Source organism: Phascolarctos cinereus, unplaced genomic scaffold (genome assembly GCF_003287225.1).
Source record: "Phascolarctos cinereus isolate Bilbo 61053 unplaced genomic scaffold, phaCin_HiC Scaffold_5;HRSCAF=322, whole genome shotgun sequence".
Classification (NCBI taxonomy): domain Eukaryota; kingdom Metazoa; phylum Chordata; class Mammalia; order Diprotodontia; family Phascolarctidae; genus Phascolarctos; species Phascolarctos cinereus.
In genome coordinates, this window is record NW_027555958.1 from 374,991,862 (window position 1) to 375,063,753 (window position 71,892).

The 71,892-nt window shown below is 41.1% G+C and overlaps 3 protein-coding genes across 9 annotated transcripts in view; 2 read left to right on the forward strand and 1 right to left on the reverse strand.

The window, feature by feature from the left end:
* Positions 1-4,990: 4,990 nt before the first annotated feature.
* Positions 4,991-44,554, reverse strand: PFKFB2 (6-phosphofructo-2-kinase/fructose-2,6-biphosphatase 2). 5 transcript variants are annotated; one of them, XM_021003072.2, is made up of 17 exons: positions 44,159-44,554; positions 41,954-42,008; positions 41,118-41,295; positions 40,067-40,184; positions 27,247-27,372; positions 26,674-26,770; positions 26,184-26,250; positions 25,956-26,030; positions 25,490-25,546; positions 24,293-24,417; positions 22,291-22,498; positions 21,754-21,900; positions 20,384-20,488; positions 18,819-18,948; positions 17,788-17,850; positions 17,383-17,447; positions 4,991-9,793 (listed from the first exon to the last, which is right to left on the reverse strand). In XM_021003072.2, exons 4-17 carry the CDS (start codon positions 40,149-40,151, stop codon positions 9,770-9,772), a joined length of 1,374 nt encoding a protein of 457 aa, XP_020858731.1. In that variant the 5' UTR covers positions 40,152-40,184; positions 41,118-41,295; positions 41,954-42,008; positions 44,159-44,554; the 3' UTR covers positions 4,991-9,769. The 5 variants fall into 5 exon arrangements, with proteins under 5 accessions (XP_020858731.1, XP_020858727.1, XP_020858729.1 ...); XM_021003068.2 differs by lacking the exon at positions 4,991-9,793 and adding an exon at positions 10,823-16,754 and having other exon boundaries at positions 44,159-44,553; XM_021003070.2 differs by lacking the exons at positions 4,991-9,793; positions 41,954-42,008 and adding an exon at positions 10,823-16,754 and having other exon boundaries at positions 44,159-44,553.
* Positions 44,555-44,623: 69 nt separating this feature from the next.
* Positions 44,624-53,153, forward strand: YOD1 (YOD1 deubiquitinase). Its single transcript, XM_078156354.1, is given in 3 exon segments — positions 44,624-44,740; positions 44,743-44,977; positions 46,436-53,153. Coding segments are annotated over 3 exon segments (1,044 nt in total). The 5' UTR covers positions 44,624-44,638; the 3' UTR covers positions 47,143-53,153.
* A 14,239-nt stretch (positions 53,154-67,392) lies between these two features.
* The window catches only part of CUNH1orf116 (chromosome unknown C1orf116 homolog), a 17,483-nt gene continuing 12,983 nt past the window's right edge, over positions 67,393-71,892 (forward strand). The window contains exon 1 of one of the 3 annotated variants that reach the window (XM_021003065.2): positions 67,393-67,466. The gene's annotated coding sequence lies outside the window, so the exon portion shown is untranslated. Of the gene's footprint in view, positions 67,467-67,495; positions 67,601-71,892 lie in introns of those variants that run through there. The other 2 variants (XM_021003064.2, XM_078156355.1) reach the window with 2 other exon arrangements.

Below are 71,892 nucleotides of genomic sequence, written 5' to 3' on the forward strand. Positions count from 1 at the left end.
TGGGGAGGGGAGGGAGGAAAAGATTAAATTTGGAATTCAAAACTTAAAAAAACCCATATATTAAAAATTGTTTTTACATGAAATGGAAGGGGAGGGACAAAATATTATTAGAACTTTAAAAAGATATCAAGAGGTAGATGTAAAAAAAAAGAAATGCAAGTTATCAATAATCATATCAAAATGCTCCAAATCACTAATAATAAAAGAAATGCAAATTAAAACAACTCATGTTATTAGGATGGGCAAAGAAGAAGGGAAAAAGGAAAATTAGAATTGTTGGAGAAGAGGTATGAGATAACAGAAACACTAATGCATTGTTGGTAGAGCTGTGAATTGGTTCAACCATCACGGAATGTAATTTGAAAGTGTACCCCAAAAGTCACTAAACTGTGTATACTCTTTGATCGAGTAATGCCAGTACTAGACCTATACCTCAGAGAGGTCAGTGACATAAGGAAAGGACCCTTATGTACAAAAATATTTACTGCTGCGCTTTTTGTTATAGCAAAGAACTGGAATCAAAGTGGGCATGAATCAACTGGGGGAATAATGCATGGTATATGAATATGATGGAATATTATTGTATCATAAGAAATGATAAAAGGGGTAGTTTCAGAGAAAATTGGAAAGACTTATATGAATTGATACAGAGTGAAGTAAGCAGAACCAAGAGAACAATTTATATAATGAGTATAATAATGCAAATGAAAACAATTTGGAAAGAATGTGGAAATCTATTCAATGTAATGACCAATTATTACCCCAAAACACTGATGATGAATTATGTCTGCTACCTCTAAGAAGGTGATACAAATATTACAGGTGCAGAATTAGACTGTTTTTTGGAAAGAGTAAATATATGGATTTATTTTGCTTAACTGTACTTATTTGCTCCAAAGGATCATTTTGGTTTTTTTATGAGAAGAGAAGAGCTGGGCAGGGGGCAGGAGAGGGGAGGGAAGTGGATAAGCTTGATAGTGATGCCAAAAAAAAAAGGAAAGAAAACAGCATTAATGAAAAATTTTAAAATGTTCATAAGAAGAGAAGGAAATTTGAAATGGGACAGAGATATGGACAGTCCTGTTACTATTGTTTTAAATTTATTATACACTTTTAAAAAACAATACATAATAAAAGTTCAGTTTCACATACAATCATCTATTTTTCTTTGTCTATGGATATGTTCGTGTTTATTGATGTCTGTTAAGTTCATAATATAAAAGAAATTATTTTACAAAGAATTTTGCGTATAGGTGTGACCCAGTGAGTTTTGAGCTTTGGCAATGTCAATTTGGCAGCTGTGACCACATTGCTCAGGATGTCAGAGTGAGTGGAAGAGCCATTCAGCTCTCCCACAGCTGCTTTTATGAGGGTAAAAAACAAAAAGCATCAGACTGAGAAATGAGCAAGAAATCCAAGGAGAAATTACAGAAAATGCATTTTGCCAGTCCAGATCTGTACAGAGAGATGTTCAGAAATCTGTGGGCAATTATTGACTGTGTATTAGGGAATAAAAACCCCACAAAGTGAAGAAAATCAGAAATATTACACGTTTGTTCCAACCTCAATGCAATGACAATTATATTCTATGAATTACCTCTGAAGAAGGTTAAAAATTAGTAGTATCCTAAATCACCTAATCATAAAGAATTAATGATTCAAAGAATAAATCTTAGAAACAATAGAGAATTTCATCAAAGAAATGATGAGACAATATGATAAAATTTTTAGGATTTATCCAAAGCAACTCTGAACAGAAAATATATCTTCTAAACAATTGCTTCAACAAAAAGAGAAAGAACAAATCATGAAATTGGGTGTACAACTTTTTTTTAGAAGCCAGAAAACCAATAAATCAAGAAACATAAACTAAGAATCAAAGTACACATTCTAAAATTCAAAAAAGTTATTAGCAAAGTTGAAAATAAAATTCCTATTGAATTAATAAATAAAACTAGAAACTTTTAAAATAAACAAAATAAACCATTAGTTAATATGTTTTTAAGAGAAAATATTTATAACATTTCCTTTTATTGTAACAAAGAACTGAAAATTAAAGAGATGTCTGTCAGTTGGGGAATGGCTAAATAAATTACTGTTTATTAGTGGAATAGAATATTAATGCATTGTAAGAAATGACAAAAGAAATGGTTTCAAATTAGCCTGTGAAGTCATGTGTGAACTCATGCAGAGTGAATTGAGCAGAACCACTAACAATAACATTGTAAAGAAAATCAATTTTGAATGACCTAAGAAATCTGACTCCAACCAAGACTCCAAAGGACTGAGGAGGAAGCACCTTCTGACAGAAGACTGATGGACAAAATGTAGAATGAGACACATATTTTTTGACATTGCAAATATAGAGGTTTATTTTATTTGACTATGTTTCTTGTTACAATAATCATGTCTTTTTTTAACTTTGAGAAGAGACAAGAGCTAGCAATAAGGTTGATTTAAAAAGGAAGAAAAGACAAAAGGGGATCATTGAAGCATTTTTAAAAAATATACAGAAGAGAACATAAGACTTTGGAGGCAAACACAGAGAAGCAGGACAGCCTTAAGAATAACATGAATTTATTTATTTTTTTGTTTTGCTTTTTGTTGTTTTAGGCAATGGGGTTAAGTGACTTGCCCAGTAAGTGTTATGTGTCTGAGGCTGGATCTGAACTCAGGTCCTCCTGAATCCAAGGCCGGTGCTCTATGCACTACGCCACCTAGATGCCCCATGAATTTATCATAAAGTGCAGATTGGGGCTATAGTAACTTAAATAGCTTAAAACCACACTAAGGCTTTTTGGGATATCTGGTATACTTTTTTTTTTAAAAAAATAAGCTGAATAAAACAGAGATACTTATTTTCATGCATAATGTTCTTTTTCTGTTCTGCTCTGTATATGGATATATTCTTTTGTCATATTGTTTCTTCAATTCAGCATTTAAGAAAATCAAAATTTTTAAAATGTGGTCTCTGTGTGGAGAATGGATTGGAGGGAGAGAAATTTGAGGAAAGACCAATTGAAGGCTATTCTAATAATCCAAGAGAGAGGTGATGAGGATCTGAGCTAGAATATGGCTCACTCAGAGGAGGACAAGGGAAGGATCTTAAAGTTGGGGAGGCAGAAACAGCAAACCTTGGAAATTAACTGGATATGAGGATTTAAAGAGACAAAGAGCCAATGATGATTCCAAATTTATGAAACTAGATGACTGAAAAGATAGGATCATGGTTCTATCAATAAAAATGGGGAAAGTTTGGAGGAGCTACAGTTTGGGGTGGGGGTGGGAAGGACAATATAAAGAGTGTCTTTTTGGACATCTCCTTCTGCCTGCTTGACCACTCTGTCTCAGTATTCTTTGTTGGATCATCCTCTCATCTTACCCCTATAACCACAGTTGTTCCCCAGAGTTCTGTCCTGGGTCTTCTTCTCTGCTCTCTCTATAGAAAGAGCTTTTAACCTAGGGTTGACAAACTTATTTTTTTAATATTTCAGTACCTCTTAGAACTTGATTAATTTTTAAACTCTTAATAATGAAGGTAATGATCATGAAAAATGGACACGAGATAATATGCATGTTGAGGGTTCAAATAAATCAGTCTCCCCTTTAGCCGTTATATTTATTATAAATATCAGACATCCAACTAATTCATTTTCTACTCTCAAGTGTGATAGAATTATCTAGGTGACCAAAGGAAAGATTATTGGTCACTCATTTTGTATTAGTTGTTTTATTGTATTGTTATTGATAATTATTAAATATTAATTATGGACTCAATACCACAGACATTTTCTAAGAGCCCTGCTTTCTCTTTACCTTCTCCAAGAAGGCAGAAAATTAAGAATCAGTACTACTCTTCATCTTCTTAATGAGGGACACCCCCTGCCCCATCCTCAGCAGCCCACTGGTAGACAAATATCCTGTTCATCACTTCCTTTGGGCCCTTCCTGGCAAAACTAAGGACTGGTTTCTATTAGGAGTTGGTTAAGTCCTCATGTCCAGGTAGGCCCAATTAGGATCTGCAGAAATAATTCAATTTTATCCTACTTACAGAAATGCTGACATTTAGAATAACTGTTAGAACTTATGTTCTCCTGTGAATGACTTAACTCTTCTTAGCAATACAGTGATCCAAGACAATCCCAAAGGTCTCATGATGAAAAATGCTATCCACCTCCAAAGAAGGAACTGATTCATATCTGAATACAGACTGAAATATAGTACTTTTCTCTTTTTCTTTCTTTCTTTTTTTCTTTCTTTCTCAAGTCTTCTTGCACAAAATAACTAATATGGAAATGTTTTACATGATTGCACATGCATAACCTATATCAGATTGCTTACTGTCTCAGGGAGGGGAAGAGATAGAATTTGGAACTCAAAATTTTAGTTAAAAAAACATTAAAATTGTTTTTACATGGAATTGGGAAAAATAAGATCTTATTTTTAAAAATTATGTTCTCAATTTGTGGAGGCCATTTTGATAGAATGTATTGACCTAGAAATTCTCCTGAAAGTTCATGTGCTTACAAGACTCCATTTAATACCTCTAAGCAAAATAATCTGGTCATTCAAAATTATCCTTCGGTTCATTGCTAAAAAGATCCTGAGTCAAAGGCAGCATTGCCTTTTAACAGACTTGGTGGAGATATCTGATCACAATATTTTAGGGAACGAAGAGTACCTCTTAAAAAAGAGTACCTTTAACAAAACTGGTGCACAGGCTGGGCGTGTAACAATCCCTGTGGCACTTAAATATTTATAACGTCTTATAAAGCTCTTATATTGTTATAGTATTTAACTTTTTGTGTGCGTATGTCCCAACTACCTATTTGTAAAGCTCCTCAATTACAGTTCTGTGTATTTCTCCTTCTTTTCTAGCACAGTGGGATGGGCTAAGTAGATAGATGCTCAATACTTGTCCAGTGAATTAAAGAACAGAGTTGAGTTAAAATCTCACCTCCTATAAAGTCACAGACATAAAGACAGTAAAGAATTTCAGAAAATGCTTTATTGCAAATAAGCCTCATTGCAATGGCTTCTGTGCAGTACATTCAGAAAGAAGAGATCAGTTTACTTATATATTTTCTTAGGTATAAATACAAATAAGAAAATTCAAACCATTCTTCAAGAATAACACAAATTTCCCTTTTCTAGTAACTCAAAGCATATGCCATTTCTTCATCCCCACATCTCCAAAATAAGACACTGGCAGACTTTATGGCTGAAAGTGCTTTTCCTTCCTCTCCCTCCCACTCCCAAATCTGAGACCACCCCACAAATCAACTCCCACCCTCCCCTCCCCCCTATCACATTCACCATATTATATGTACTCCAGGCTGGCTTCAAAGTCTAGAGTCACCCAGAAATCAATGAGAAAAAAAAGCAATTAACCGGTGCCAGAAGTGATTCTGGGAAGCACATATGTAAAATAATATTTAACAAATCATAGTCAATAATGCCTCAGGAATGTCCAGCTTCCTTCCTTCCATTGTATCGGGATTCTAAAATGGCAGTAACAGAGGAGGGACACCGTAGGAGGTGAAGCTGACTGTAGAAGGCTCCCCTGGAGGAATCTGGAAGTAGATTAGATGGAGGCTCTTTTACACCTGGCCAGCACCAGAGCTAGACCACAGGTCTCCTGATGGAGAAAACACTGCTTCCTCCTAGAGGCCGAACAGAGTTCCTACACCTCAGCCAGTTACCTCAAGGTGCTGTTAAAGTCTGACCTATGTTTTTTTCACTGCTGGCTTGAACAAAAACAAAACATAGACAAAAAGAAAAGAAAATCATATTGCCATTCTTAATAATATATAAAGTGCTGCCAGGGCTGCAAGAGAAGTTTCTCATGCTCCATCTAGAAAGTGGGGTGAGAGAAGGAAAGAAAAAAAATCAGGAAAATGGGGTGAGGGAAGGAAGAAAAATCAGTAAAATGGGGTAAAGGAAGGGAGGAAAAAAATCAGGAAAATGGGGTGAAGAGGAAAAAGTGCCTTGAACTTTTTTTCAAAAAAGAAATCTACACCATGGAAATAGGAAGCTCTATTCTTTGTGCTAATGCAGTCACCTTTAAAGGACCTGCTCCTTTTCCTCCTTCCTTCCCTCATTCTCATCTTCTATATTATCTCCACTACAAAACTGAACATTTTAACATTAAAACAAGTGCCTCTTTCACTTGAAAAAAAGCAGAACTGATTAAGTGAACCGCTTATGTTTCTTTTTTTCCCTTTATATTCCAAATAATTACAGTATATTCCCAGTCATTTTCCCCTCTTTGGGCCATTTTCTCCTCTTATATTAAGTAGGAGGGTACTGGACTAGATGATCTCTAAAATCCCTTCCAGTTCATTTAAAAAAACCCCAACAAAAACTCCTAGCAGAATGACAAGCAACACCTTGGGGCTACCAAGTGTGTATATTGGGGTGATGGTGGGGAATTGGTTGGCCTGGGCACAAGTTGAAGATTACCACCATGAGTGAGGTTTGGGCCACCTAGGGAGGATTACCTGGTGAGAAAAAAATGCTGATCTCATTCATGAGTTAGAACTAAGGGATAATAATAACCTTCACCTAAGACTGAAGAATGCTTTGGACCACCAGCTTCTGGCCTAGCTCCTAATAAGGCTATTAGCTGTGATTAGGAGGGCTGTTTACAGTTACAGTCCTTACCATTCACTCTGTAATGTGGTAGAAACTTTCATTCTAGCTCTATCAAGGATTTACTTTGTGACCTTGGGTGTGTCACAGCCTCTAAAGGTCTCAGCTATTCAAACTCCACATATTCAACATCTGAGTGCTTATCACATGCTAGGTGCTGGAAATGCAAAGACTGAAAGGAAACAGTCTCTGCTCTCAGGGAGCACTGTGAAATGGGAAGGAAGAAGGATCCCATTTATCCTTCTTAGTCAGGGGACTGAATGCAAAAATACCCCACCAAGCAGCCTGAAATTTTCATAAACTCTCACAGCATCACGACAGTGCTGGTCTTGATATTGATGGCAAACATATTTACCAGGGCTTATTTATACACATGCCCCTACTCACTTAACCTAACAATTCTCAGCTTCATAAGTTTGTTCACTGAATCAGAAATTTCCTCCAACAAGAAGGTAAAAGCTAATCTTATCATTGTTTCTATTACCACATCCAGTTAAAGGGTTCCAGGAACTGTTTAATGTATACAGTGGAGCTCAAATTGACCCACTGATTTTTTTGTTCTGAATCTATGATGTCATTGGTATTTTTTGCACCTTCTACCAAGGTGCAATAGCAGCAGATTAATGTTCAGCAATCAATTCAGAAAACTAAGAGTCACAAATCATCAGTTTGAAGCTGAGAAGAACTTCAGGATTGTTAGATCATCCATTTAAAGCTGGAAAGGCCCTCTAATCAATTAGTCCAATCCCCACATTTTACAGATAAGGAAATTTAGGCCCAGAGGGGTGAATTGTTCCAAGGTCACACAGACATAAATACCATTTCTGAAGTGCTAATGATTCGAGCTAACAACTTTTGATTAAAGTTGCTCCCTATGTATGTGCAAGGCGCTGTGCTAGGCACTGGTCCTCAATGAGCTGCATAGATAAGAAACATTAAGTATTGTCTACTAATTCATTGTTCATAAAATAGGCAGTTTTAAATTATTAATCCTCTGAACAGTATTATTAAATGTTTTGTATCTTATTGTCTTGTCTAGAATTTGTCATTTTTTTTCCCTGAGTGCACAATTTAAAGGATTTATTACATTCTGAGGCATTTTATGACTTCTGGAAGCTAAAACTTTTTTTCCTTGGAAATGATTTTATAAAAGAAACTCAGTAGAGGAAAAAAGGATTCACATAAGGCAAATTCACTTTACCAAAAAAAAAAAAATCTTTGCTGGAAAAACTGACCCCCACAGAATATCAAAGTTGGAAGGACCCTCAGAGGCCATCCTACCTAAGCAAGGTAAAAAACACACCACCAGTGCTTTGCTTGAAGACATCCAGTAAAGAGGAATTCATTATTTGGGTGGCAAACTCAAATGCCCTGCAAGGATGAAACAAAGCCATAAACCAAAACGAAGACAACACCAGAATGCATACAAAGAGGCAGCGAGAATGAGAGAATTTTCCAAGTATTGGCTTCCAGTAGCCAGGTTAAAAAAAAAATCACTTGTTACAGGGAAGGTTGAAGGGCTACCTGGATGCAAGGGTATATGTGTAGCCTGTAATCACTGGGAGGTTGAACTGCCTGCAGCTCAGACCTTCACATGTTAGGTAATTAAGAACCCTGTATCTCCCATGTAATAGTAGGATCACATGGGGAAAGTTCCCTTCTTAATTATTTGTCTTTCTTCCTTGAAAGCCCCCCTTTTCTTCACTCCCCTCCATCCCCATGACATGCTCATCTCAGTGACTTTTTTAAAATTATAAACAAAGACAAAAATTTTAAAAGCGCATTATCCTTGTCAGACTAGCCAGGTTTGCTTTAGAAGTTCTGACCGCCACGTGGGGTAAGCCGTACCCCTTTATTCTGGCACAGTCCAGTGCAGAGTGGTAGGGCAATAGCCCTATAGCCTTTAAGAGAAACCAAAGGGAGCCAGCTCCCAAGCCCTGAGTGCATCTGCTTTCCCCTTGCCCCTACAAGCTCCGTCTGACAAAGGAGCTGGATGGACCCCTAGAGCCGGGGACAGGCCAACTGTGGGAGGGGTGGCAGGCCAAGCTGCTGTCTTCACGCCTCGCTGACAGCTTCCTTAATTAGTCACAGCCTCCTTGGAGACCATGAGGCCCTGAGACAGACCCTGCTACTGAGGGTCTGATAGTTTGAAGCGCAGAGAAATTTCAGATGAAGTTATTTCCTAAAAAGCTTTGTTCCATTGCCAAAAGGAAGCGTATAGGATGTCAATCTCCTTCCCAACTGGAACTGTACTCTCCTCCAGCTAGGAGAGGCACACAGCATTAGGCGGAAAAAAAAAATCCAGTATTGGAAAAGACAGTAACTACAAGGGAGAAATCAGGAGCAAGCATGGACTTATCTTGGAGGGCCTTTCAGAAAATTCTGCCCTTAAGGAGCCTGGGCCAAGAACCTAAAATCAAGAAAAATAGTTTCAAAGCAAAGGACTTCCTTTGAAACAGTGGCAGCCATTTCACCAAAGACACTGAGTGCATCCCCAAACCTCTTCCCTTTCTTGTTCGTAAGAGGGCAGAAGTGTCCTGCAAAGGTGAAAGTGGGGTCTGGGCTTCAGAGGTGACTGCCTGAAAGGGACTGCGGGTGATGAGTGGCCCAGGCTGAGCTCCAGTCCTTGTAGAGATTAGTCCCCTCACCAGGTAACAACAAAATTCAGACAATGGCCTTAGTGCCCAGAGATAAAGCAGTCAGCTAAAGGTACAGGCAGCCACAGGTAGGGCATAGAATGTCTAAATAAAAGCCAGCATAATCCATGCAGGCTAAATCCAGCAAAGAGAGAATTAAAAACAAAGTGAAACTTCCGTTCAGAGAAGCTGGTCCAGGCCATGAAGGAGCCTAGGATACACTGAGTTTCCCAGCCTGGCTGATATTCATGGTATCCACTGGAGAGAAAATGTAGTTATGTTTGCCATTTGTTTTCCAGGACTCTTCTGAATGGTCCCCAAAGCCCAGCTTCCCCCACTTAGCTTCCTGCTCTAGCCCCTGCAGCGCCGAAGTCCCAAGTTTGGCAGTGAACAGTAGATCTGGCTGCGTCTCCTGGAGATATCTGGCCCTGGCCTCCTTATCCAGAGCCGGGCATCTTGAGGGGCTCTGGGGTAGAGTCCCTTCACATGGCCAGCCCCATTTTTGCCTAGGAGAGCCAGAGAGCAAGAGAGAAAAAAAAAGTGATTACTACCACAGAAGAAGGGAAAAGGAGACCCCCACCTCACTGTCACCTCCTCATACATACATTCATCCTCTCTCTCTCTCTCTCTCTCTCTCTCTCTCTCTCTCTCTCTCTCTCTCTCTCTCTCTCTCTCTCTCTCTCTCTCTCGTTTCCTAGAGCCAGATTCAACTCAAAATAGCAAAGTTGTGACCTTTTAACAAGAGCAGGGAAAGTATTTAATAAGCCTACTGTTTTTCCTCTTCTCTGATATCCTATTAAACTTCTTCAATACTTATATTGGGACATCTTCCTTAATTTGTAATGGACTATGGAGTGAGTTTTTGGGATCTCAGTGAAAAAAGCAAAACCAAAACCAAAAAAACCCTAGTTCTCAGTAGCAAGGAGGAAACCATACCAGAGCAGTCATTCAGATAGCTCACTGGCCCATTCTAAGACCTTTCAGCAGGATCAGTAATGAGGGCTCTTCTCCCAAGATGCTTCCTCTGGCTCTGGAGGGTTCTTATTGCTTGCTTTCAATACATCTGACCAGCCAGCCCAGAGCAATCACCGCCCTGGCACTGCCCGCCCCAGAAGAGGTCAATGAGACAAAAGTGAAGTCTGATGCCATTGTCCCTTATCTCTTGTGAAAGAGGCCATGTGTTTAGTTAGAATGACTCCCTCTATTACTCCACATTTACAAATAATGAGGGTTATACCCAGCTACTAAGCTTCACGGTGCAATTTTGCTCAAGATCTTGTGTTCCTCTCTGTTCTTGTTACTGATGATTCTTTTTGGGGTAGAAGTGGCAGGTTTGGCACACTGAACACATGGAAACCTCCAGGGCCAGGCAGGGGCTTCTCTAGGGATCTGCCACGGTGACCTTCTCATCTTCCCTGGGAGGTGGTGTAAGAGAGTTGTGTCTGACATACTTCAGACCCTACTCAAACTAATAATTCAACCTTGGCAGAGGACAGCAAAGTCAGAACACAAAGAAGACAGGAGCCTTCAGAGAGTTTCAAGGTATGCAACAGTTTTATTTACCCATTCGACAAACAAAAGAACAAAAGAAACATGCACACATTTCAAATATGGCTCTAACCACCTCGTGTGGATCTAAGTGCCGTATCAAGAAATCAATCACCAGAACAAACATCATGCTGTTTGAGGCAATGTTCCTTCTTTGCAAGACAGCTATGCTGAGGCATTCTTGAATTCATGGGCAGACTGTGGAACCTTCCCAATGCAGACCATTCCTAGCCGGGCTGCCATTTTGCTGGCCACACCTTCCCCCACCCCCAATAGTGATGAAATTCTCACTAGCTCTGCATATCCTTTTTTTTTACCCACAGAACACACAATTAGTGTTCAATTTTCCTAGAATAGATACCAAACAGCAGGATTCTACTAAATAATACTTAGAGATTGAGAAGAATTAAAAACAGGACAAGTGATCATACAGTTACAAAACCGAAGGCACTGGGATGGGTGGCCCATTTACCTGGTTTGATGTGCTAAAATGAACTGACAGTGAGCTACAAAACCATTAACAAGTCAGTAAACACCATGTAGATCACTGGGGCCTATCCAACCATTTCGTTGGTTCTACCATTTGAAGAAGTCTACTTGAAAATGTAAAATCTCCTCCTACGCAGGTATTTATATTCACCAACATGACAGAAATTCTGTACAGGAGAATCGAATGGCTCACCATAGCTAGTTTACACATAATGGATGATTTGTTTATGTGATTTAGGCTTTGGAGTACAAATTAGGGTCAGAAATCAATGCTGACCTGTGGTCCTGCCTAAAGACAAGGAATTAGATTAGATGACCTCTCAAGGTCCCCCTTTCCAGCCCTTGGATTTTGGAGGTAACAAAACATCAGCCACACCAGTCATCCCCTAAAGCCAGCCACAAAATCCGTTGGTGGATGCACAAACTATACAACTGATATGTAATCCTCACTTTTTAAAATGGATGAAAATTTAGCTGCCATTGAGACCTTAAGAAAAATCACCTTCTAAATTGGGTACAAGTCTCCACCTCCACCCCTTCTGTAGAAAATGCAGAGTTCTCTCTTCCGTTCGATAGGGCACATGAAATATGGAAGCCGCATTACAACCCAGACACAATAACAATTAGTTCAAGTCACTAGATACAACCGGGCTGCCAGCTAGGCACAGTGATATGTGATAATTATTTTTTCTTTAAAAAAAAAAACCAAGGATGCTTTGCTGAACAGTCCTCTGCTCAGTGAGTTTAGGTTACATTCCTCTTGTACAAACATCTGGTGTCTAATCATTACCTCAGAGTTGGGAGGGGGAGAGGAGAGGAAGACAGTGTAGACACTGGTTACAGGTCAATTTTAAGCAATATGGCTCAGTCACTTTTTTTTTGTTCTGTAAAAAAATTTCAAATTTTTAAAAATCTGACCATATCAAAAGATGCACTGGCACAGCTGGTGAGTTTACTGCCATCTTGGTAACACGCATAGAGGATGTGGCTTGCTACCTTTCTTTCGGTCCTGGCAATGTCCCATGGAACCTACATAATGCAACATAATCCAGATACCTCTCTTTTGTCTGGGCACTCTTCCCTGGGACTGGGAGACCTTCAGAGAAGCCACAAGGCACATTTATCTCCAAACATCTGGATCACGTGGCTCTTCAAAATGTCAGTGTCTAAATAAGGGCAACAAATGGGGGCCCTGGAACCACAGTTAAAGTGCAAAGTATTTCTAATCTGGAAAGGGGGGCAGAGACATTCAATCCCCAGCTCCCACTTCTAATAAGAAGACTTAGGGAACAACATTGCAGCAGTGGAATATAAACCCCTGCAATGGACTACAAGCTCCTTGAGGGCAGAGAATTGGTATTTTTGTTTTGTTTTGTTAACACAAGAGCCTAACACAGTGCTTTCAACATAGTAGGTGCTTAATGAATGTAGGTTAGATTACATGGTTTAAGTCTCCTGTATGCCCCTGAAAAGTTGTTCTCTGTGCTTTCTGTTTCCAATAAGAATGAGATCTAAGAATTTAAGGCTAATGTTTGGGAACTAGGTTCCAACTGGGTAAAGAGAAAACAGAGAAGTGTTAAGAACAGAACTTTTGATTCCCAAAGAGGGAAAAAAAAGGAAATCCCAACAAAACACTTTGTCTTTCTCATTTAATAGTAGATGAGAAGAAGTGGGGTGATGGGGGGGGTTGGAGGGAAGGAAGGAGAGAAGAGAGAAGAGAGAAGAGAGAAGAGAGAGAGAGAGAGAGAGAGAGAGAGAGAGAGAGAGAGAGAGAGAGAGAGAGAGAGAGAGAGAGAGAGAGAGAGAGAGAGAGAGAGAGAGAGAGAGAGAGAGAGATCATTTTTTTAAATCCTCTCAGGCAGTATCAGCAATCATTTTTTTCAGAGAAGGTCCTATAAGTTCCCCCATCTCATTAATGCTTCTCAAGACTTCAACATTGGAGTCAGAGTATTCAGAAATCTATACAGAAGAAAATGGAGGAAGAGGTAGGAAGGAGAAAAAAAGAGTCCCAGATAACCCTCACGGAAGAGGCTGCATTAGGAAGGCACTCTGGAAGGATGGAATAAAAAGCCAGCTCAGCTCTGGCTCTAAGGCCAGGAGAGCTGAGATTTTGGCTCCCTTGAGTCAGTGGGGTTGTTACTCTCTTTCTAGAAGGTTAATCTCAACAAAGAGAAGACATGGAACAGCCCAAGTCTCTCCGATTCCTCTGCTATCAAAAGGCTCCAAAAGGCAAAAAGTCTTATTCTCTTATATTAATCAACAGTTAATTGCTTTGTTAAATACTTCTCCAGACCAAAGCTGTCAAATTGGCCCATCCCAAACCATACCTATTTGAGTTAAGCTATCACACATATACCCCCACGCTCCCTATCTCCCTCTCACATGAGACAAAACCCAGCTCTCCCCGGGGTACTGCTAAACCATAGCCAAGGTGGTTATCACGTGTACAGGGCATGGTAGGGTGGGGAGTGATGGAGAAGGAACATGCAGGAGAATTATCTGCCCTACATTTTAACATCCCCCCAGCACACATGCCTGGCACTGGTACTATCCTCATTTACACCTTTTAGCACACTTTGTAAGTATACAATCATTTCCAATTAGAGTTGTTTAACATACCCTTGAGGAGATGGATAGGAAAAAGAGGGCATCCTTAAGCTCTCCATAGCACCTGGCAGCCATGGCTTTGCCCTCAGTGCTCACTGTTAGCTGGCTAAACAGGCAATGCCAGCTTATCTTAACTCTGGCCCCGGAACAGAATGTGTTTCAGAAGGGCACAAACAAGCTTGAGTCTAGAAATTGGCTGCCACTCATACCTGGACCATAGGAATGAAGAGCATAAATTTGGGGAACCCCTGCTTGAGGCCTCAGCTCTGCCTGCCAGTCATCATCTGCCACCCTTCTCTAGAATCTCTGGCACTTAGAAGCACCAGCTATGTATCCAAGGAATCCAATTCTTTATAATGGAACTTGAATCTTCTCTTCATTTCACTGATGGGGTCAGTGAAGGCCCTAAGAGGTACCACGTTTTATTCTAGGACCTAGAGTTTAGGTCATAAAGGTAAGAATTGGGACTAGAAACCAAGTCTCCTAACCTCCCTCCACACTGCACACTTCCAGTACTAACCAGTCAAAATAACTGGCTCTCTAAGTCTATATATTCAGTCTACAGTTTTGACCCACTCAGACCAACATTAGAACTTAAGGTCCTTGAGGGCAGGAACTGTTTTTCCCCCTTCTTTGTATCCCCAGAGCTTGGCAAGGTGCCCAACAAATAGCAGGAACTTAGTAAATATGTGATGGTTGGTTGATTGACCAACATCTAAACCAAAAAGAATCAAGGACTCCTAAACTGGCTGCTTAGCCTGAGCATTCACTGTCCAGTTGGTCTTTCCATGTGACCAACACAAGAAGCTGCCCACTCTCACCACAGAAAAACTGAACTGACTATCAATAATCTGCTCTAGCCATCTAGTCCCAAACAAATACCTCTTACAAAAGAAGGATAGAAGTGATCTGGCTGAGGTTTTTGTGTGAGCTTCCAAGAAGGGCTCTGGGAGGTATAGAGGCTGTCTCCTCACCCTACCCCACAGACAGCAGTGGTGTTTCTACCTAGACCAAGACATTTGCCAAATACACGAAGATCACTTACTCCCCAAAAGAAAGAGACTGGAAATGAGAGGGAAAGGAAATGGAAGCCCCAGGGATCCTATGTAAATAGACTCAGAGAGGAAGCACAGAAGGACCTGAATTAGGACATGACCAGGGCAAGCACTAAGCTGAGAAAGCAGATATGACACAACAGGTAGAGAAGTAGCTTCCTCGGGGCTAACAGGAGAGGCCCCAGACCGAGAAGATGCTAAGAACAAAACTTGGAAATGTGAAGCCCAAATGCTTCTAGGCAGCCCATTGGGTCCTGATGGGTGTGGTTTTTGACTTGTGGATGGGACATCCTATCCCAAGGAAAGGCAGCAAAACCACCAGGCTATTTCAATAGGCCTTTGTAACTTTGGGGAAAAAAAAAAAAGGAAGGGGGTACAAGAGGAAGGGAGAACTTTCCTAATGCATTACATGTATTAAAATATCTATTCCATTTGATGAATGCTATTGTTTGTGTATCCCAGGATTTACTTCAGGGCAGGGGGAAGGAGTCAGATGTCGCTGCCTGAAAGAGTTGGAACACTCAGCATCCCCAATAGTTCCAGACTCTGGCTCTGTCCTTCTAATCAGCCCAAAGAGGTCACTGGCTTTGGCAGGGCAGCTGTTGCTGTTGGCAATAAGCCTGGGAGCCAGTGGGAAAGAGAGACCTTTCTCAGTATGTGCTCCCCTAGAAGAGCCTTGAGCAGAATACAGACCATCTCCCCACCCCCATTCAACACACATCAGCAGCCCTTATAACAGCTCTTTTGAATTGAAAAGCAAATCAGAGGAAGGGATAATTCAAATACACAAAATCTAGCTTCTCCCCCAGTGAAAAAGGTCTGGGGATCATTTCTAGTGAAAGGAAGTGGAGGCCCCAGGGTTGTGGATGCTATGTCTCATCTACCCCAACAAGGATCCGTAGGTGAAGGGTGGGCCAGGAAGACCCCTGGGCATGGGATGAGTGGAAAGAGCAAGAGAAGGGAGCAGCCCTTCAGGTTAAGCCCCATTGTGGAGCCACCAACCAGAGCCCAAATTTCCCTCCCCAGTCTGCTCTCTGTTCCTTCCACAGGTATCACACGGGTTCCATGCATCACTATGTCCAAAAATGGGACAGTTTAATGGAGGGTCCTGAAGGGGAGAGGAGGAGAGGGAAGTGCATTAGTATAAAGTTACAAAGGGACTTAAAGGTGAAGAAAAATAGGTTGCCCAGCATGTGTGTCCCCCACAAACAAAGCACATTAATGATGACAGGTTGAGGAAAGAAAGAGAGGTGTTTGGAAAGTGCTTATCAGTCCCTTCCAATTTTGACTACACCAAATCAGTTCTCTCATGGGACTCTCTTTTCTCTTCCTCCAAAACTCATGCCCAAATACCTGTCCCAAAAGACCCCATTAGAATGCAACCAAGGTCAATACCTTGGCAGGGCAATGTGTCACACCAAATCCGGGAATGACTGAAATTGGCTGGTTTAGAAACACAGTCTCATGCTCTGGGTTAGCATTAATTGAAGATGTGGAAGTTAAAGAAAGTCCTAGGTGATTAGTGAAAAGGGCAAAAGAGAGTGGGTTTGGGGCGGAACACACACGGTTACACCACGGGAACGCTGACGTGGGTCTTCGGCTGGTCAGCCCCTTCTTGAGCATCCAGGGCACGAAGAGGGCTGAGGGCCTTGAGGGGCCGGCTCCCAACACTGTAATTTCTCGGGCGCTTTATTGTATCCGAACTGGACAGAGGCGTAAAGCTGTTCCTCCTCATCCTTACAGGGCTTTGGTTCTTGGGGAGGTTGTTCTAATCAGAAACGGAGGGACACCACAGGAATGAAAGCCAGGCCAAGAGCGCCTTCACAAAGGTTAAACCACTTCCCTGATATCTGCATTTCTGTCCTCCAGAGGCCTAACACCAAAACAGGATCTAGCCAGTTTCTCTCACCACTGGGCATCCAAAAGGATTGTAGACATAGATGATAACTCATCTGGCCTCAGAATCTCCCAGGAGGGAAACAGGCTCCGTGAAAAGAGAGGACAGACTCCTCTTGGGTCTCACAGGCTCTCAGGGATAGTTCTGAAGCCTCCCAACTCTTTGCCCCACTGTCCTCTGGAACACCCTATCTGCCAAGTGGGGACCTTCCCAGAAAAGAGATCCAACTTCACTTTATCGAACTGTTTTCCACTTTTAACTGGAATTCCAGCACCCTATTTTTAAATGTCACCATACTACTACTGAGAAGTAATAATAATTCAGCATCTCTTCCCATGGCAAAAGAACACAGTAGCCAGAAGACAAGCCTACACCAGTAATCTTTGCAGCCAGCATCACAGTGCCCTCTAGCACCCAGCTGTCCTACTGCCCGAGGCTCAGAGATCTGAGGGTGGCAGAAAGGAGCCTGGGAGGATCATTCCATCTGGGAAATACTTACAGCAGGCCTGTCTCGGTGAGTGTTCACAGCTTCCACATTGAGACTTATTATTTCCACTTTGCATCCTGATGGAGAAGAGAAGGAAGAAGGGAACATTCTTAGATGAAAAGTTCATAGGAGAGGATCCCCTGAGATCTAGTGTAGAGAAAAGTCCCAGACCAGCTGGCACTCTTCCAGTTGACCCTGGCTAATACAGTAAGAGAAGGGCCCAAGTGTCACTGAAGTTGACTTTTTAAAAGGGCCGTAAAGGATCTTTCTCTGGTAACATCTGTTAACCTCTCCGCAAACTGCTAAGAAAACTCGGTATCTTAAAAAACAAACAAACAAACAAACAAAAAAACAATTCCATATCTTGATTCTCCTCAATTCCCCACCTCCCAACTTAGCCCCTAAGCTCAAAATTACCATAGGCCACAGGTGTGAGTTTGAAGATGGTGTGGAGTGGGCACCTCAAGTAGGGCAGCTCATCTGAAACCAGAAATACGTAGTGAGTAGGACTGGCTTTTGCCTCCTTTTGTATCCCCAGTTTGTGGCACATAGTAGGCACTTAATAAATGTTTATTGATTGATTCATTGAATCATACTGCCCATAGGCAGTTTGGAGAAGGAGTCAGGTTAGAAGAGGGGAGGCTTGGAGGACCTCAACTTATTTTGTTTTTTTCTGATGACCCACCGCCTGTGGTGTCAGAACTCTGCAATCCCCACCAAGAAGCTAAATTCTGTCCTGTGGACACTGAACCCCAAGTTACAAGGTGATCAAGTTGGGGACCAGATTAGTTGCCAATGTGGGATGACTTAGGCCAAGTAAAGGAGAACGGAGGTAAAGGAGCTGGACCATGGGATTTAAGCAAGGCTTGGGGGAAAGGAGAATTGTATGAAGGCCCCTTACACACCCACATGAAGAATGCCTTCAGTGGACTAGGAGATGGTTGTCAGGCTGGAAGTTAGGGAGACAAGGAGGCACAGCGAATGGTAGCCCCTTCTCTCCCCACTTCCAACCCACAAACAACCAGCCTGCAGCCTCCAACTCCCCCACCCTTTCTGTCTAAAGAAATGTGGATCTCCATCTTGTTTTATGCCTTAAACAGGCAAACTCAAAGGCTAGAAGATATCCCTTCTTAAGATATAGGAGGACAGTAAGGAATCAGAATAACAAATAGGGAGAGGAAACATCCCAAAAGATCCCAAAACTACTTGCTTGACTAACTTGGTGGCCAGAGAGGGCTGATAAACTAGAATGTTGCTCCAGATGGGCGCTTTTGTAAGAGCAGGGCTGGGGATATCAAAGTGCATGCTCAATAGCTGCTGGATACTTTCTAGCAGCCTGAAATATCTACTCTCAGGACCAGGGACAAGGTGCCAAGGGATTCTGGCACCATCAACAGGCAAGCCCTTTCCCTCCCTCATCCCACCCCCACTCTGCCTTTCTCTGGCACCTGCACTGTTGTCCAAGAAGTAGGCCAGAAGGCAGCGCATGACAGCTTGGTGGGAGATGACGAGGACGTTGCCTTGGCGCTCTAACTCCATGATGACCGGCTCCAGCCGCTGCACCAGGTCCTGGTATGACTGGAGGAGGAAGCCAGAATCAAGTTGGCAGCTGAGTTTCAGTCAAATGATCCCTCTTTTTCTTCTTCCTTCCCCAGCTGATTTCATTCCAGCAGGCACAGAGACTCTGTGTCGCCAGCTAAGTTCTCTTCTCACCCCCAACCCTGAGCCTCGTGTCTCTTGGGAATGCTCAGACCTTTCAAGAACAAGGTTTAGACTGAGAAAAACCACAGGTCATTGAGAAAGGACTGGAACTCAATCTGGTTTCTTTTCTGTCCCAGTAAAGAGGCAGTGGGGTTTTTAAAGAAGCCAGAGTCTCTCAGGGTATTTGTTGCTGGATGATGCAATAAAAAGAGTGCTGGGTGTGGAGTCAGGAAGACCTGAGTTCAAATCTGGACTCACAGACTTACCAGCTGTGTGACACTGGGCAAGTCACTTAACCACTCTCAGCTTCAGTCTCCTCATATGTTTTGTAGTTGTTCAGGGTCCACCTCTTCATGACTCCATCTTGGAGTTTTCTTGGCAAAGATACTGGAGTGATTTGGCATTTCCTTCTCCAGCTCATTTGTCAGATGAGGAAACTGAGGCAAATAGGGTTAAGTGACCTTCCCAGGATCACACAGCTAGTAAGTGTCTGAAGCCAGATTTGAACTCAGGAAGACGATTCTTCCTGGTTCCCAGCCCAGTGTTCTATCCACTGCGCCACTTAGCCGCCCATATGTAAGTGGGGGTAGCACTTTTCTCTAAGAGTTATTATGAGGATAAAATGAGATAACATATAAAGCACTTTAAAAACCTTAAAGTGCTCTCTGTGTTAACTATTATTACAAACTATTATCTTCTTGTTATTTATAATGAGAAGACATGATTTCATATCTGTAATACAAAGGAGTACCTACCTCCCAGGACTGTTAGGAAGAATAAAGGACCGCATATTTGTAAAGTGCACGGCAAGTTTTAAGTGCTATAAAAATGCTAGCCATCAGCTATCATTTTCCATTACAGTTTGATTCTCTTGGTGTTGGGTACCCAGAAAGTATACGCCAATTTGTTTCCAAGAATTCTGATGAAAAAGACATTGAAGTTGCCAGGGAGACCACCACTTACCTTGGGGAAGCAGAAAGGACCCCAAACCCATTTGACACAGTTTATTATGACCATATCCCTAGATAGCAGTAGAGGGAGGGGTGAGAATAAGCTTGCAGAAGTTTTGGTCTTTATTTATCACCGTGTGTCAGTCCTACAGTCGAGACAGGGCATCAAGAAGAACCAAAAAGTCTCCTTTCCCAAAGATCACAACAAATGACTCCCCCCCACCCCTATCCCCACTGCAATTTGTCTGACCAGCCTGCCTAGAGGCAAGAATGTGAATCCAGAGACTCCTGGAGTGCCCTCCTAGATCAGAAGAGTCAGGATCAGCTCCTCCCAAGATGGGAGCTAACATAATATGTCTTACCTCCCCTCCAGGGTAGCGATACAGATACTTGTCTTGATCCCGAAGGGCAAACTCTTCTGGGTATTGCTTCTCAATCTCCTCATAGGTCATCTCTTCACACACACCCTGCAGAAAGCCAAAACATGCTGAGGGTCCCAGAAGACCTGGAAATAAGCCCACCCCTTTCATGATTACGCAAAGCTATCATGCCATTAAGGCAGCTAGGTGACTTAGTATACACAGCACCAGGCCTGGAGTCAGGAAGACCTGAGTTCAAATCTGGCCTCAGACACTTGACACTTACTAGCTGTGTGACCCTGGGCAACTCATTTAACCTTTTTTTGCCTCAATTTCCTCATCTGTAAAATAAGCTGGAGAAGGAAATGGCAAATCTCTCCAGTATCTCCACCAAGAAAACCCCAAATAGGATCACAAAAAGTCGGACACAACTGAACACAACCATACCACTAAGACAACACTTGGAACTGCCAGGGAGAGGGACTGAAGTCAGGGAGGACTGAATTCAAATCCCACCTCTCAGATTTCACTTCTCTACATCTACTTCTACAGCCACTGCAGGAGGACATCCTTAATGTGTGGATGAGATGCTAATTTAAAGGAAGAACTTTGGGGGTCAAGACAGTACAGTATGAGAAAGATTAGGAGTGAGGGAAAACTGAAGAGGTTAGAAGATATTTGTAAGAAATGTTTTAAAAGGGAAAGGGTGGAAGGAGGGGGAAAGAAAGAAATGACACCGGGTACCAACGGGGTAGGACTCTAACACTGAACACAGAAAGAGGGTTTGGGGTATAATTAGCTGACCAAAAGTAGGAACCAGGGAAGCAAGATTTCATCTACTTCCTTTTACAGAGCCAGAAGAAGGATACCCAAATGGAACAAAATAACTTCAGAAGGCTTTTTCTAGGCTCCACTCTAGGCTTCAGCCCAGGAACATGAGCAGCTAGATTTAGAAAAAAAAAAAGCCCATGTTCTGCTATCAGACTCCACTACCCCAAGGTTGTGACTTTGTTGTAGCTGTCAAAATGGTGAGCTCTGTGGGTCTCCTGCCTTGCAGGAGAAGGAACAGAAGTACTCCCCTGCTATTGACCAACCCTTTTTATTGTTGTTGTTCAGCTGTTTCAGTCATGTCCAACTCTTTGTGACCCCTTTGGCAAAGATACTGGGGTGCTCTACCATTTCCTTCTCCAGATCACTTTACAGATGAGGAAACTGAGGCAAACAAGGTGCAGCAACTTGCCCAGGGTCACACTGCTAGTAAGTGTCTGAGGCCAGATTTGATCTCAGGAAGATGAGTCTTCCTGACTCCAGGCCCAGCACTCTAACCACTGGACCACTAGCAGCCAGACTAGCCCTACCAGCTATCTACTCACAGCATCAATCTCATTCAGGATCTTCCATTGCTCATAGGTCACACCCAGGGACTCTGCAGTCTGGATGGTTCTCTTTAGCTGGCTGGTCCATACTTTGAGGTCCACAATTTCCTGTTCCTCCAGGAACTTCCTTAGTGCTTGAGCAAACTGGGAGGAAACAAAAGAAGATGACTGTCTCTAAGTGGAAATAGCAGAGGAGATGGCCAAGATGACCATGATCAAAGAGCTGAAAAGCCACTACTCTGTCCAAGAGGAAATGGATTTAAGTTGGAGCAGCTGGTAGAGTGCTGAGAACGCAGCAATTCACGCAACAGATGCCTGGCTTCCAATAGAACTGGGAATGATAAGAAAGTGAGACCTCCCCCAATATCCTTAAACACAGGACAAGACTACAATATGGCAGACTAGCGCCATCCCTGTTCTGCAAACCATCTGGGCAACACTAAGAATGTCAATGTGGATGCAGGGGAGGCCAAGGGGTGAACACGCTGATGACAACGAGCATGACCCCTCGAGGTCTGCTGGCTGTGGGCTCACCTGCTTTCCTCGGGACGAGAGACCAGAGTCACCACCGATCTTGCCCAATAGGTTGAACTCGCTCTCTCCATGACGACAAAGATAGATGGTTCGGGGCTGGACGTGAATGTTCATGAGGTAGTATACAATCTTGCTTTGGATATAGTCCTGAACCCGGTTCACCAGGAACCGCTGCCCCACATTGATCACCTTGATGAAGGACAGATCCCTGGCACGGAAGGGAGAAGAGGGGAGAAGAACCCCTCCAGAGGTGAGACCCTGGCGAGAAGGACTGGGCGGAAACTCAGAATGTGCACCCTCAACATGAATCCCAAAAGCTGCTCTTCCTCTCATCACTTCCAGCCTCACCTCACCCTCTGTCTTGCGTGCTCATCCCCTGACCAAACCATAAGAAAATAATTTTTCCCAAATAAGATTAAATAAGATTTACTTGGTTAAAATCATTAGGTGCCTACTCTAGTGGACACTCTGGCAGAAACATGGAAGCTGTAGCCCATGCCCTTGAAGAGATCAGCTCAGCAGTGAAGTGGCTAGAGTCCTGGTTCTCGAGTGGAAGACCTGCATAGTTCAAAACCTCCCTCAAACACTTACTAGTTGTGTGACTCTAGACAAGTCCCTTAAGCTATATCTGCCTCAGTCAGTCAGTCAAGAAACATGTATTAAGTACATACTATGTGCCAGGCACTGTGCTAAGCACTGGGAATACAAATATTGGTTATTTGTATATATTCCCTGCTCTTGGGCAGCCTACAATCTAATGGGGAAAGGTAACACACAAAAGGAACCTGAAAAGCAGGAGGTAGGGAGACATGCCTCCATTTCTTCATCTGTAAAATGAAAATAATAACAGCACCTAACTCCCAGGGTTGTTGGAAGGATCAAATAACATACCTATAAAATGCTTTGCAAACCTTAAAGAATTACGTAAATCTTGGTTATAATTATTATTAGTATTAAAAGGTTAAGAAGGGTGGTAACCAGGGATATGCTGGAGCTGGCTCATACCAGCTTGTGAGATTGTTAGATTTTCAGTGTGAGCATTTACGTCTCAGAATTGGCAAATGCCACAAATTAGAGCTTGATTTACTCTTGTGTTGATTGTCTAGACTTAAGAAAGTGATGGAGAAAAAGTTAATAATGCAGATTAAATGTCAAAGTGTGTTGTAGGCACACAATCCCTGCCTCCCTGAGAGCTGGTGGTTAAACATTTACCAGCACACCCCTGAGTTTTGTAACCATAGTAACATCAGCATGGAGCATCATGGATTTAGAGCTGACAAGGACCACAAGACCAAGGTCAAGCTGAACTCCCTTATTTTACTGATGAGGAAACCGAAGCCCAGAAAACTTAAGTTGACTGGCCCAAAGACACACAGGTGGTTCTACCTGTCGGTCAGGACTTGAACTGTACTATCAAAGAAAGGCCCTAAGTGGCACCATAGTGCACAGAGTGCTGGACCTGGAGTCAAAAAGACCAAGTTCAAATTCAGCCTCAGACGCTTATTAGCTGTGTGATCCTGGGCAAGTCACTTAACCTCTACCTGCCTCAGCTCTCTCAGCTGTATAATGGGGATAAAATTAACCTTACTACCTTACAAGGCTGTTGTGAGAACTAAATAATATTTGTAAAACACTTAGCAGGGTGCCTGGCACACAGTAATAGATATTTATACCCCTTCCCTTCTCCCTCCCCCCACTTCCTCACTCTCTTCCAAAAGAAAGCTATAATGACACACTACCTGGGGAATGGAGGATTAGCTGCCCAAAACCCTTCAATACTTAGCCCAGATATAAGCCACTGAGTTTCAATATCTCCTTGCCCTCTCAAATGATATATATATTATAGGTGAGAAATTATGGAATCCTCGGCTCATAGGAGGTCCAAATTTGCTAGAAGAGCTGGAGAAGGGTGTGATCCTATGCACCCCTTACCACAGCACCCCAACCCCAACCCCCCAAAACCCCAAAATAACTGTGTGAAGGTCAAGGACTCAAGCCTCACTTGTCATAGTGGTCAGGGTCAAGAGGCCGATAGGTGACTTTGTAACACTCGATTCTCTTCAGGAAGTCCTCCATCACATTCTCCCTGTCCCTCTCCGGGTAGTCCGGGCTTGAGACCTTCACTTCCTGGAAGGATAAAACTAGCCGGGACCCAGTCATGACACAAGCCCCTCCCGATGCTCTCCCTCCATTACTCTCCCTTTCCCCCACATGCCTCTGCTAGCGAGCTTAAGCCAGCCTTTCATTTAGGGACAGTAATTCCCTTGACCTCTGCCCCCACCCCCAACTCATCTCTCCTAACTCTGGCAATGGGATGGAGAGCAATAACTAGGTAGAGTCACATCATCGCCACTAGCATGGGGACAGTCAGAAGTTTAACTTTGCTGACGCTCTTCCTGGACCTTTTCCTAGGAAAAATAAGATGTGCTGGGAAAAAAGGGGGAAGGAGGAACTCCAGGGATTTTTCTCTTACTCTACTAACAGTAATAATAATGATTATTATTACTAATGATTACACAATTATGATAATGACACTTTTAAAAGTCTACAAAGCATCTGAAATACAGGATTTCATTTGACCCTCACAACCACCCTGTGAAATAGGTACTATTATCCCCATTTTACAGACACTTATTATTAGACTTAGAGAAGTGAAGAGACTTTCACAAAGTAACACAGTCAGTAAGTGTCTGACATGGGATTTGAACCACAGTCTTCCTGTCAAGCCCTCTATCCTCTATACCCTGCTTCCTTTATGTCCCTGGATCAATAGTCTCCCCCTCACCCCCAGGAATCAGGCTTATTCTACACATGGGCCTAAATACAGGGACAAAACAATGACATGGCAGATGGCATTCCTAGACTAGACAGATCCCTCCCAGGAGAAAAGCCTGAGTCTGAACCTCCAGTCATGACTCACACCTTTGGGCCAGGATTTCAGACTGCGAGGCTGCCTTGCTTTGGCCCCCAGGCCACGTCTCTTTCTAGCTCTGTATGTCAGTTTCCTCTTCTGTGTTTCCCCCCAAACTTGTCCCTGATCCGTCAGTAAGGAGGAACAGGATGATATTACTCAAAGCTGGAAACTCATGAGCAGTGATTACTTTCAGTATTAAGTCTTGGTTCCTTCCCATCATTAACCAGAAAGGCTCATACACCCCTAAAGGATCGGATGTGGCCATGGGAATGGAGCGTTACCCACCAGAATGTTGGCTGCAATCACATCAGGATCATCACAGACGGATTCCACGAAGAACACCTGAGAAGGGCAATGGAGAAGCGGTGAGCAGTGTGAAAGGGCTACTGGCTAGTGACGTGTTTTCTTCTCTGTGCGTCTCCTGGAGAGAATAGCCTTCAAGAATCACACACACACACACACACACACACACACACACACACACACACACACACACACACACGTGTATATACACATATATGTATATGCACACATACGTGTGTGTGTGTGTGTGTGTGTGTGTGTGTGTGTGTGTACGTATGTATATATCTTACCACATTCCCAGGGCCTCAGGCACACAGGCCATGGGTCTGAGAAAGCATCTGAAACAACAGGATTGGGAACCAGACCCAAGGGAAGAGTCCTAAACATCTAACTCCTTCCTCAACCACTCCCCAGCCCCACCACCCGGGCATCAGGAGCCAGACCCAACCTTGAAGGCGTTCTCCTTGGCAAAGTTCAAGATCAGGTCCCTTCTTTCCCGGGTGGTATTGGTAGCATCAAATACCTGAGGAAGAAAGCACAGTGTGTGGGCTGGAGGGGGCAAGGGATAGTATGCAAAGGGTATACCTGTTACCTGAATGGAAACTCAAGATGGAGCTGAAGAGGGGGGAGAGGAGCAGAGCGGGGAGGAGGGCGGAAGAGGATAGGCAATACTTACCGCAATCTGACCACACTCATATGTGAAATATGCCTTAACATCTTGTAGGGCCACCAGGGCACACTGTCTGTAAAAAGAGAGAATGGGTAAGGCAGGGGTCCTAGAAGATTATACAGTGACAATAGGAGAAAGGGCAAAATCGGATCAGTTAGAGACACATCTTTGCTCACTCCGTTCTCCTCTCCTTTCCAGTCTGTCCCCTGATTCACATTCTTAATTCCCCCCTAAGACCTTTTGAACCCTCCCCTTCAGATCAATCTCACACATTTTTGAGGCCAGCTATCAAGAAGGCAGGGATGATTAGATTTTAAGGTCAGAGGCTTCTTTAGCCTCACTCCTTTGTCCTCAGAGCCTATGGGAGCTAGTTGGATAAATTTCTTTTGGAAATCCCCAGGATCTACTGTCTAAAAGGAAAGCCAGTGCCTGCCCTGACCATTCCTCTCTGTGGCTGTGACTTGCCTATGCCTATCCTCATGGAGGGGAAACTTACTTTCGGATCTTCATGGCCTCTTCATTGTCATGACGGAAGAAGTCGTAGGATTTATATGATTTGACTGCTTCACGTCGATACACCCCGAGATTAAAAACTGTGGAAAAAACTCCTACCCTTTAGCCCCTAAATGCCATAATAGCCCCAGTGTCAATGGGGTGCCCCTGGGTTAGAAATCAGTCATTCCCCAGACCAGGCTAATCTAACCCAAATTGAAGACCAGGACTAGAAATACTAGCCCAGCCTGCCCCCCTAACTCCTGCCACTGCCCTCCCCAAGTCTGTTCCAAGCCTGGGAACAGAGATGTTCCCCCCTCCCCACCCTTCACCCTAGTCAACCACTCCAGAAAATAGCTATAAATTTGCCGAGGGGCAGGGAAGGACATTGAGCTACCAGACTTGTGGAACACTAGTACTGCCTGCTATAGAAATTTGGGAGCACGCAAACTGAATCCCCAAGCCCCAGACACCCCTAAGCCCCCTAAGCAAAGGACCAAGGGGTCCCAAGAGCCCAATTCCTCTCTATCCTTCCCCCTCTCCAGGCTACTGTCCCTACAGACTAAACTGCACCTACCTTTGGTGGGGACCCCAATCCAGTTGAGGTAGCGGGTGAGTTTCTTGGATACATAGGTCTTGCCCCGGGCTGGCAGGCCAATCATTACAATAAGTGTCGGGGAGTTCGTCATGTAGGAGGCCCATGCTGCAAGGAGAAGGGGAGGGGAGGCCCAAGGGATCAGAGAGGGTGGATGGGAAGGCGGAAGGGAAGCCTGTTGAACTTTCCTGGGACAAGGAGATCAAACTGGGGACCATGACAAGAGCTGACATTTTCACGTTACTTTATGGTAATTCCATGTTAATTGATGATCACATTGAGTAAGCAACAGAGGCAGGATTTGAACCCAGGTCCCCTGGCTTCATAGCCAGTACTCATTCCACTGGACTGAGCAAGGCATTTTACATGTATGACCTCACTAGAGCCTCACATTAACCCTGTGAAACAGGGACTATAGATAATATGACCTTCATTTTGCAGATAAGGAAATTGGGATTCAGAGGGGCTAAGCAATCAATTTGTCCAAGGTCGTGGAGCTAATGTCACAGGCAGGATTTGAATATAAGTGTCTCCAGACTCCCAATCCACCACACCACTCCCCACCCCCTAAGAGTTTGGGCCCTTTTCTTGTCAAAAATCTGAAGACTGCTCAGTGTCAGGACAGACAGATGAAGAAGGAGAGGAAAGAAAAGGAGGAGGCCATAGCAGCCTCTGAAATATCCTGCCTGGTAACTAGGAAACTGAGGAAGACCTCTGGCACCAAGTGATCCTAAGAGGTAATTATCCTTGGCTGCCCCTCCCCAACAATTCCCTTGCTTTTCAGTTAGGGTCTCCTCAGAATGGAGTTAAATTCTAGAACTGGTCGTAATATCCCAAATACTAAAAAATCATTTTCTATTTTCCTCAAGAAAGGCAGGATTGTCCATGCACTACGGAGCCACAGAACATCAGCCCAAGCTACCAATGAGAACCCTAAAGGAGGCAATAAAGTGAAACAGAAAAAAATGCTAGGTTTGAAGTCTGAAGACATATGTCCTAACCCTGGCTCTGCTTGGCAAGCAAGGTGGCAAAGTGGATAGAGCTCTATGCCTGGAGCCAGGAAGACCTGAGGTCAATCCAGCCTCAGACACTTCCTAGCTGTGTGACCCTGAGTAAGTCCACTTAAATCGCTGTTTGCCTCAGTTTTCTTACCTGTAAAATGGGGATAAAAGTAGCATCTACCTTTTAAGGTTGTTGTGGGTATCAAGTGATATAATAATTGCAAAGTGCTTAGCACAGTGCCTGGCACATAGTAAGTGATATGTAAATGTCAGTTATTAGTAATAATAATGATGATGATGATAATAATGATAATTCCTGATTCAAATGAGCCTGGTTAATTCACTTGACCTCTTGGCTTCAGTTTCCTCATCTGCAAAATTTTAAACTATTTTGTTTTTGTCTTTGTATTACTGGTGCTTAGCACAGAACTTTATGCAGTAGGTGCTTAATAAATGTTGAACTCAAATGTTTTGTTGGATCTGTGAAATAAGAGGGGTTGGAGTAGATGATGTCTAAGGTCCCTTTTAGCTTTAAATCTTCTGAATTGGCCTCTGAAGTCAATAGCTCTGAGCTCCCCAGGGATCTAGGCTGTGGCAGAGTCGCCATTATCTTCTGTCTAATCTTGAGGATGACACAAGGCATAGATGAAGGTGTGACGGCCCCTGCAGGAACCTTAAGGTAATAAAAGGCACTGGGGCACCATTTGGTCTGATTTAATGGTTGGAATGAAGGCAAAGCAGAACACTTTGGAAGTAGTCAGAACTTTTATTAGTCATAGTTATAATCCCTCCTGATTTTCAGAGTATTTGTAGACCTATTCTCTCATTTGTCCTGGTCCCAAGACTTCAGATTCATTCATTTTGTCAAGAAATATTGATTAACTGCCAGGTACCTTCTAGGTGCTGGGCAGGGGTTTTTAACCTGGAGATAAATTTCAAGAAGTTGCATGAAATTTTTTAAAAAGTCAGTGATAACTATATTTCAATGTAATTGGTTTCCTTTGTTATCCTCTGTTTTATTTTATGCATTTTAAAACAATATCCTGGAGGTAAAGCCAAGATGGTGGAGTCAAGGCCCAGGTACCGCCCTGAGCTCTCCCCAATTCCCCTGCAAACAACTTTAAAATGATACCTCAAACAAATTCTGGAGTGGCACAACCAACAAAAGGATAGGGTGAAACAATTTTCCAGCCCAAGACAACTTAAGAGGTTGGCAGGAAAGGTCTGTCTCACTGGGATGAGAGTAAAGTATAATCCAGAGCAGGCCTTATGGGTGCCTGAAGTGGCAGCAGCTTCCAGAACTCTCAGCTCACAGATGGTAAGGGGGTCAGACAACTGGTCAGAAGGAGATTACAGGGGACCGTTTGCTGGCACTGGGTGGAGGTCTCTGTTCTATTGACCGTATGTGATTCTGGGTTGTGGTTGTTGGGGGAGGAGCACTGGTATACTGGTTATAGTTCCAGGGTGGAAAAGAATGCTTGTGGTTGCTCACAGACCAGAGTGCAAGGCCAGGAGAGCAGTGACCACACCTCTCCTTAGATCATATAACCTTGGAAGAACTGAAACCTTATAGAACCCCAGAATTAGCTCTGAAAACAGCAGCTACAAAACCTGAAGCTTGGAGTGGTGTCCCCTCCACCCTGGGAACAGAGCCCAACTTTAACACCAAGTAAAAAGTCAAGCAATAGGCTAGAAAAATGAACAAACAAAAGAACCCGACCATAGAAAGTTACTGTGGTAACAGGAAAGATCAAAACACAAACTCAGAAGACAATGAAATCAAAACAGCCAAATCAAAGCCTCAAAGAAAAATATGAATTGTTCTCAGGCCCACAAAGAATTCCTGGAAGAGCTCAAAAGGGATTTAAAAAATCAATATGAGAGGAAGAAGAAAAATTAGTAAAAGAAATGAGAGTGATGCAAGAAAATCATGAAAAAAGAGTTAACACCTTGGTAAAGGAAGCAAAAAAAAATACTGAAGAAAATAGCAACTTAAGAAAACAGAATAGGCAAATGGTAAAAGAGGCACAAAAATCCACTGAAGGGAAGAAATCCTTAAAAAGCAAAAATGGCCACATGGAAAAGGAGTTACAAAAGCTCACTGAAGAAAATAGTTCCTTAAAAATTAGAATTGGGCAACTGGGAGCTAATGACTCCATGAGACATCAAGAAATAATAAAACAAATTCAAAAGTATAAAAAAAATAGAAGGAAATGCGAAATATCTCATTGAAAAAACAACTGGCCTGGAAAATAGATCCAGAAGAGCTACTTTAAGAATCATCAGATTACCTGGAAGCCATGATCAAAAAAGGAGCCAGACATCATATTTCAAGAAATTATCAAGGAAAACTGCCCTGATAACCCTAGAACCAGAGGGTAAGATAGAGATTGAAAGAATTCACTGATCACTTCCTGAAAGAGATCCCTAAATGAAAACTCACAGGAATATTATAGCCAAATTCCAGTGCTTCCAGGTCAAGAAGAAAATATTGATAGCAGCCAGAAAGAAACAATTCAAATTTGTGAAGTCATGGTCATGAAAACACAAGATTTAGCAGCTTCTACATTAAAGGATTAGAGGGCTTGGAATATAATATTCTGGAGGGCAAGGGAGCCAGGATTATAACCAAGAATCACCTACCCAGAAAAACTGAGTATAATCTTTCAGGGGAAATAATGGATATTTAGTGAAATAGAGAACTTTCAAGTATTTCTGATAAAAAGACCAGAGCTACATAGAAAATTTGATTTTCAAATATAAGGCTTGAAAGAAGTATAAAAAGGTCAATAAGAAAGAGAAATCATAAGGGATTCAATAAGGTTAAACTGTTTACATTCACACATGGGAAGCTGGTACTTACAACGCCTAAGAACTTTATCATTATTAGGGCAGTTAGACAGAGGGCACAAGTATACGTTAACTACGATGGGATGATATCTAAAAAAATTAAATTAAGGGGTGAGAAAGAAGGATGCACTGAGGGAAGGGAAAGATAGAAAGGTGTAAATTATCTCACATAAAAGAGGACCAAAAGAGCTTTTACAGTGGAAGGAAAGATGGGGGTTGGGGTTGTAGATAACTTTTGAACCTTACTCTCATTGCAATTGGCTCAAAGAGGGAATAACTCAGTTGGGAATAGAAGTCTATTTTGCCCTATAGGGAAGAAGGAGGGAAAGAAGACAAGAAAAGGAAGGAAGCTGATAGAAGGAAGAGGGGAATGGGGGAAATGGTGGTGAGAAGCAAAACGATTTTTAGGAGGAAAAGGGTGAAAGAGGAAAGAGAGGAGAGGGTAATAGGATGGAGGAAAATACACAGTAATCATAACTGTGAAAAAATGTACAGCATGTGGCAAAGGCCTCATTTCTCAAATATATAGAGAACTGAGTCAAATTTATAAGAATCTAAGTCATTCCCAATTGATAAATGGTCAAAGAATATGAATAGGTAGTTTTCAGAAGAAATCAAACTATCTATAGTCATATGAAAAAAATGCTCTAAATCCTTATTGATTAGAGAAATGCAAATTTAAAGACATGACCACCTCACACCTATCAGACAGGTTAACAGGACAGAAAACAAAAATGACAAATGTTGGAGGGGATGTGGAAAAATTGGGATACTAATGTGCTGTGGATGTAGTTGTGAACTGATCCAACCATTCAGGAAAGCAATATGGAGCTTTGCCCAAAGGGATATAAAAATGTGCATACTCTTTGATCCAGGTCGGTATCCCAAAGAGATGGAAAAAAAAAGAAAAGGGCCTATATGTATAAAAATATTTATAGCAGCTCTTTTTGTGGTGGCAAAAAATTGGAAATTGAGGGGAAGCCTATCAATTGGGAAATGGCTGAACGAGCTGCGGTATATGATTGTGATGGAATACTACTGTGCTATAAAAAATGAGGCATAGGATACTTTCAGATAAACCTGGAAAGACTTACATAAGCTGATGCAGAGTGAAGTGAGCAGAACCAGGAAAACATTGTACACAGTCACAGCAATATTGTAATGATGATCAACTGTGAATGACTTAGCTGTTCTCAGCAATACAATGTTCTAAGACAATGCCAAAGGACTTATGATGAAAAATGCTATCCACCACCAGAGAAAGGACTGATGGAGTCTGAATGCAGATCAAAGCACGCTTTTTTTAAAACTCTTTATTTTTCTTGGTTTTTTTTTTTGGTTGGGGGTCTGTGTTTTCTTTCACAACATGACTAATATGGAAATAAGTTTTGCGTGTAAACTCTATATCAAATTGCTTGCCTTCTCAATGAAGGTGAAGGGAAAGGGAAAGGGAGAGAGAGAATTTGGAGCTCAAAATTTTTTTTAAATGAATGCTAAAAATTTCTTTTATATGTAATTGGAAAAAAAATCATAAGTGGCAGCAAGGTGGCACAGTGGATACAGCACCGGCCCTGGAGTCAGGAAGACCTGAGTTCAAATCTGACTTCAGACACTTGATACTTACTAGCTGTGTGACCCTGGGCAAGTCACTTAACCCCAATTGCCTCACCAAAAAACAAACAAAAAAAACCCCATAAAATATTTTTTAAAAAGAAAAAAAAATCATTATCTTGAGAAAGGATAACCTTAACTTGAGTACCAAAAGGGTCCATGACACAAAAGAAGGTTAAGAACTTTTGCACTAGGAATACAGAAACAAAAAAGTCCCTTCAAGGGGCTTATACTCTACTTCCAGGAGATATCATGCACAAAGATAAGAAAAATAAAATATATACAGAGTAAACACAAAGTAAAGGGGACACCGGGATGGGTGGGAAGATAACAATAATGTCTCTTCCCACTAAAATGACAGTAAAAGGAGGCCCAGAGGGGTTAAGATGACTGTGAACCTAGAATCACAAGGAGACTCAAGATCAGAACTAAGTAGGAATCTTGATCCCTCTAACCTTTGAACAAAGGAAGATACCTTTGCTGCTTTCACCTGAAGTGGCCTAGTCTTCTATATTGTCCTCTAGTGACCTGTGCCTGGATTCCAGCCCAAAGATGGAGTCATCTTCCAAGGGCTGATTTTATAGCTGGCCAGGCTAGTGGGGAGGACAAAAGGTGAGGAAGGTGTGGAGTAAGGAGGGGGAGGGTTAGTAAGGAAAAGGCCTTTGGCCTCATCCTCAGGAAGATCCCTTCCCAGGAATCGGAATGTGGTCTGCCTGCCTGCCTGCCTGCAACTCTGCTTCTCCTACAAATATTTATTGTTTCTGTAACCTATGTGTTTGTGGTGAGCCTAGAGAACTAAAATGTAAATGTTTTATAAAATTCAAGGGAGAATACCAGACAAAGTAGTTGCTGTTTTAAATAAGCAAATAGGAGGAATGATTTTTTTTCCTAAAAAAAATTTTTTCCCCCCAAACTAGATAGCAAATCTGTATGACATGAAACAAAGAATATAAAAATATGAAACAAGAGTAGAAAAAGCATGGGATTAGGACCTAGGTTTAAAATTAGACCCTACTACTTACTAGGGATATCACCTTAGGCAAATCATTTCCCTCCCTGAACTTCAGCATCTACATTGTAAAATGAGTAGTTTTTATACTCCGTGGATCTCTTCCAACTCTAAAATTTCCCCATCCTGAAGACTGGTGAAACTGATACAACATGGCTGCAGGCACCAGAATGGGAACGTTTTTTCCTCTTCAGTGAAAAAATGACAAGAAGAGTTTTTTGGTAAGGAGAGGAGCAGATGGGGCCTCTGGGGAATGGGAAGGATAGATATCTTGTACAAGTGAAAGGCATGGTACCTATTGGGAAGTCAGGTCCCAAAGAGTTTCTTGAATCAAATCAAAATTATTACTTGGCTAGGGTCACAAAGCTAGTTAAGTGTCAGGAGTAGGATTTAAACCCAAGTCTTCCTGACTTCCAAGCTCAACACTGCACCCACTACACTTTGCTACTTCTGTTTCTCAGCTAAAGATAGAAATCACTCACTGCCCCCAAATGATAGGGGAATGAAGGTGGAGTGAGAAGCCCTTGAGGATAAATGCAAGATAAAGGAGAAATGATTTCCTTTGCTACTTCCTATTTCTTCCCTAAGTCCCCAACTCCTAACTTCTTTTGCCTAACTCCTATTTGGGATCTCTGAGCTATGGTAACCATCTTTCTATTCTCAGCATTGCCACTCAATGGCCCCAAACAGATGAGTATTCTCAGATTTAAGTGGCTAAACCCCTGAGTCCTCACTTTCTCCAGCTAAGGGGCCATGCATACTCCCCAGTCCTCTACTGCTTGGCTCATTACTCAGGCTACTTCTTTCTCCTAGACCAGCTTCACCCACACTTCACAGCCCATTAGGCACTTCCCCCAAAGGTCCTGTTCCCCTCTCCAGGGTCTTGAATCAATAGAACTTGGGGGTTGCTCTGAAGCTCCCGGGAACACAGCTGCTTAGTGTTTACCAAACCAAGCTAAGCCTGCTAACAGCCGATGAAAACAGCACTTGCTCCCACCTAAAATTTGTCACTCAGGACTGACAGACTGCAGAAATAAACTATGCTTCGTTCCTCATTCATTCACACAGACAGCCACAGCTACCAGATTAGAACATTTTGTCCTATCTCTAACACAATAAATTCTATGCGGCTGGGGGCATCACAGCAAATGACTACAGTTCCCTCTTCCCCCAAAATGATCCTTAACTAAAACTTCTAAAAATTGCAGAATTCTCACAAAATTCTCCTCTTTTCCTCCCCACCCCCACCAGAGTCTAGGCTGCTTTCTCAATCATAAACATAATTTCCTTAATGGGAAATGGGGGTAGGGCAACTATTAAACTTCTGTTTTATAGATGGCAAAACTGAGTTGCAGAGAAGTTCTGTCAGGGAGAGAGCTCTGACTAGAATCCAAGTCTTCTGACTCTCCATCACTGGTCACAAAACCACCCAACCCCTTGTCAGAACTCTTACCAGTACCCTGAAGACCCTTTCCCTAAGAGAGAATGCAGATAATAAATGGCACCTTGTTCTTGCTTGGGCCAACCTGAGCTATGTAAAGGAGTTCTAGAAAAAAACTTAAGGAAACCCTATTCTGAGCTCCCCAAAAGTAGCAAGAGCTCTGAGGATACAGGCTCTAGGACTCCATCTTGTTGCCCTCAGGCCTTCTCTCCCCTCCCCTCTGTCACCTTTCCAGAGTCCAAGTTGACCTACACAGGGGTAATTAGCTAGCTAAGGGATAATAGCTGAGCTATTAATAAACTGGCTGAGGGTGTGAACAAGAAAGAGCCATGGGACCCTTTTACAATATGCAGGGAGGCAGCAAGGAAAAGAAAACAAACCTACAAATACTCTCTCAGCTTAATCTCCCCCTCTCCCAGACAGTTGGTTGTCTCAAATTTCAATCCTGGGGGATGGGAAACTCAGACATGCTGCAGGTGAAACAGGACAGTTCACTGTACTTTAGAACAACCTAGCAGCAGGTATTTGCTTGGGGGGAAAGGAGAATGAAAAGTTAGGAAGAGGGAAGGGAAATGACAGGAGAAGGAGAGGCAGGGCCAGGGATGGGGAAGGACAGGGTCTTTCTGTTCTCATTCACATTGAAAACTCTGGGGGAAGTTCTCCAAGGACACAAAGAACCAAGTCTTCCAGGCACCTGACATAAAGGAGGAAGGGCAGAGGAAGGGAAAGATCTGAGTGGGAAGATCAGCATGAAGCAGATACAGCTAGCCAAAAAAAAAGCACTCTTCCTTTCGATAGCCAGAAAGACCTCATGGTACTGAGGTCAGAGAACCCCAATAAAAACTCAGTTTTCTTAGGAGGGGAAGTACATACCTCAACTTCTGGAAAGCCCAATATGCATTAATCAGACTTCAGCTACTCGACTCTTCAAACTGACCTAACAAGTTAGCTGATCCAACTTCCCCATTTGACAAATAAAGAAACTGAGGCCCAGAGAAGTAAAATCAGCAGCAGCCTAAAGTCATATAGAATGTCCTTTCCATGATGCACCTTTCCGGATCCCCCAGATGCTAAGGCCCTCACTCCCAAATTCAACTTATTTGTCTATGTTGAATCCCTTTATAGAATATAAAACCTTATCTGAAGGCAGAAACTGTTTCATTTTTGGTCTTGGCACAAAGTAGATGCTGAATAAATGGAAATAGTGTTGATTGACTTCCACATACCAGCTATTGGTCAGAACACAGACATATTAAGAGGGTGATTGCCAAGGATGAAACAAAAATTTTGCAAAGGTTGGTCCATTCACTTGGCAAAGTGAATTCCTGTAGTGTTCCTTTAAATAGTGAGTTCTAGGACATTTACAGTATATTTACAAAAATTTATTTTACACATACAACATTTCAGAAAGGTACCCACTGTTTCAAACAGAGGCAGGATAGAATATTTTCTATGGGGGCATTTTATGCTACATGCCTAGCCTGATGTCCTGGCAGAGAGGAGAGGGTGGCCCTGAAGAGACAAGCAAACCTCAGCTCTCCTTGTGGCCATACAACTCTAAAGAGCTTCATAAGAGCTCAGGGATGTGAGATTATCATTATTAATCATGAGACCATCAAGAGCTTGACATCAAGGCTGAGGCTCCAAGAACAGCTTTGAACATCAAACATCCCTCCCTCCCCTCTGTCTATCTCCTGCTTTTATCTTCTATTAATAACTAGTAGAGTGAGAAAGCAATGAGCTGGCATACTTCTGGGGAGTGAGAGGTGGAGTAATTTACAGGTAAGAGTTATCAGACTTTGTCTGGTTCCCTGGGGAATGGGGTTTCAGTCAAACATTAGCATGCTGAGCAGTGCCAGGAACCAAGATGTGGACAGAGCCTTGTGAGATCAGCTATGAAAATTCTAAGGCTAATTAATGGGAGCAGACAGAGTGGGGCATGGGATGGAAGTGAAGAAACAGAAATGCTACAGTGTTGCTTTCCCCATCCTCTCCATCAACTATTTTCATTTCCAACTTCTCAGATAGGCTAGAAAATGCTTGATTCACTGGCCCCTGGAAAAACCAACAGTCAGTCAATATGCAATTAACAAGAGATAAACCGACAGCCAGGTGAAGCAGGGAAGCACCTTCTTAGGATCATAGAATTAGAGCCATTGGGGACCTTGGTCATCAAGTTCAACCTGTTCATTTTAGAAATAAGGACATTGAGACACCAAGAGGTTGAGTGACTTGCCTACGATCACACAGCTAGTAAGCCTCTGATACAGAATTTGAACAGAGGTCCAAGTCCAGTGCCCTACTTACTATACCATATGGGAGGAGCCCTGAGATTGGCTAGCAGTCAAGGTTAATACCACAGAGATGTAGATTTGGAGAAAGGGACAGTAAATAGGGTGAGGCACCTACTTATTACAATGTTTCTAATAGGCAGAAAAGGAAGGGAGGGATTACAACACATTTTAGCCTGGCAAAGAGTGAAACTGAAAAAAGGACCATCTCTGCCTCCCTAGTCCATCCTGTCCTGTCCTGTCCTCTTTAATGGGAACATATTGTTATTTGCTCAGATAGAATACTTCAGATAGATAACTTATTAAGCAGGATGTGGAAATAGTAGTAAGCATTCCTTCCCTTGAACCGGTACCAGGAGAAGGGTTAAAAGATTGGAAGACACTCAGAAGACATGGGTCCAAAATGTGGTTCTGACACCTGTGTATCACTAGACAAGTGATGCCTCTCGGTGTGTCAGTTTCTTCATCTGCAAAGTGACAGCCTTTGATTAGATGATCTCTAAGGTACTTCCACAGCAGCTAGGTGATGCAGTGGATATAGTGCTTCGTCTGTAGTCAGGAAGACCTGAGTTCAAATCTGGCCTGAGACACTTACTAGCTGTGTGACCCTGGGCAAGTCACTTAACACTGGTAGCCTCAGTTTCTTCATCTGTAAAATGAGCTAGCTAGAAGGAAATGGCAAACCACTCCGGCCTCTTTGCCAAGAAAACCCCAAATGGGGTCATGAAGAGTCAGACACGAATGAAACGACTCAACGACAACAAAAAAGGTCCCTCCAGCTCTGAATCTCTTCTTCCTTTGGTCCAGAGCTGTGGTTTCACTTACGTGTTGACCCTTTCAAGTGGAAAGATGTGCCTGGCACACAATAGGTGCTTTAATAAGTGTTTATGGATTGAATGAATAATTGCAACTTTCTCTGGGGATACAGATCAGGGTTCTACAACGTCTATCTAAGCGGACCGACTTGCCCAGGGTCACCTAGCTAGTGTAAGTCAGGGGCAAGACTTGAATCCAGTCCTCTGCCCACTACAGCACACTGCCTCTTCTTGATGTTATGAATAAGTATCATTGATCTTTCTACAGCACTTAGACTTTTTTATCTCATTTTGTGCATGAGAAAACTGACTCAAAGATAATAAGTCTTCTGTCCATGATCATCTAGCTAGTAAATCTCAGGGGTGGTTAATCCTATGAGTCTATGACCTACCACATTAGGACCCCAAGGAGAAATGTTCTCTCTGTTTCATAAACAGAAAATTCACCCATGAAAACTGGGAGGAGTGGAAGGCTTTGTTTTAAGTCAGACAAGCAGTAAGTGCCTACTATGTGCCAAAGCACCAGAGATGCAAACAAGGGTAAAAACAGTTCCTGACCTCAAGCTCACATTCTAATGGGGGAAGACAACTGATAGATAACTAGATACATTCAAGATACATGCAGACTAGACCAAAGATAGTTTCAGGGGAGAAGGCACTAGCAACTGGGAAGGAAGGAGAACCAGGAAAGGCCTCCTGGAGAAGAGGGGAATGTGAGCTGAGACTTGCTGGAAGCCAGAAACTAAGACAAGATCAGGAGGGAGAGTTATTTGGGCAAGAGAGACAGCTAACAAAGATTTGGAGATAGGAGATGGTGTGTTTATGAAACAGCAAGTTGGCCAAGGTTGGCCAGCTCATAGAGTATATGCATGTGAATACAGCACAAGAAGATGGAAGTAGGGAAAAGTAGGAAGGGTCCAGGTTGTAAAGAGCCTTAATGCCACAGGCTTAATTTGATGCTGGACATAATAGGGATCTCCTGGAGTTTACTGAGTAGGGGGTGACATAAACACATCTATCCTTTAGAAGATGTTAGACTTTAGAAGATTTAGGGGCATAGAGAAGATCAATTGGAATAAAACACTTGAGGTCGAGAAACAGTTAGAAGTCTATTGCAATAGCCTGAGGAGAGGGATAATGAGAGCTTCACCTAGGGTAGAGGCTGTATCAGTGAGGAGAAAGGGAAGTATGTATATGAAAAATGTTATGAAGGTTGAAATAGCAAGGTTAGAGTAAGAAGATGAGGATAACACTGAGGTTGCAATCCTAGGTAGTGCCCTTAAAAGTAACAGGGATGTTTGGAAGAGGGGAGGAGGAAATAATGATTTCTGTTTTGCACATTGTGTCAGAAGCAGGAAAAGGACTCCCACTTTGACTATAAAAAGCTCAACCCTGCCATAGCATTTGTGTTCTCAGGCTGTATACTAACAAGATCAAGATCATTAACATTTGTAAATCACTTCAAGCTTTGCAAAGGACTTTACATGCATTGTTTTACATACATGTATCTTTATATATTATATATATACATACGCATATATAATATATATTATACATACATTTCCCTCCCCATTATCAAGTGGGGAGCCCCACTGGAAAGACCACTGGACTTGAACTCAGGGGACCTAGCTGAGCCCAAGCTCTGATATTTACTAACTGTGACTATGATTCTTAACCTCTCTGATTCTCAGTTTCCTGAAAAGGATAGTAAACTACCTGCCTCACAGGGGTGTTGTGAGGGGGAAAGGCTGTAAACTGGAATGGCATTATTCCTCAATACTCACAACACTTCTTCTCTGACTGCCTAAGATTAGTAGCCTGTAGAACATGACTGTTCTGTTCTGAGGTTGGCACTGGATTCCCAGACATGGCAGTTCAGTGACTTGAGGCCCCAGGGAGCTTCTAGAAGAGACAAGACAGTAGGTAGGTGAAGGAAGGGAAGGAGCAAGACAACCCCCTAATTCCCGAGTACCCCCCCCAACCATATTCATTAGCAGAAAACAAGAGATCTAGGCAATGAGCAAGTAAGAAATCCAAAGCATCAAATACACTCACTGGACCGTTCTGAAAAAAAATGTTAAGTGGGAAAGTAAGTCTCTGTGAGCAGGAAGCCGGGTCCGTAAGAGGAAAACAGAGGGTAACAGGAAGCCAAGACAGCTTCAACACGTTACTCCTCCTCCTGGGTTCCTAACTCCGCTTCCAACCCAGGTCATCCACACACACTCATCCACATCACCAATGCTCCTGGGGCAAGGAGGAATTTCTAGATTTTAAGTGTAAACTGAAGCCCACGGAGATTAAGTGACTTTCCCAGTATGATACTGGCAGGACAAAGGTTCTTCACCTTCACCAGAAACTGAGTGCTGTCTCCTTCTGACTGGGGACTCCTCCCCACCTGCGTCCCCACCCCCACTCCCGCAACCAGGCTGCCAGGTCGGCTAAGGAGGTTGTTTGCTTCTTTAAGAGGCTTTCACGGTCCTTGCATGGCTTTCAGGGTTCTCCTTCCTTCTACACTCCCAAGTACCTCCAGGGTTGCCGGTATCTGAATATTCCCCGCAGTCTGCAATGCACCGGCACAAGGGCTCCCTGATTTATCATCCTCCGGGTTGTTACCCAAATGCATCGACCGCCCCTCATCCCGCCCAGCCCCAGGCCCCATCTATGCTAGGCGCTGCGCAGCAACTCCTCACCTTGTGATCCCAGCCTAGGGCCAGCGAGTGCCCCGGGATCCCAACCGCACCGCAGGCAGGGGCCAGGCATGCAAATCACATTCAAATCAACTGCCCGCTTAGCCCGGCCCACTCTGTGACCCCACCTCCCTGCGAGCGCTTTCACCTGGAGCCTACAGTTGGCCAATCTGAAACCGCAGAGTCTCAGGGGGGCTGTGCTCTTGCTGGAAATGATGACGCCAACGCCAGACGGGAGGAGGGGATGCCGAAAGGACGGATTATATGCCCTCAGGTTACCTAGCAGGGCGGAGGATTGGCTACCCCGTTGCCGAGCAACCCGGGAGCTGGCGATATTGAAAAGACAAGAGGTTTTTTTAAAATCTCGCGAGAACAGCAAGCCAGCCCACTCCTCAATGAAATAAATTAAACAGATATCCTCTGAAGGTGTGGTCAGATATTAACTCTTTTATTCCAGACGAGATCCCCATGAGCATGTCTTCATTTTCCTAAGATGCCCTTCAAATGTTTCCTTCCTGGGCTTGAGTCTCCCAAGTAAGAGGTTCATGGCCAGTCCCCCCAGCATCACAGAACCAAAGACCTCATGTGGCCCCAATCTATCCAGTTTCCTACTTGACTTTCCATCTTCCACCTTCTCCACTGACTTTTTGCCAGAGTCAGGCTTGCACAACAGACTGGCAATAAACCAACTGTACTTTTGACCAATAAGAACTCAGAACCCTCAGCTTTCAGTTAGTATCAAGCTTTGTAAAGTGGATAAGAAATTTTATACTGGTAGGGATCCAGTTCTCAAGACCTAAGGAGAGTGTAGAAGTGCTATCCATAATGCTAGGAAGTGAAGAGGCTTTCTCACCAGGATATGTTTGTAAGCCCCAAGAAAACAGATTATTGCTAGTACTGTAGATGTCACATGTTTTGTAGGTATAGTCACTCTTTATAATACATGGGTACATCCTATGTAAATAGTATTCTTGATACACTCACCTTTAATTCAGAGACTTGCTGCTGGTGTGGGTCCCCCATATGTCCAAGGGAAGAGCTGTGGAATGGGAGTTCTTAGAGCATTATGTCTGGGTCTCTCCTTTACCCTCATGATATTTCCCTCTGTATCATATTTTATTTGTGTACTTCTTATTTGGCTTCTCCCTTATTGGATCTTAATATCATCAAGGGCAAGGACTGTGTAATTTTTCATTTTTCATATCCTTAGTGCCTGGTCTTTACTACCCATTTTAAAAACCCTTTTTTGAATGGAAGGTCACATGTAGTAGCTATAGGAAGTACTGGACTTTGGCATCAGAAGACCTCAGTGAGAATCCTGGCTCTGTGATTTACTATTTGTTAACTGCCTGCTGTTACTCACAGATCCTTTGTCCTCTCTGCCTTTGCATTTCATCCCACGCCTGAACACACTCTCTCCACTCTTTCACCCCCTTGTAATTTCTGTTTCCTTCAAAACACAGAACAAGGGCTACATCCCACATGCCTTTTCTCATTACCCCAATTGCTAATGTCTCCCACCCAGTTACTATGTATTTATTCCATATGGACATTGCTTTCTCCATGAGAATGCTGTCTCAACCCAACAGAATATAAGATCATTGGAAGCAAGGACTATTTCACTGCTGATTTTGTGTGGCTAGTACCTAATACAGAGTCAGGTATATAGTAGGAGCTTAAAAATGCTTGTGGCTTGATTTAAAGTGTAAAGTATGTAATTAATAGTGAACAGCATATTGAATTTGAACTCTGGGAAATTAGGGTTTAAATTTTGCCTCTGATACTTAGTAGCTGTGTGACTATAGACAAGTTACTTTATTTCTATAACACCAGTTTTCTCATACCTTAAATGAGATAATAATAATAGCTAGCATTTGTATAGTATTTTAAGGTTTGTAAAGCATTTTACATATGTAATCTCATTCTAACCCCACAACAATACTGGGAGTTAGGTGCTATTTTTGTCCCCATTTTGTAGATGTAGAAAGGAAGCAGTCAGAAGCTAAGTGACTTACCCAAGGTCTCACAGCTTGTAAGTGTCTGAGGCTGAATTTGAACTCAGGTCTTCCTAACTCCAGGTCCAGTGCTCTATGCACTATGACTATGCTATGACTATGCATAATGATGATGATGAAAACTTATTATTATTAACAGTATACATTATGTAATAAATATATTACTATATATACACTCTATAATATAAATCTCATACTATATATTAATATATTATATATTAATAAAATTAAAATATATCATAAATATAAATAATAAATGTTATATATACATTATAAACACTTACAGATTGTGATATACAAATCATATAGCATATAACAATAAATGGACATAATTAATAAATATTATACAACACATAATAGATATTACTCTATATTTTTATATATTTACATATTACATATAAGTAAATACATTTGTGTTTTATATTTATATATTTATGTAATACTTATATAATATGTGGGTGATGTATAATATATGAGATAATTGTATATATACTATTAATTTATGACATTATAGCATGATCATGATATAGTTCAAATGATGATGATGTTCAAATTGTATGAGTTCAAATTATACAAATTATTATAAATATATACATATTATAATAAAACATGTTAACTTTATATTATATCATATACTGTACAAGCTGTAAGATATTATATATATATATATATTTGTATCTTGCCTGGTCCAAGGCAGTACCTAAGCAGCTAGGTAGTACAGTGGATAGAACACAAGGCCTGAAATCTGAAAAACCTGAGTTCAAATTTGGCCTTAAACACTTACTAGCTATGTGACCCTAGGCAACTCACTAAACCTCTGTGAAATGGAGACAATAGCCTCTACCTCTCAAGGTTGTTGTGAGAATTAAATGAGATAATAATTGTAAAGCACTCTGCCCAGTGTCTGACACAAAGTAATGGAGTACATGTACACACGTATGTATGTATGTATATATGTGTATATATATAAACATACACATGCATGATATGTTATAGAGCTATTATTATAATGTGTGTAAACCACTTAAAAATTGTTTTAAGTGTCCCGTGTGAAAATTGTTATTATCATTATCTGAAATGTGTTATTATCACTATTTGTTCTTTACAGGTGACACTTGGGCTTCCGGGACTGATCCGGACCTCCCACGAGTTCCCTTTAGATGTGACAAATTACCTCGTGCTGTTTACTCTGCATTGAGGTTTAATGAATCCTTTAGTCCACTTAAAGAGGGTGAGTCAGTGTTGGGGACCGCCACCGGCCGCTCAGCCCTTTCTTTGTTCTCCTTCTGCAGATTCTTTTCGTTCCTGCTCAGTAAGTGTCAGATGTGGTTATGGTCCATTTCTGACCTCTTAGCAAGTGCGAAGGGACATTCCAATCCATCGAGTGAGCGTGTCCTCCGGCAGCCGCACCTAGAAGATGCACGCCTTCGCTGCGGGCTGACCGCTGGGGCACGTACGTGGTTCCTGCCGTCATCCAACCTGCAGAGCATCCTAGGATGGAGGAGGACTGGGGAGCAGGGGCATGGGAGAAAAAAGGGTGTTGTCCCTTTAAGACTGTCCTATCTTCCAAGAGGGTTCTGACTGGACCGGCGGAAGTCTCGCGAGCGCATGCCCCTCAGGGGGGCGGGGAAAGGGGGCGTGGCTACTTCTCGCGATGTTTATCCCGGCGAGGGGCGACCATTTTAGTTTCCATCCGCCGGCCGGTTGCCCCGGCGGCGGCGTCTCCCTCCGACCGGCGGTGTCCCAGGCAGGCCCCGGGAGGTGTCCGGCGGGCGGGCGGACGCGATGTGGCGGCTCCGCTGCAAGGCCAAGAACGGCACTCACGTCCTGCAGGGCCTCTCGAGCCGGTCCCGCGTGCGGGAGCTCGAGGGCCAGATAGCCGCCGTCACCGGGATCGCCCCCGGCGGGCAGCGGATCCTCGTCGGCTTCCCTCCCGAGTGCCTGGACCTCAGCGACGGGGAGACCGTGCTGGGGGACCTGCCCATCCAGTCGGGTAAGGACGCCAGCCTGCGGGCCCCGGGGGGACCCCCGAAGGGGAGGAGGAGGAGAGGAGGGCCGGGGCTAGGTGTTCAGGCCATGGTAGGAGCGCTCCCGCGGGCGGGCAGGGGCGCGGGGATACGGGCTGCAGGCCCCGGGCCCGGGGGGAGCCGGGGAAGCCCGGGACCCTCCCGCAGGACCCGCGGCTGTCTCTAGTGCGGTCCCGGGAGCCAGGGCCTGGGATGCGTATGCCCCATTTGACAGATGAGGAAACTAGAGGGCTCAGCCGGGTGGCCCAAGGACGCCGGGGCAGAACTGACCATCCCCTCCGGTCTGCCCACGTTGGGGCCGCCGTATCGCAGCTCAGACGTTCTCTCTCCTTCCCCAGAATTTTGCAGGCGTGAGGAGCTTTCCGTTGCTCCCTTTTCCTTCGACGAGCATCTTTTCATGGACCAAGTCCCCAAGTTCTCCCTCCCTTGGCCAGCTAGTGCCTCCCCCCACTCCCCAAAACGGGGAGGTGGAGATGGGGTGAAGGAGAGGGTTTGTGGGGAGAGGTTATGCTGTTCTCTGAAAAAAAAATTCCAAGTTTAAGTCATTTTCTATATCCATGCTTACGGGTACTAGGTTATTTTAAGTTTAGTTTTAGCATAATAGCTTTTTAAGGCTCTCTTAATAGCCTTCTTCTGCTCTAACCAGTAGCAATTATTTCTGTTGACAACTGAAACTTGAAGAACAACTTCTCTAATTAGCACCTTATCGCAGTGGTGTCAAAAACTCAGAAAAACAAGAGTAGTCGATATCTTTCTTCTCAGCACACCTCCTGGTGGCCAAGATTAAGATTTTTTTTTCTTTTCTTCTCTGGTTTTGTTTTTATTTAAAATAAGTTGTAGAATAACAGATTCCAAGTTAGAAAAGGGACCTTAGAGGCTTCCTACTCTGATGCCTCGTCAGGAGGTGACCCAGGGTTCTTAAAAGGTCTGACAGGTTTTACCGACTGGAAAGGCTTTAAGTATTCCCCCAGGAATAGACTAACTTGATGTAGTTGTGAGGACCAGCCTAGCTAAATTCAAAGAGGGTTATCACCAGGTTGGCTTCAGGCTAACAGATTTTTTGGTTGCAGCAACTCTTTTAGAATATCTCTTAAATTCCAGAGGAGTTGTAATCTACATCCACTGAGTGAGTACCTACAACAGTTATAAAACAGTAATGATGTTAACTAAGATTTATGTAATAGTATGTGCCAGGCTCTGTGTTAACTGCTTTACAATTATTATATCATTTGATCCTGACAACAATCCTAGGAGGTAGAGTACCTTTGCTATCCCCATTTTACAGATGAAGAAACTGAGGCAAGCAGGAGTTAACTGATTTGCCCAGGGTCACACAGCTAGTAACATGCTTTACAGACTGGCTAGTCAGCCATATTTCATCTAAACATTCTTTTGCAGTTCTGGATGTGCTTTATTTTTAACAGGTGATACCCTGATCATTGAAGAAGACAAAACCAAGCATAAGACTTCATCTTCTGCACTTACAAAACATGGTGCTCATACTTCATTCAGGGAAGTTTTGCCTGTACTTACCAGAACAGTGGTCCCAGCAGATAATTCCTGCCTTTTCACCAGTGTGTACTATGTAGTGGAAGGGGGAGTTTTGGATCCAGCTTGTGCCCCTGAGATGCGAAATCTTATAGCAGAGATAGTAGCAAGTGATCCAGAATTCTACTGTGAGGCATTATTGGGAAAAACAAATGAAGAGTACTGTGACTGGATTAGAAGGGACGACACTTGGGGAGGAGCTATTGAGATATCCATTTTGTCAAAGTTTTATCAATGTGAAATTTGTGTAGTGGACACTCAGACAGTCAGAATTGACCGCTTTGGGGAAGACGCTGGCTACCCCAAAAGGGTACTACTAATTTATGATGGCATCCACTATGATCCACTTCAGCGAGACTTCCCTGACCCAGACAGCCCTCCTTTGACCATCTTTTCCTCCAATGATGACATTGTTCTTGCACAAGCATTGGAACTGGCAGATGAAGCTAGAAGAAAGAGGCAGTTTACTGATGTAAACCGATTTACCCTGAGATGCATGGTGTGCCAGAAGGGGTTAACTGGACAGGCAGAAGCAAGGGAACATGCCAAGGAGACTGGCCATACCAACTTTGGAGAGGTGTGATCTATGCAGGAGGAAGCATTGTCTACTACCTCAGTCATCCAGAAGGCTCTGGGTTTTCCAATAAGCTCTCTGTAAACCTAAAAGACAAAAGGACATAATGCTTGAAACACCCTTTTTACTTAAGACAATGAAGACACTAGAATTCCTTGTTAAGATTAAAATTAGTGTGCAAGTTTACAGATCTGTGTCTGCAGTGGTGATACATGCTCTCTTCCTGCCAGGTGTGACAGTGAGTGGTGCCCTGACACTAGCCTGAAGAAAGTTACTCATACAAGCTAGCACTGAGCAGCATTAACTGATGGAAGATTACACCTGGCACATGTGGGGGTAACGTGGAAGGCTTCATGTGACACCACTGCATATACACACAACAGTGTCTAGAGCAGCTTACACCTTTGAATAACATGGAGTTTGAAAATGTAAAACTCGTTTCTAAATTATGTCTCCAATTAAGGAGCAATTCCTTAAATGATGAGCAGGGTGGTCAACCTGATTTTATGCTGAAAGTTGGTAGACTTTTCATGCGAGTACTTTGCAAGGTATAAGTACATTACATAAGCTGTTTCTACTGGGATGGTAACTACTTCCTGTGAGTGTTATCTCAAAAATTGAATCTGACAGTGCCCTGTTTAAGATTTATAGTATATAAAAGTAGAATGTAGAGGATAAGGTGCCTAATTTCATAACTATGGTGAAGGAGCTGACCGAAGCTTTAAAAGACCAGTATCCTTGTTTTAACTTAATTTTTATTAGCTAATAACTTATTGGATAAGATTCTTAAATTAAGCATAGCTTTAAAAAAAGTCTTTTAATTGAAGTTCCTTGAAATTTGAGTACTCAAACTTTGCAAAAGATGTTTGGTTTGTTTTTTTATCTTGTGTGTATTTTAATTTCTTCTGCTTTTTATTTATGCTACCTCTATGTTTTGAATTTTTTTTAAGCTGAAGTGACCTGGTAAAGTGTGGATTCTTATTGTAATGACTATTCCTCACTTAAATAGTATTTGTTTTCATGTTAAAAAACACAAGCCTACAAATGTTGAATTGTTGCTAGCCTTATCACCACTAAAAAAACAATGCCCTTAAGCCAGGTCTAATTTCTGCAGACTAGCATTTTAAAATTTCCATCTTATTTCTTGTTTGCTTTTTGAACAGTTTTGAGGTACTTAGAGTGATGGTGACTAGGTTGTTTTGGAGGAGAAAAGTAGACTGTTGTCTCTGAAATATAGAAACATTACCAAATCCTTTTCTTATTGAGCTATCTCAGAGTTTTCCTTGTTCTCCGAATTAGTTGTGTACCCTTTTGCTTGTTGGACTAAATTAACTAGGCACCCTCTCAGAAACTGAGTTTTGATATAAGATCTCCCAGGTAAAGTTGTTTACTACCTCTTTGATAATTCTACTTATGATCAGGGATGTTAAATCAAAACTAATATAACAGTGTACAACCTCATTAGGTTTAATGTTTTCGAAATTCTTATCATGATAATCTTGATCTGTTTGGGTGTAGTTAAGGGTCTGGTTAGCTAATTGCGTATTGTAACTGAAAGCACTTAAATGTCTCCTTAAGCACATTTTTTGGATTGATCTTTTTAATCAGAGAATTACTTTTTGAGTTCTTTGGCTGAAAGTTTAAAGTTGACATTGAAAACAATTCAACAAACAGTTATTAAGCATCTAATATGTGCAAGACACTGTGTTAGGCACCCCTGTCCCAACAGTGCTTACATTTTAGTGGAAAATTTAGGAGAAGTTAACTTTATTTGAGGAATAATTAACAAAATGTGGTTGAATACTTTTAAAAATTAAGTACCTTTTGTTTGTATAGCTCTTTTCAAGGTATAAGTTCTTCTTAAGATTAGTAAAAGTCTTAAAAGTGGGTTTTTTGGGGGGTTTTTTTGTCCATTTTACTGAGCCTTAACAACAAAACCAGCACTTGTGAATTGTCGTAGTGTTTGTGAGTCCTGGTCCATACAACTGAAATGGTGCAAAGCCTCCATCTGTCTTCTGACTTGTGTTGTTGATGATTATTTCCCAATTCATTTTAGTTCTCTAAGAAACCTGATTAGAGTAATAATAACTGTTGTCATAACCAAGCAATTTAGAATCGTGCCATCAACATTCACTTTTAGATTGAGGTTTCTTATACAACTGTGCACCACTTTTCTGTCAGAAAACTTACTTTTTACTTTCTGGTGATATCAGATGTCAGGCCTAATGCATTTGCCTCATGACCTTTTAGATTTGGACTAAAAGAGATTGATGCTTGGCCTTAGTATAAATTCCAGTCACTGAATTTTGATCCTATGTCGTATGGACAGTGGATTACTTTAACAAAATAGGAAGCAAAAGAATTCTTTGCTGATATTGCACAGAAATTAATTCAAGTGGTTTTGTTTACATGTTAAGTTATTATTTTTTTCATGCCACGTGTCAAATATTTATTCAGGGAACTTTGTTTTCATATTTTAAACTTTTAAATCTTGTGTTTAGGCTATATAATCTTATAAATTGGGAACTGATACTGAAAATTATTAGGGTTTTCAATGTTAATCATTTGCCACTTTTTAACACTATTTGACTTAAGTGGCATCGTTTACCTAGAAAATTTATGACGAAGTACTGTTCCTACTTCATTCCATTTCTATTAATATGAATTTAAGTCCCAAAATTTTTGTTCTAAAATCAAGCTTGTAAGTTATTCTAAATTTAAGATTTTGTGAGTATGCTAATACTTGACTAAATTGACCTCTTAGTCTGAATAAACTTGAGTGTTGTAAAACCTTGAAAATCTTCTGATTTAGCTACTTTGAAGAAATTTAGAAGAACCTTTGTTTTGTTATTGTTTGCACTTGAACTCAACAGAAATTGTCCCATTCACTCAATTTCCAGATTGAACTAGAAGGCCTTCAGTAGTAGAAGCTAGGTGGGAATAACTACTCTCATTTACTTTGCTTTTGAATCCAGTGATTGGCTATGGTGCTGCCTAGATGGAATAATTAACCACTGATGTTAACCTTTCATTATCACGATTTTGTGATGAATTATCTAAAGATAATAATTAGTAATAACATCACTAGTAATAACCCCAGTTAGGTACTAGCTCTTTCCTTGAGAACCTGATTTATAGCCGTAGCTTTTGACCTGAATTTTCTTCCTCAGTGAAAAATTAGTTATTGGAAGAACAGTATTGAAATGTCGACTAATGCTGCCTTGATTTAGAATTTTCATTTCAATGATTCCAGCTTGGCAGCTCTGGTGAAAATTGGTAGAGCTGTATATCTTATGGACGGCAACAGGACGTCACCCTGCCCCTTTTCTAGGGAACAAGTGATATTACTTTCTCCCAAAGGATCATAGAGATCATAGAATTTAATGTTCAAAGGTAACCTTAGAGATCATTTAGTCCAACTCCCTCTTTTTACAGATGAGAGTTAAAGGTTTTTTTCCAAGGTCACACAGGTAGCAAGTGATAGAAAGTTGGATTCAAACCCAAATCTTGATTCCAAATTCAATATTCTTTCCACTACAACCAAGCTATCTCACTTTGTATGCCTTCAGTGTGTCCATGTATACCTCACTGTGCTAACTGTCCTCCATGTTTTGTAGAGCCTGGAATATGGGTATTTGACAAGTTCACCTGGCTAGCATGTTTATTTCCAAGTTTTCCTTAAATTTATTGCATGGCTGCACTCAACCTTTTTAGTTTTTTTTTAGAGAAATCCTAATTATAATGGGAAAGGTACAAGTTGAAGTGAGATGAGAAATTTTTATAACTATAATCATGTGGCCTTCATGATCAGTTTTCATATATTGAGAATCACTCCTGGTAATTATTTGCAGCACTTTAAAGCTTGTGAAACAAAGTTTACGTGTTATATAGCACCCTCCAAGATCCTTACTAAAACCAATGAATATATGTGTTGAGCTGCCAATAATCAGCTCTTTTCTCCCACCAGTATGTGTTGTGTTTCAGTAACACAGCATTCTGTTATTGTGTCAACATTCCATTTCAGCAGCTATTTGGAGCATGCTGTTCCCTAGCATGCAAAATGCTTCTTAGTACACTGCTATAATGTGATTGTTCATGTGTCTTCTTACAATACAGTATTCAAGTTTATTCTTGCAGTGCAGACAGCTGAGGCAACTGTTCTGAGAAGAATAGATTAGTAAACATTTTTTAAAGCTAAGGAAAACAGGTAATTTGTGGGATGGGGTGCTGGGAGGGATTCAGGTATTAATGGACTTGAAAGTTTCATTTTATTTATAGACATTGTGTCTTTTAATGTCTATAAGTAAAAGTGAAACAAATATTCATTTGAATAAGCTATGAAATCCTAAGGTTTTGAATAAATTTGGGAATTGAAGTTAATTTAAAGGTAGGGGACAAGCTATGCTGAATTATCTATTTAATTGCTGCAAATAGTACTTTGGCAATAATTTTTAAGCATCCAGTTTACAAGTATGCAGAACTCTTGATTGTGAAGGGAGTTTGGGGGGATTTTTAGTTGTCGGGTTTTTTTTTTGTCTAGACCTTTGATTTCATGCCTTTCTTTACCAATGAATCTATAATTTATAGTCTTAAAGCATTGCCTAGGAGCACTTAGGAAGTTTAATGACTTGTCCAAGGTCACATGGTCAACCCCCCCCCCAGTCCTCCCCCAGGAAAGAGTTAAACTCAGATCCTCCTGACTCAGAGGACTGCTCTCTATCTCTTCTTATGCATCAGTTTTAGTGTGTTAAATGATAACACATTTATTGAAAAGGTTTTCCACCTCTTAATAAATAAGATCACTGCTGTTTTTGTTTACCAAATCATCAGCATATAATTTGAAAAATACTGCATTGATTGTAATTTTATGTGGGTGCTAATGAAGATCTTCAGCTGGTGTGAATTTAAAGGTTAGCTTATTCTTAAAAAGGGGTCAGTGAAGAAAGAGGATGATTGCTACCAAAAATAAAGAGAATCTGGTCTGGAATGGATGAATTCCTAATACTCAGTGCTTTTCAGAAAAATGAGTATTCCAGGCCATCAGGAGAGCAATAACTTTTGTGTTGTACCACCCATCTCTCATTGGTTGGTTTCTGAGTAAAGAAGGTCTATATATGGAAAAATCTTCAATTAAAGCGTAAAGTTAAATTTAAGTGCTTATTATGATGCCTTTTTATATTTCTGCCCTTTTTCAAAAGGCAAAATCATGCCAAGTGTAGGTTAAGTGGTGAAGACATATAGGTGAGTGATAGGGATAATAGACTATAGTTTCCAATACCAAGTTAAATTTAAGGAAATCTTAGGACATAGGATTTCTGTTAATATTATATGAAAACTTTATAATGGGTACAGCATATGTACTTTATTTTGTAGCTCAAGAGCTCCATAAAGGTCCACGTAGCCTAGTTCTTGTTAATTTTCCAATTTACCTCTATATTACAGGAAATTCCATATACTTAGCAAAAGCATTATGGTGGCTTTGGAGGAAGGGGAGGGGTAATTTTTCTAGTAACTTAATTCAGCCTTGGCTCTTGTTAGGAAATATACATAGGAAACAGTATTTACCAAAATGAAATTGTAGTCAAGTATGTAAATTTCCTGTCATATCTTTCAGATTAAAGCAGGTAGAAATGGAGGCTTAGGAAATAAAATGAATATTGGTTAGGAAAAACTGCCACATGTCACTGCTTTAGAACATGACTTAAAAGAGCAGTAGAAAAATTTAAACCAGAAGTCAATTTTGTATGCTTAAATTTTCTTAAAAGTATTTTCCTTTGGAAGATCGATGATTTTGCCGCTTGTTTTGACTTGGCTAATTCAGGTTGTTTTCCCCGAAAAGATCTTTAATATGCTGCTACCAGGAAAATGTCTTGTTTCATCATATAGCCTTTATGTAACTTTGATGTTGCCAAGATGCTTTGATTTTATTTATAAAGTTGTATGATTTTAAATAACTGAAAGCTGTATGTACGTATGTAGTGATTTGTTATGAAAGAATAAATTAAACAATCTGAATTGGAGTGTTTGTCAATTTAATCTTTTTTTGCTACCAATCAGCTGCTACAGCCAAACCAACAATCTGTTCTTTTGTTTTTATCAAAAGTCAACAGACCACAGCTTTGACCTATGAACTGTATTCTACCAACATTTACTTGCCAGGTGGAATCTTAATGACTATTTTCCTGAACTCTTTCTCTTTTAGTTAACACCAGAAGGCATTTGACACTTCCAGTCGGTTTTGATGTCTTGTCATCTTCTGAAAATGAGGAGGGAGGGATGGGAGACTGCTTATTTCTCTAAGAAACACATTAAAGATCTGGAATGTCATGAAAGCCCAGGGACATGAATCAGTCTGAAGACAAAAACATTTGGTTGTTTCGTGGGATGATGGTCAATTAGTTTTATACTAGGTCTGAACATTAGACTTGTCAGCTTGGGGAATGCTATTTATTTGGGATAGGACTGTTATCTATCAGGAACTGGCCCACTTCAGTGATTCTCATATTTGCCGGTGGTAGATTAACCCACCTCTCCCTAAGTGATAAAATTGTCATAACGATAGGGGATAGGGCATAGATCTGTGATTCCCAAAACAACATAGACAAGTAGAATTGATGGGAACCTTAAGGAAAAGTGAACATTGAATCTTTAGAATTTGTGATAATGAAGGAAAGGAAAGCCTAGAGAGTCTGCAATACACCTTAGGTTTTGGGATACTGTGCTTCAAAGAGCTTAGAGCAAGTACAGGTAGGATTCCAGGTGCTAAAATCCTTTAGGTAAATCCAGCCCAAGAGAAATTAGAAGCTCTCTTGAGTGAAACTCTAAAGATACAAAGGGAAACAATTTTGATAAGAATTTATAGAGGTGACTGCCCAATAAATTCACATGTAAACTCTTGGGTGCAAAAAGAATTCTCCAACTTTTATTTTGAAAAGACACATGTAGGTAACATGAGCAAAGACAGCCAACAGGATGTTTACAGAAACATGGCACAGTAAGTATAGTGAGTGTCAAGAATGTCACAGCTCAGAATAAGCTGAGGTTAGCCATGAATGAAAAAAACTAATGTGATTTTAGGCTACGTTATATAAGAGCATTGACATCCAAAACTAGGAATGTAATAGTCTTTGCTATACCCTACCCTGATCCGACTATCTAGACTCTAAAGTATCGTATTTCATTTGGGGCCACATTTGTAAAACTGGAGAGGATTCAGAGGACAGTGACTGATGGTGAGGGCTTTGGAGATTTGTTTCCAAGAAACTGGAAATATGGAACCTGGAGAAGAAAAGAATTCAGTGCAACATTCTATGTATCTTTAAGCATTTAAATGTCCACCATATAGAAAAGGTTAGATTTGTTTTCCTACGTCCCAGAGAGCAGAGCTAAAAATAACTAGTGAGCATCAAAGAGAGGCAGATTTTGGCTTGATAAAAGGAAAAATTTCTTAACAGAGCTATCTAAATATTGAATGAAACTCCTGCCTCAGAAGTTACTGGATTCCCTTTTGCTACAGTTCTTCTGAAGAAGACTAGATGACCCTTTGTTGGACATGTTATAGAAGGAATTCTTATGCAGGTACAGGTTATGTCAGATAGCCTCTGAGGTCTCTTTGAACCCTGATATTTCTACATCTACTCCACAGCAAATAGCAGCTTCCCCTAACCTGCTCCTGTGTTACTTCTCCTTCTTTCAAGGTATAACCTTACTTTCTGCCACTATCCTGTGAGATCCTGGATAAGTAATTCTACTTTCCTGAACCTCAGTTTTTGCATTTGTAAAATGAAGGTTAAATGATACTTTTAAGTCCCTTCTGGCCCTTTCACCACCCATAATTGCTTTGTCCAGTTCCATCTGGGAGAAGAAATACTAGATTTATTTCTTAAGAAAACAAAAGACAAATGGACACTTTATCCAAACCTAAAGAAAAATTGGGACATTTCATAAACACCCACTGAGACCTAGTTTTTTTTTTTAAATCATACCAAATTAATTGATGATTTGAGTAAAAGAAACACTAAGAATTTCTGGAATTTCTTATCAAATGGATTACAGCAATTTATCCAACAACTCATTCCTTATGACTAATATGATTTACTCAAGGATGGTTGTTAAACATTATGAAAACAATTACATTAAAAACAACCATCCAAATCCATGCTTATCTCAATACATTAAGAGAAGCCTTTGACAAGATACAACACTTGCTTACCAAAAGTAGAGATGTAGAGGGATCTTTTTAACACCACAAAAGGTATCTAAAAGCAAAAGTAAGCACCATGTTTCAGATGGGGATACACTAGAAGCTTTCAGGGTAAAAGTAGGAGTAGATCAAGAATGACCATTCTCTCTGCTAGCATTTTATGTAATTCTAGAAATGCTAACAATAGCAATAAAACAAAAGAAGGTTGTTGAAAGTATAAAAACAGGCAAAGAGGAGATAAAACGATCCTTTGATGACTTGATGGCTCATTTAGAAAATCTTAGGGAATCAGCAAAAAAAAAAAAACCTAGACAATAGCCTCAGCATACTTGAAGGCTACAAAACAAACCCACAAAATCAACATTTCTCTATAATAACAAAACCCAAAAGGAAATAATAGAAAAGGATATCCCAATCAAGAGAACTACAAAATGCATAAAGTATTTGGCAATCAGTCAACCAAAGCACATTCTGTACTTGTATAGATTTAATTACAAAATAATCCTTAAAGAAGCAATTTTTTGTTGTTTGGTTGTTTTCTTGGCAAAGATGCCAGAGTGATTTGCCATTTCCTTCTCCAGCTCATTTGATAGATGAGGAACTAAGGCAAACAGGGTTAAGTGACTTGCCTAGCCTCCCACAGCTAGTAAGTGTCTAAAGCCAAATTTGAACTCAGGAAGATGAGTTTTCCTGACTCCAGGCCTGGCGCTCTATCCACTGAGCCACATAGCTGTCCCTCAAGAAGCAAAGACCCACTTAAACAGTTGGAGGAATATTCAACCCCCATGCCAAGGCTATGCCAATGTAATAAAAATGACTACTCTCAAAGTTAATTTATTCTTTTATGTGATACCTATCAAACTACCACAGGGATACTTTATAGAACTCAATAAAATCTTAACAAAGTTCATTTTGAAAAAAAAAATTGAAAGACATATCGAATATCGAAAGAAATAATTTTTTACAAGTAGCAATGAAAGGAGGACAGCATTTCCAGAACACAAACCATATTATAAAGCACCAATCATCAAAACCACTTGGTGCTGGTTAAAAAAATAGAAAAGTTGATAAATAATGGAAGAGATTATCAGATAAAGGAGAATAAGAAATAATGGCATTCAATAACCGAGTGTTCAATAAAGTTGAAAACATAAATTATTTAGGAAGGTACTCCCTATTTGATAAGAATTGCTGGGGAAAATGTAAAGTAGTCTGGAAGAAATTAAACTTAGGTCAACACATTATACCGTATTTTGTAACAAATTCAAAATGAATATATGACTGAATAGTAAATATCATACCATAAAAAATTAAGAGGGAAACAGATTATGTGCCTTTTTCAGCTACAAGTAGGAAATTAATTATTTTATTTTTTGTAAGTTTTTAAGTTTATTTAAACTAAATACAAAAGAAAAAAAAATTGCCATGTTCACAGCAGAACATAAGAGAGGATTCAATATAAAACAATATCCATTTCACGAAAACCTATATAATAAATACTACTCATTGTTTTCAAAGCTGTCCAGCTTTTTTTTGCTTCCTTATAGGTTTTCTTTTGTTCTCTGCTGTGCACCTTTTACTTTATATTTCCCCCTCCTCCCAAAGAAGGCTACAATTAAGTGCAGCTATAGATATAGATATAAATATAGACAGATATAGATATCTATAAACATACACATATATATACACACATACACTCATACACAGATATGTAAGACCGTACTCTCTTCATTTCCACTTATCTATTTCTCTGAAACAGATGTTCCATGTTTTTCTAACTCAACCAGTTGATCATTTCGTACACCACAGCAATATTCCAACCCAATCATATTCTATCTAAGAGATTGTCTATGAAAGTCCCCCCCCTCCAATTTTCTGCATTCCTTCTATTCTTAGCTATGTAGGTTTTGTTTATACAAGAAAATTTTAATTTAAAATAATCAAAATTATCCATTTTGCCCTTTGGCAATGCTCTCACCTTATAGTTTAAGATCTGATACTACTGAATCTGGTTCCTTTACATCTTTTTTCCCTTGGTTTCTTTGAAGTTTCTGGCCTTTTCTTCTTCCAAATGAACCTTGTTATTATTTTTTTCTAACTCAGTAAGATAATTTTTAAGTAATTTAATTGGGATGGCATTACAAAAATAGATTAGTTAGGGAAAATTGTCATGTAAAATTAATTATTTTTACAAATTTTAAATTAATTTTTTCAACTAAACATTTATTTATTCTTCTTTTCACCTTCCCACATTCCCTTGGAAAAAAAACACATGAACAAAATCCTTGTAATAAATATGTATAATCAAGGAAAGCAAATTATCATATTGGACATGTCCAAAAATGCATATTTCATTCTATATCTTGAATACATATCTTTTCTGTCAGGAGGTGAGTAGCATCCTTCATCACTGGTCCTCTGGAATCATAGTTTATCATTGCATTGATCAGAGTTTTTAAGTCTTCTAAAGTTGTTGGTTTTAACAATGTTGTGACAGTATAAAATAATCTCCTGGTTGTGCTAATTTCATATTATATAAGTTTATACTAGTCTCCCAGGTTTTCTGAAACTATCCACTTTGTTGTTTTTCATACTCAATAGTATTTCATTACATTCTTCTACCATAATTCATTAAGCCATTCTCCCAATAGGCACCCCCTTAGTTCCTAGTTCTTTGCCATGACAAAAAAAAAAAAGCTGCTATAACATTTTTTGAACACGTAGAACCTTCCCTCACTCTTTGATCTCTTTAGGGTAAAGGCCTAGTAGTGGTGGTATTCCTGAGCCAAAGAGTATGGTTTAATAACTTTTGGGGCATGGTTCCAAATTGCTTTCCAGAATTGCTTAGATCAATTCATAGCTCCACTCACAGTGCATTCATGTGTCTGTTTTCCTTCAGTTCTTCCAACATTTGTTATATTTCCTTTTTGTCAACTTTGCCAATCTGATGAGTGTGGGGTATAGAGATAATTTTTTTAACTAAACAATGGGTAAAGGCAATTACAAAGGATATAATAGATAATTTTGATTGCATGAAATTGAAAGGCATTTGCACAAACAAAATTAATACACATAGGATAAAAGAGGGAAGTAGCCAACTGAGAAAAAAACATCAGATAAAGATTTAGTATACAAGATATATTGACAACTAGCAGAAATATATTAGGCCAAAAGCCATTCCCCCATAAATAAGTGGTCAAAGCATATGAGCATATGGTTCTTGCATACTATTAACAACTATATACAAATGATTCAAATCACTATTAATAAGAACTTTTGACTGTCTAGTTTTGCCTGCAGTGGACTAGATGGAGATTATACAATCCAGTATTTGCAACCTTTTAAAACAAAACAAAACAAAATTGAGTTTTACCTGAAATAGCTGGTTGACTTTACCTTACATTACAAAAACAAAGACTTAGAAAATGCCTTTGGATTTGGCTAGAAGTGATGACAAGTGACTTTAGTGAGAGTAGTTCTTACAAGAAGTTTTCTGGGGCTCACCGTGAAGTGATTATCATTAAACTTTTTTTTGGTACCAATAGGGAAGTGACCCAAGAATCTCTAAGCTTTCACTGCCACCAGGAACCACTTGATTAATAAGCCAGTTCAGAAGCCCCTTGCTGAGCAAACAATTTAACAGAATCATAAATCATAGGATCAGAAATAAAGAGGTAGATAAGACTATAAGAGGTCACCTAGACCAACACCCTCATTTTACAGATATGGAAACTGAGACTCTAGGGCCATTAAGTGATTTATCCAAGGTCATATAAGTTGTAAACAGCAAAAAGATTTGAACCCAGATCCACATACACACACACACACGCACACACACACACACACACACACACATAATTTGTGTGTGTGTGCATGTATATATGCACATGCATGTACACGTATATGTATGTATGTGTGTATATGTATGTATGTATGTGTTCCACCCAAAAGGAACAAATCTAATGTCTCCCCTCCAATGTTGAAAGCAACATAGCCATAAAGAAGAATTGTTATGTGGAAATAGACTTATTCTGGAAGTTACAAGGAGGCAAATTTCAGCTGAACAAAGAACTTCCTAATAAATAAAACTACCAGCCATGAAACAGAGTCTCTCTTGAAGATAGGGAGTTACCCATGACTGTTAGGACTAAGCAGAGGCTCATTGATGACATATTACGAATATTCTAGGACATATTCCTGCCTTACTGAGCAGGCAGACTAGTTCTCTAAGATCTTTCCTAATGTGATTTTATTATTTGAAATTGAACAGGCACGATTTACTAATTTTCTGACTAATTGGACATGCTTCTAGAGCTGCCAGACTCACCTATGTGAGCCTTCTGTGTAGGGATATGTTCAGAAATTTTATATCAATGTAGCCTCAACTACACTGGCATTACAAGGCACATAAAAATCTTATTGTCATTAATTAGAGAAATGCAAATCGAAACAACTCTGAGGTACCACATCACACTTATCAGATTGGTCAATGTGACAGAACAGGAAAATGATAAATGTTGGAGAAGATGTGGAAAATTTGGAACCCTAATGCATTGTTGGTGGAGTTGTGAAATGATCCAACCATTTTGGAGAGCAATTTGAAACTATGCCCAAAGAGCTATAAAAATGTGCATACCTTTTGACCCAGCAATAGCACTTCTAGGGCTGTATCCCAGAAAGATCATACAAATGGGAAAAGGACCCACATGTACAAAAATATTAATGGCAACTCTTTTTGTGGTGGCAAAGAATTGGAAATTGAGAGGATGCCCATCAATTGGGGAATGGCTGAACAAGTTGTGGTATATGAATGTAATGGAATGCTATTGTGCTATAAGAAATGATGAACAGGTTGACTTCAGAAAAACCTGGAAAGACTTATATGGTGTGATGCTGAGTGAAGTGAGCAGAACCAGGAGAACACTGTACACAATAACAGCCATGTGTGATGACTAATTTTGATAAACTTAACCCTTCCCAGCAATACAAGGATGTAAGACATCTCCAAAGGCCTCATGATGGAAAATACTATCCACAAAGAAGAAAGAACGATGGAGTTTGAACGCAGATCGAAGAATACTATTTGCTATCTTTTTTTCTTCTGTTGTGTTTTGTTTCCTCTTTCTGGTGGTTCCTCCTATTGGTTGTAATTCTTATTTACAACATCACTAATGTGAAAACATGTTTAAAAGAAATGTATATGTATAGGCTATATCAAATTGCACGCCATCTTGGGGAGGGAGGTGGAGAGAGAAGGGGAGAAAAATTTAAAACTCAAAAGCTTATGGAAGCGATTGTTGATAATCACTATTGTCACAGATTTAGAGCTAGGAAGAACTTTAAAGTTCAGATAGGCCAATGCCCTCATTTTACAGATGAGAAAACTGACTCCAAAGCTAGTGCCATTTCTATCTACCATGCTTCCCTCTATTACTGGGGGTGAGGGAAGAGGTTCTAACCAGGGTTCAAGTATTCTTAAAGGCCCAAATGTGTGGTTTTGGCCCAGATTAATTGCTAAATAAAGAGTATTCATATTAATGCTTATCTTTTTTTGTCATTGTAGCCTCCTATTTCAAGGATATTGTAGCACTATTACCAGGTGAAATAGGGAGTTCAAATTTATGCAATGAGGAAGGTATATTTTTTAAAAAAGGAAATACCTTGCCTATAAAGTTGGAAATATCAAAGTAATTTGATATTATCAAAAATGTTAGCTGAATTGTTGCAATGTTTCTGTTTTGTAAAATAAAGGATACCTTATAAAGAAAGGCTACTTTTACAACTTTTCTGGCTGATGCCAGAAATGTTTCCTTTTTCAGTGCTTCTTGGGCCATTTATGAGATAGTTGGATTCTCTGATAAACTACAGGGATATATGGGATGTTAATTGAGTGTGAGGAATAGAGGAATGTCACGAAGGATATCTCTGTGGTGTTTTTGAGGGAACACATGCCACTTTGGTTCAAGTATTTGGTATGATAAGAATTTAGCAATTTGATGTTCTTATGGAGGAGAGGAAAGAACTTCTGAGCATTATCCTCAAGTCACCATGTCAACAGGTCAATATTAATTAAATACTTACTATATGCCAGACACTGTGCTAAGTACCAGAGATACAATGAAAGGCAAGAACAGAAACAAAACCAGTCCCTGCTCTGGAGGAACTCAGTCTAGTAAAGGAGACCACATATAAACAAATATGTACAAACAAGCTATATACGGAATAAGGACTGGGAGATGCTTCTTGTAGAAAGAAGGATTTTAGGTGAGACTTAAAGAAAGCCAGGGAAATTAGGAGGCAAAGATGAGGAGGAAAAGAGGTCAAGTTATGGGGTTAACCAATAAGAAGGGAGGTATATAGAAGATGAAGCATTGCATGTACTCCAGAAGAAACTAAAACTGTCATTTGTGTCAACCAATGATGAGTTACCAAAAGGTAGATGGGTGTCATAGCAGTGAAAAAGACAAGAGAGTGATATAGCCAGCTTTCTAAGTGTTCCAAGAAGAGTGGGATGACAACTCTCAAATATGGACTACATTTTCTGAAGTAGTTTGTGCGTGTGCATTTAGAAGATGGCATTAGGGAGGTCTTGACCATCATGGTGTAGATATCAGTACTATATCAACATGTGAGACTGGAGATAAGGTGGAAGGGAACTGGTCCAGCAGATAAGCATAGACTGAAAATATATTTCACATTAAGGAGCCATCATATAGAAGTTAAAATACAAAAGTATCACCCACCCCAAAAATTTTATCTTTCTGTAAACATATCAGCTATGGTACATCATTGCTCCCTCCCTCCTTCCTTCCTTCCTCTCTCTCTCTCTCTTTCTTTCTTATATTTGGAAGAAAATAATAGTTCCTCCCTTAAGGAACATCATCTCAAGGGTCACTAGTAGAGCATGCAAACTGCCTATCTATTGTCTTTAATTCTCAAACCATGATCATCCTTTTCTGTTTATAAATTATAGTTAATGTGTTTCTATGACACTTTTCACATATATAGCAATGTTGTAACAGCAGCAGCCTGCTTGTGTCAACTTTCCTTTTCCCATTGTTCTTTGTGGCTGCTGTTCAGTTGGGTCTGGCTCTTCATGACCCCATTTGGGATTTTCTTGGCAAAGGTAGTAGAATAGTTTGCCGTTTTCCTTCTCCAGTGGATTAAGGCAAACAGAGATTAAATGACTTGCCCAGGGTCACACAGTTATGTCTGAGGCTGGATTTGAACTCAGGTCTTCCTGACTCCAGGTCCAGCTTTATCCACTGCACCACCTGGCTGCCCCCATTGCTCCTTAGGATATCTCTAATTTTACTTCTTCTGAGGCCTTGCTTTTCCATCATTTATTATCATATAGGATTGTTGAAAGAATATTGATGTTAGGTAGATGGGATCTTGCAACACTGCCACCATAGTTCTCATTATTAATAGATAATATTATAATGGGCATATTTCATGTTACCAAAAAATTTAGCAAGTCAATCTAGTTAACAAAATGGGGGGAAAGAATGGAAAATCTAGGTCACTAGATGGAGCCATAATGTTATTTTAAACATGTTAGCAGATATTAGGGAATGAAAGGCTTTGACTACTCCTTGAGATTACCTCCCTTCTTAATACATAAGAACTAGACCTCCTATCACCTTCTCAGTTAATGCATTACTCGGCAAGTATTGCTTATTGCACACACACCCAAGTGAAGCTAGGTCCCCTTTAGCTTTGAGGGTGTTATAGTCTTTAAGGAGTTTCAGTGATCAGCTGGGTTGGAGGTGCCCTTCCTGTTTTGTTGGTATTATGACATCACGGTTACTGTGTCTCAGGAACACTCATCAGGAAGAAAGATCTCAAATGCTCTGTCAGCTTTATTATCCAGATAGTTTTGAAAGCACGTATATGCATCACTCAGGGCTCCTCCCTGTACTCATCCACCCCAACTCCTTTAGCCACATCGCTGACCCTTTACCACATAGAAAGGAGATGAAACTCATTTGTCAAGGATGTGGGATAAACATGACTGTTGTGGCTACAATAAAGTCTAGTAGTTGTTTCTTGATTCTCTAGGTTTCTATTTACCTACAATCCCTAAAATAGACTGGTCTGAGTTTCTCATTCCCTTTCCCCTGACTTCCCAGTCCTAACTCATAGGGGATACTTCAACATGCTAAGTCTACTGACAACTCACATTTATATAGCCCTTTAAGGTCTGCAAAGATCTTTCCTCACAACAACCCTGTGTGGTAGGTAGTGAAAAAATTATTATTATTCCCGTTTTATATATGTGGAAATTGAGAATCTGAGAAATTAAGTGACTTTTCCATGGTCACACACTTAATACCTGAGGCAGGATTTGAACCCAGGTTTCTTAATTCCAAGGCTAGCATCTAATCCACTATACCAGTGGCTTCAAATTCAAGTATCCCTCCCTATCACATATTGACTTAGAAAACTACAAATTAATATTACCTATGTTATATTGTATTTCTATTTGTTTTGTTAGACATTTCCCAATTGCATTTTAATTTGGTTTGGGCCATACTTAGGAGTTTTGTAGATTGTATGAGACCCACTGGCTTCAAGTGTGACACCTCTGCATACCATGTTTCCTCTTAATGATCAGTGATTTGATTAATATGTATATTTTCTCCACTTAACAAAGCCTGAAACCCCTCCATGTAGACTGTATTAAAAGTTTCTGTATTAGAAGTTTACCTTGAGGTTAAGCTGGTGAACTTCACTAGACTAGTGCTCAGACAACAGGTCTATCATCCATGGGCCCAGTGGGCCAGCGGCAAAGCCAGAGCTCATGGTTCATGGACAAGCTTTCCAAGAGACAAAGGTCTCCTCTACACCATGATGAAATAGCAGAAGAGGACTTTCAAAACAAGGAGTAAATGGCAAAAAACCCCCAAACAAACAGGAGGAGGAAGAGAAGCAAGAGACAGTACTAGAGTGGAAAAAGGATTGGATTTGGAGTTAAAAACCCAGTTTTGCCACTTATAACATGTGTAACTTTTGGGAAAATCATTTTCCTCTCTCAAAGTTTCCTCTTCTATAAAAGCTCAGCTTCCTTGTCTATAGAGGGAGCTTGATTAAATGACCTCTAAGGTCCTCACCAGGTCTAAATCTACTAATCTATAGCCAGGTTGAATCAGCCCTTGGATAATCTGGTAAGTGTGATCTAAGCTTAAAGGAGCATTTTATGGCTCCCACATTCCTGGGAACAGTAGACATTAAGACCCAGAGCTGGATGGGTAAGTTCTTTGGCCCTCTCTAGATTGGCTTATTCCTGATGCCAAGAATCAATCCACAGTAGGAGACAAGTGAGTTGCTAAACTGGTTGCCAACCCATTTTGATTTTATCCCTCTTATTCATTGCCACATACCACAAATGCCTAAAAGAATATCCAAATAATAGGGTGCTGGAGCGCTCTCTCCCCTTGGAGCCTCCCATGCCTGGAGAGCTGTGCAGATAAACAGGGTACTTCAAAGCCATGGACACTTTCTCATAAATGTTCCCCATCTATCAGCATAAGTGCTCTGTAATCAGAGGACCTAAGTTCAAATCTTACCTCTGACACTACAAGTATAATCTTGGACAAGTCACTTTTAACCCCTATGGGCCTCAGTTTACTGGCCTGCAAAATGAAAAGTTGGATTAGATAACTTCTGGATTCTTTTGTATCTCTGATCCTATGATCTTTTGAATCTCTTGGAGAGCTCTCGTTCTTGTCAGGAAAAAAATGGGGATGGGGATGGTTGTCATCTAGACAGAAAGTCTTATCTCCCCAACCTTGGGCTCAATTAATATGCATATATTAAGCACCTACTGTACTATGTGCTCGGCACTGTACTAAGTGATGAGGATATGAAGCCAAAAGGAGACAGTGTGTGTGTGTGTGTGTGTGTGTATGTGTACATATATATATATATATATATATATATATATATAGAGAGAGAGAGAGAGAGAGAGAGAGAGAGAGAGAGAGAGAGAGAGAGAGAGAGAATAAATAAAAATAAATATATGGTAGTTTGGGGAAAAAGGATGCTAGCAGTTGAAGGGGAGAATAGATCAAGAAGAGCTGCATGTAGAACACTGTATTTAAATGCATCTTGAAGAAAGTAAGTATTCTATGCTGCAGAAGCAGGGCAGAACTGTGTTTTGTTCCCCTCCTCCTTGCAAATGAGACAGTGATACAAAGTCACAAAAATGGGAGGGTGCATTGTAAGGAACAGTAACAAGGCTAGGCTGTCTAGACCACAAAACTGAAGAGAGTAATATGTAACAAGGCTGAAAAAGGTAGGGTTGGGTTAGGTGTTGGCAGACTTTAAAACAAGCAGAGAAGTTTATATCTGGTTATAGAGGCAAGAGGAAGGAACTGGAATTTATTAAGTAAAAGAGACTATGATCAGATCTGTACTTAAGAAAATTCACTTTTCCAAAAAAAAAAAAGGAAAAAAAAAGGAAAAATCACTTTGGTAGCTGTGTGGGGTATGTATTGGAGTGGGAGAAACTTGATGCTGAAGGGCTAGATAGGAGACCACTGCAACAGTTCAGGCAAGAAGTGATGAGGGTCTGAACATGATAGCTAAGTGAGTAGTGAAAGGGAACAGGTGCCAGAGGAGGTGTGGAAGTAGAAACTGCAAAGATTCAGTAACTGTTTGGCCAAGTGAGGTAAGAGAGAGTGAAGAGTTGAGAATGACAATAAGGTTGCAAACCAGGGAGAGTGGACAAATGGTGGTCCCCTTAATAGAAAACAAGAAAATGCAGAAGAGGAGCAGAATGAAGGGCAAGAATAATGAGTTCTGTTCTAAACATGAGGAGTTTGACACATCTATTGGACACTTAATTTGAAATGTCCAATAGGCAGTTGGTTTTGTGGGAATGGAGCTCAGGGGAGAGACTGGTGCTGGATTTATAGATCTGGGAGGCATTAGCACAGATGATATCATTAAACCCATGGAAACTCACAAGGTCACTAAGAGAGTATAAAAAGAGAAGGCTGTGTACAGAGCCTTGGGGTCCATGCATATTTAGGGGGACATGAAATGCATAATGAGCCAACAAAGTAGACTGAGGAGTGATCAGACAAATAGAAGAACAAGGAGAGAATAATAATAATAAAAACCCTCAGGGAAGAGAAAGGATGCTCAAGGATGTCAAATACTGCAGAGAGGTCAAGAAGGAGGTTGGGTAACAATACGGCGAATAAGTAACTTTGGACACACCTGTTTAAAGGATTGGAATGTGAGCAGAGAGGAAGTAAAGGCTGTGGGTTTACATAGCATTTTTTCCAGGAGGGGAGATACAGAAAGATAGCTTGGTATGGTCTAGTGAGGGTTTTTTTTTAAGGGGGGGGGACTTGGGCTTGTTTGTGGGCAGCAAGGAAGAGAAAAATAGGGAAAATTTGAAAATTGGGGAGAGAACAAGAAAACTAGAGAAGAGGGGGAGTCAGCCTTGGTGAGTAAGGCTGCCACATTATTACAAATTGGAGGAAAGCATAGGAGGTGATGTCCAGGGATTTTGAAATGAAGAGAAGGGGATAATACTTGATATTAAATTAGAATTGGGGTCCTGGGGGAGGAAAGAAAATTCAGAGCATCTTCTCTGAGCTATATGTGGATTGGGGACAGGGAGGTGAGAGGGAAGAGGTTGAAGATATGGGGAAAATGCTTGGTAGGGAAAATTAGTACTACTACTTTGTCCCATTGTACCAAGTGAAATTTTAGTCTTTAATGTAGAAGGTTTCCCTATCCATCTCTTTCACCTTTCCTCCATTCCAGATGGGAAGGAGGTCCTAGGTAGGAAGTTAACACATTACCTACCAACAGGTAAGCTCCCTTTTAAATAAAGGCAATTTCCCTTCCACTCAGTTCAGTGCTACAACTATCAGTTTAATGGTGCTCCTCCTCCCAGGCTTTTCTCTTCAAAGGGTTCCCTAATTGGTTTTCAGAGATGGGTTGGTAATGAGATGATTGGTCAATTTCCTGAAAGCCCGCCCTGCCCCCATCCTTCTCTTGCCTTCTCCAGGGTAACAGCTGGAATGAGAAATTGGGAGAGAAGATTGGGATTGGCTGAAAGTCAGAGGCAGGGTGGGGTCAGGCGGGACAGATGAAGCATTTACCTGTCCAGGTAAGTCAGGAAGAGGTCAAAAGAAGTAGGAAACTGTAGGAGGCAGGGCAATTGTTCTCTGTCTCCGTCTTTGCCCTTTAGATAAAAGGGCTATTCTATTCTTTTCTACTCTTCTGACCATCCACCCAGTAAAGGTGAGTTTATCGCTAGTGAATTCTTGTTTACTCAGTTGCTAAAAGAGGGTCTTCAGATGTAGGAAATCTGGGCTTCTAAGTCCCTGGTGTCTCTCTTTTCCCAGCCAGACTCAGAATGGGAAGTCAAAGGCTCTCTTTGCCTTATTATTCTGAATTTGAAACCTGGAATTGGGGTAAGATTTGTTTTGAAAATCTGGGCCAGGATGTACATCTTCTAGTTGTTTCTGTGTTGGGGCTTGGGTGAGGCAAGCAAACTTTCTGTGAAAGTTAGGGAGCAATGAACAGGTATTGAAACTTCCTTCTATGAACAGTTAAACTCAAGCAGTGATCAGTGGAGGAGGAAGCAGGAGAATTTTCCTAGCAGACCGAAGTACCACCCTCCAGAGTATACCATGGTAGATATTTAACTCAGGGCTCTTTTCTCTCTTTATCACCTAATGGGGCCATGTTTATTGAAATGAGGGGTGCAGCAAGGATAAGTGTGTGCATGTAAGTGGGTGTGGTTCTGATTCTGGAGCTGTCTGGGTGTTGTGAGTGGCATGTGAGCTGTGTAAGGAGGGTATGTATTCATTTGGGGGTAATGGCAAAGAACGTGTGTCAGCACATGTTGGCTTAACAGGGGTCTGACAAGGTGCTCTAAAAATTCCTTCAGTAATGACTGTCCCTCCTTCCCATAGATGCAAATCTAGGCTTGTTCAGATGCAACTCCGTGCTTTGGTCCAACTGTCATGAATGGTGATAAGATACAATAGAAACTTCCTGGACCGATAGGACCCTGCCGAGCTTTGAGGGGGGAGGGAACAAAAGTATTAACCTGGTAGCTGTAGCAGAAATCTACCTTGTCTGGTCTAAATGGGGGTGGCATTCCTCTTACTTTCTCAGCCCTGAGAGATCAGGCTCTGATCCCTGTAGGGTAGTGTTTGTGGTGGAAGCCCACCAAGACTCAGGCAGGTTTGATCTTTTTCTTGTCTCCCCATCTATTCTTCTATCCTCAATTGTCTAGCTGGAGGCTATGTGCAAAGCAGATTTCAGTGTACAAGGAAGGATTTAAAGGTTGGAGTCTCCAGTTATATAGCATGCATGCTAAGGTTCCTTTGTTTCTCTATGTGTCTGTCACCAGGGGGTGGGGGAGACATCAAACTTGGACTTTTAAGGTGATACTGCCACGGACACTCCTTTTAGCTCCATTGCCGATCACCGTTCTCACTGCCCTGGGCAGGTAGGCCCTCTCACTCACCTGCTAAGGCTCCACCCTTGAGCTACCCTTCATTCTTGGCAGGAGACTGATCACAAACAATAACAGTGGGTAGTGTCTGACAAAGGTCTCTCTATTTAGCAAGAGATCCCTCCTACTCCTTCTGCCCAGCCTCTTCCTCCCACTCTCTCCTCCCCTATAAGGATTTTAAAAGTAGGTTATGACTTTGCCTAAGCACATAAACCTACACACTCAAATGCATAAACAGACACTAGTACATATGCACCCTTTCCCAGGTTATTTGGGTTATCCCAAATTCCATTACCTGGAGCTGATTTCTGGGCAACAGGAAATAGAGGAATAGAGGTATCTGGTTTGTGAGCACCTGAAAAGCTGTTCTTGGTGAGTGGGGCGATTGGCTGTCTCTTGGAGTATATTAGGAGAATATGGTGGTGGTGGTGGTGGTGGTGAAGGGGAGGTTGATGAACAGCTAATACCATGGGTATACGGCATATTATAGAAGAGTGGTCATCAGGATATTTTTTCTGGAAGCAGAGGGGTTGGGAAATGCTTCCTGTAGAAGGGAGGATTTTGGGTGGAAATTGAAGGAAGCCAGGAGATAAGGGCTGAAGAGGAACAGAGAGCATTCTGCCCTCTAAAGGCCTAGGACTGGAATGGAGCCATTTCTCCTTTCCCCTCTTGAGATGCCTGTGCTCCATATGCCAAATATTTATTGACTTTTCCCTAAGCCTTGGCTGGTACAAATACAGTGGTTAATATTTAATGTTCCTCTGGGGTGGCTACAGATTCTATAGAGCTTTTAACCCTATAAGCAACATGGCATAGAGGATGAGAGCTAGTCTCAAGTTAGAAATACCAGAGTTCAGACCAGCCTCTGCCACATGCTGCTGGTGTGGCCCTGGGCAAGTTACAGTCTCTCCGTGTTCTAGGCAGCTGTCTAAGGCCATAAGCTGCAGAGAAAGCACAGATCTGTGTGCCTTCTTTGGTAGATGAAGTTCCTCACCAAGTGCTCCGTATACTCATGAAATCTCAGGTCTAGTCAAACACCAACCCTCTACCCCAAATATCAAAACCAAAACCAAAAAAAAAACAATCAAAAAGTAAAAAGCAAAAACAAAAATACTCAAACCTGCTCCTCTCTAAGTCTACCAGGGCAGCCAGGGGTTAAAAAAATACCACCTGCTTGAGCTTTTTTCACTGGAAGTGTTTAGACTGTTTCTTGGGCCCCTTATCAAGCAAGAATGCCTCTAGTTTCGAGAATTCTCTGAACCAGCCCCTAGTTTCAGGGTTGTAAATCCATCCAGCAGAAGTAGGGCACCTCAGCTAAGGTGGGTCAGAGGGGGAGGAGGCAGAGGGGACTGTTTCATAAAAGCCTTCTCAATGTCAAAGGGGTAGGGGAGGGTTGATTAGAAATACCTTAGCATTCAATCAGGTTTAGGTTCACCCTTTTGGCATGTATGAGACTTAGGGAGTAGGGGAAAGACTGACCTTGGTGAAGGTATCTTCTGGTTTACTTCTTGAGGACCCCCTCCCCATTTCTTGGGCATAAATTTGACTTGAGGCAAGAAACGAGACCAGGTTACATTCTGGGATCTGTCCCAGGACTGAGACTCTAAAAGCAGAGGAGACCTTTGTCCACGGGTCTTTGACATCCATTGGTGTGCATGACAGAGGATATAGATACTGAGAAAAGGTCAATTTTGAGAAAGGTGCCTCTGTGGAAGCAACGAGTTAGGTCCTATGTGACTGAATTTTAGAGGTCAGAATGGTGGAAGCAGTGCATGCTCCACCATACTCTGAGATACAGAATTCCTCAGAATAAGACACTGCATCTCCCACTCCAGACATTTTCACTCGATGTTCCTCATGTCTGGAATGCCCTCCCTCCTCATTTCTTGTTTCCTGGCTTCCCTTGATTCATTCAAGTTCCATCTAAAATCCTGCCTCCTATTGGAAGCCTTTCCCATCTCTCATAATTCTACTGCCTTTCTTCTGTTGGTCATTTACAATTTATATAAAATTGTTTGCATTTTGTTTTACTCACCAAACTGAGCTCCTTAAGGGTAGGGACTGCCTTTTACCTTTTTATTTGTAACCTCAGCCTTAACATAGTGCCTGGCACAAAGTAACCACTTAATACATGCATATTGATTGATAGAATACCCTTAGTGACTAGTCTTTTTGTATCTGGTGAGAGAAGGCTCTTTGTCTGAGTTTGTGCCACGCCAAAAAAAAAAAAAAGGAAATAGTTTAAATGACCTTTTGATCTGTTATAGATACTTTGTATGTGTTTCACTGGAAACCTTCCATCTTAATTCAAGAAATGCAGTCTAATACTAGTTAACTATCCAAAGTTACACAATTATTAAATATTAAAATGGCAGAGACCTTAGGAGGTATTTTATTCTGGCCAGTTCTTTGTGCCTCAGTTTCCACATCTGTTAAATGAAGAAATGTGACTTGCCCAAGGTCACACAGCTAGTTAGTGAACTAATGCTCTTAACTTCTAGCCCCTGCCTTCTCTACAATGCTCTGTGATGCCACTATTTTACAGGGGAGGATTTTGAGGCCAAGTATAGCTTATCACCCAGTTCACTGAGCCATGTTAGTTCTCTTTTATTTATTTGTGTTGTTGTCGTTCAGTTGTTTTTAGTCATGTCTAACTCTTCGTGACCCCATTTGGGGTTTTCTTGGCAAAGATACTGGAGTAGATTGCCATTTTCTTCTCCAGCTCATTTTACAGATGAGGTAAGTGAGGCAAGCAGGGTTAAGTGACTTGCCCAGGGTCACACAGCTAGTAAGTGTGTGAGGCTGGATTTAAACTTGGGAAAAGGAGTCTTCCTGACTGAGCCTGGAATCTGAGGCCTCCATTGAGCCACCTTTATTTATGGTATATTCTAAAGACCTAAGAAAGATGTGAAAAATAAGCTTGCCAGCAGAAAGGGTCAAAGCTTCTGACTAGTAAGAATCTCCTGACAGTTCAGGCTGGGACTCTGGAATGGACATTCATGGAATTCTCTCCACAGACATTTACTGAGCACTTACCACACTACATGCTGTCCTAGAGACAGTATAT

Excerpts from the sequence above, each read along its gene's own strand:
- PFKFB2 (XM_021003070.2), bottom strand. The coding sequence starts at position 40,151 with ATGTCTGGGAATCCAGTGCCAACCTCAGAACAGAACAGTCATGTTCTA. Across the intron at positions 26,771-27,246 it reads GATTGGGGTCCCCACCAAAG|TTTTTAATCTCGGGGTGTAT; the intron begins GTAGGTGCAGTT and ends TTTTTTCCACAG. Across the intron at positions 21,901-22,290 it reads TCTCGTCCCGAGGAAAGCAG|TTTGCTCAAGCACTAAGGAA; the intron begins GTGAGCCCACAG and ends GTTTCCTCCCAG.